Source organism: Lycium barbarum, chromosome 10 (genome assembly GCF_019175385.1).
Source record: "Lycium barbarum isolate Lr01 chromosome 10, ASM1917538v2, whole genome shotgun sequence".
NCBI lineage: Eukaryota > Viridiplantae > Streptophyta > Magnoliopsida > Solanales > Solanaceae > Lycium > Lycium barbarum.
Window position 1 is genome coordinate 110,362,702 of NC_083346.1, and position 72,089 is coordinate 110,434,790.

At 34.6% G+C, this 72,089-nt stretch overlaps 5 protein-coding genes across 15 annotated transcripts; 3 read left to right on the forward strand and 2 right to left on the reverse strand.

The window, feature by feature from the left end:
- Window positions 1-19,438: 19,438 nt before the first annotated feature.
- On the reverse strand, window positions 19,439-19,879 carry LOC132613311 (uncharacterized). Its single transcript, XM_060327332.1, has one exon. It carries the CDS (start codon window positions 19,877-19,879, stop codon window positions 19,439-19,441), a length of 441 nt encoding a protein of 146 aa, XP_060183315.1.
- A 3,086-nt stretch (window positions 19,880-22,965) lies between these two features.
- Window positions 22,966-23,729, forward strand: LOC132613312 (protein MAIN-LIKE 2-like). Its single transcript, XM_060327333.1, has 2 exons — window positions 22,966-23,303; window positions 23,387-23,729. Exons 1-2 carry the CDS (start codon window positions 22,966-22,968, stop codon window positions 23,727-23,729), a joined length of 681 nt encoding a protein of 226 aa, XP_060183316.1.
- A 4,078-nt stretch (window positions 23,730-27,807) lies between these two features.
- Window positions 27,808-39,966, forward strand: LOC132613684 (replication protein A 70 kDa DNA-binding subunit B-like). Of its 11 annotated transcripts, none has more exons than XM_060327827.1 (19): window positions 27,808-28,209; window positions 28,496-28,560; window positions 30,567-30,622; window positions 32,054-32,121; window positions 32,435-32,588; window positions 33,092-33,174; window positions 33,260-33,387; window positions 33,483-33,561; window positions 33,647-33,773; window positions 33,859-34,016; window positions 34,122-34,245; window positions 34,735-34,778; window positions 34,902-34,987; window positions 35,141-35,243; window positions 35,983-36,131; window positions 37,174-37,245; window positions 38,248-38,914; window positions 39,528-39,628; window positions 39,776-39,966. In XM_060327827.1, the coding sequence occupies exons 5-15, from the start codon at window positions 32,568-32,570 to the stop codon at window positions 36,068-36,070; spliced, it is 1,041 nt and encodes a 346-aa protein (XP_060183810.1). In that variant the 5' UTR covers window positions 27,808-28,209; window positions 28,496-28,560; window positions 30,567-30,622; window positions 32,054-32,121; window positions 32,435-32,567; the 3' UTR covers window positions 36,071-36,131; window positions 37,174-37,245; window positions 38,248-38,914; window positions 39,528-39,628; window positions 39,776-39,966. The 11 variants fall into 11 exon arrangements, with proteins under 11 accessions (XP_060183810.1, XP_060183812.1, XP_060183811.1 ...); XM_060327828.1 differs by having other exon boundaries at window positions 28,119-28,209; window positions 28,491-28,560; XM_060327829.1 differs by lacking the exon at window positions 28,496-28,560 and having other exon boundaries at window positions 28,093-28,209.
- A 2,548-nt stretch (window positions 39,967-42,514) lies between these two features.
- On the reverse strand, window positions 42,515-57,877 carry LOC132613683 (cleavage and polyadenylation specificity factor subunit 3-II). Its single transcript, XM_060327824.1, has 13 exons — window positions 57,730-57,877; window positions 57,151-57,328; window positions 55,887-55,959; window positions 54,577-54,694; window positions 52,128-52,201; window positions 50,566-50,702; window positions 49,252-49,315; window positions 47,212-47,277; window positions 46,386-46,455; window positions 45,629-45,733; window positions 45,312-45,453; window positions 44,129-44,228; window positions 42,515-43,564 (listed from the first exon to the last, which is right to left on the reverse strand). Exons 1-13 carry the CDS (start codon window positions 57,752-57,754, stop codon window positions 42,764-42,766), a joined length of 1,953 nt encoding a protein of 650 aa, XP_060183807.1. The 5' UTR covers window positions 57,755-57,877; the 3' UTR covers window positions 42,515-42,763.
- Window positions 57,878-63,512: 5,635 nt separating this feature from the next.
- Window positions 63,513-67,587, forward strand: LOC132613313 (uncharacterized). Its single transcript, XM_060327334.1, has 4 exons — window positions 63,513-64,058; window positions 64,234-65,260; window positions 65,919-66,586; window positions 67,525-67,587. Exons 1-4 carry the CDS (start codon window positions 63,513-63,515, stop codon window positions 67,585-67,587), a joined length of 2,304 nt encoding a protein of 767 aa, XP_060183317.1.
- Window positions 67,588-72,089: the final 4,502 nt, after the last annotated feature.

Consider the following 72,089-nt stretch of genomic DNA (forward strand, 5'->3'; position numbering starts at 1 on the left):
ATTTTGCTTTCATGCTTGCTCTAACATAGACCTTTTGGATAATCTGCTTCACAATATTATTACATGATCTTCTTCTTCCTTGGAACCCAACTTGGTTTCTCTCCATCCATATATGGTAAACAGCTGCTGCTAGGACTGTTCTATACATAATTGCTCCACTATTTTTGCCATTGTATCTGCTAATGCACCACTGCACTTCGTCAGCCCATTGTGTAGGTCTTCTGCTGATTCCAAGCCATTGTAGTAACTTAGACCATATGCTAGCTGAGATATCACATTCAAAAAATAGATGGTTCACTGTTTCTTGCATTTTCTCACACAAAGGGCATAATGGATCCACCTGCATCCCCCTAAAGTGACTGGAAATTTAAAGTTGTAAATATATGGGTAACAAGAACCAAGGTTGTGTCCCCGTCAGATAAAGTGTATGATCATGGGTATCGATCTTGATATACTTCTAATGGACTGTTTGTATGGATGCACTTAACCTCTATGTGAACCTGAACTATTTCCCAATAAGAAAAGATTATTTCTTTCTATGCTTTTTTCAAAGATAAGAAAGTATGCATGAAGAACGGTTAATTATGCCAAGTAAATTCCTCTTATTCCTAAGTGAATTTATTAAATAAGGTTTGAAGCCCTGAGTTCTTATTTTTTGTTCTTACCTAACCCTAGCTATTTTCCCAAATAAACTAAAGTTTAAGGCGTTAGCTAATGTTTGCAACCACTAACTATATGATGAAAACGAAGAAAAAATAAACCCTAACAATCCATTATGCGTATATCTTTCACGATCCCCAATCACAACACATCCATCCTTGGGTTCACAACCTTAGTAAAGGTGTTTAGCTACTCATGGCAACAAGAAAACAATAAAATATTGAAGATTGTATAATTGAATTATTGTATTGAACTTACGAATAACTTTGAAAGTAATGAATGTAATTGTCTGGAAACCTTCAAAAGCAATAATAACTCAAGAGTAATTACTACAAGTCTAAAACTCCAGATATCTGAAAAATAAAACCTAAACAGGTATTTATACAAGTCAAACTCGGAATAATCAATCCCAGTCCTGTTCCAGCTCGGCTTGCACTTCGACGGGTCGTCTTTGTACTTCGACGGTTGTCGACATGCTCGACGACCATATTGACGATCTGAGTATACTTGTTTCGCTCCGCAGGAACTTCACCGTCGAAGTACTTCGACGGACCGTCGATCACGTCAACGGTGCAAGTCGACGATTTGATGATTTGTTACTTCGCAGGAACTTATTAACGAGGCAGCTCGATGGGCCGTCGAGCATGTTGATGGTCCGTCCTTATGCTTATCAGAACATATTGCCTATTTTTCTCGGTTTTTTGCTTTCCGATCATTCTAACATAACAATACCTGCACGACACATAAAACACATCAAACTAATACAAACTTGCTCGAAAACAAGTAAAACTTAGAGTTAGAGAGCATTAGATGTGCCAAAATTCTCGACACATCAAGGGGCTGCTATAGGGCCTATTGTATGGTTAATGAAGTGTTAAATAAGTGCCAGGAAGGTTCCACAAGGATTAGAAGTCAAACGAGTCAACGAGAGAAAGTTTTAAAAAATAGTGGGTTATACGACCACTTATACGGTCCGTATAAGGGGGGTCCATATAACATGACCTTTACAGAAAGGAGATTTTTCTTGGTGGTATTATACTGACCACTTATATGGACCATATTATACGGTCCACTTATACGGACCATATTATACGGTCCATTTATACTGACCGTATAAATCCATCGGACAACTTTTTAATTTTTGTATAAATAGATGACCCTTGTTCTTTTATTTCATTTTTCACATTTTCACAAGTCTTGAGAGCTCTAAATCCTTCTCCAATCATATTACACTCAAACCGAACAGAAAACAAAGATCTAACAGCAAGAATTGAAGTGTTCATGTGTTGGAAGGCTCACTAGGGTTAGTAAACTTCAAGATCTACTTGGGTATTGTTGCTAGGGTTTTGCACAAGTTGATATCTTGATCCAAAGCTCATTCCTATGATATAAAAGGTTAGTTTTCATGCTTAGTTTGTGTTATCAAAAATGTTCGGTTGTTGAACAACTTGGGTAAAAGAAGAAAGTAAAAAATGAGATCTAAATGTAGCTTTTATGATGCTTTTGAGTAGTAAGTCAACTTGAATCATGATTCTTAGTATGATATGGGTATAATCTCGTTGTGGAAGGTAATAATAGTGATGAGAAGCATTGTATGAAAATGTACAAAGGGTTGATGTGTAGTTGTTAGTATAAGTTGAATATAAGGATGAATTTTGAAGGCTTAATGGAATGTGATTACTCTATTATGATATTGTGGATGTTACTATGGCTGTTTGAGAGTTGTTTGGTAATATGGTGGAAGTCAATGAAATAGGGGAAATGCTGCCCAATTTTCATTAACTCACGAATTATTCTAGTTTGAATCTAAGAGTATCTTTAAGGCTTAACCATGGTATGAATCCTTCTAAATGTAGATTTCTCAAGCTCGACGGTGAACGTTAAGTAGTTAAGAAGACGACGAGGTATGTAAGGCTAACCCTTCTTTCTAAAGGCATGTTTTCCTCATTTTGCGTCTATACGAGATATTCACGCTACTCCTATTCCTATAAATATTGTAAACCCATGACCTTCGAGATTCTCTTGATATGGTTGACAATGTTTCTTGTGAGGATAATGATAAAGATTGTGATGACAAGATAAATTCTAGGGATGCCCTCTAAGATATTCGAAACGCCCTATTCCTAGAAATGCTAGAATGTTCATGACTTTCGATATTTTGAGATACCTCCGGTGAAAGTTATTCAAAGTGATGATGATAATAATGATGATGATAATAGTAACAATGACAAGAATGATGATGATGTTGACGTGACTTAAGCACACCTCTGTGTGTGTGTGTGTATATATATATATATATATATATATATATATATATATATATATATATATATATATATATATACATACATATATAAGTATGTATGGCTATTATATAACACCGGGCTTATATGGCCGGGTACGATATCTATCGCGCGCACACCACTGCAGTTGGGTACAGATGAGACTGAGCCTTGGTAGGGCCAGGTATGTATAACACCGAACCTTATTATGGTCGGGTACGCAAGACACCGAATTTCTATGTTAGGGTATGTAAAACACCGAACCTCTATGATCGGGTATGATACTACCATATGTATAAATGTATGAAATGGAAGGTTCCCATTAGAAAGAGGGTAAGTAAATACGATGAACAACGCTAGACGTATAAATGGCTTCATTATCTCATGACCTTTCTATCTTATGTTTCTATTATGATGTTGATTATGCTTTACATACTCAGTACATTGTTCGTACTGGTGTCCCTTTGCCTGGGGGCGCTGTGTTTCATAACACACAGCCCCATATTGCTTTGCAGGAAAGGTATCCAAGAGTTTGACTATAGGATGTTCCAGGCTATCAGCTGGATTGGTAAACTCCATTTGGTTCGGAGTGATGCCACATCGGAGCTATATCATATCCTATGTTAGAGACTTTTGCAGATAGAGTCATGTATACAGTACGTCATCCTTGTAAGCAGCTATATAAGCCGATGTATCATTATTCATTACTTTACAGATTTCATATGATTACAGATTTTACTTGATCTGAGAAAGACAGAAAGAATGTTTTTGAAAAGCTTTCATCATGCATTTCATCTCATGATTTAAGAGTCTAGTGAGACTATGAGTATAACGAGAACCAGCGGGTTCGGTCGGCTCTAAGTAAGGGTCGGGTGCCCATCATGCCCCATCAGGATTGGGGTGTGACAAGTGATCATCCCAATTACCCTTGAAATCTAGGACACATGCTCTCAACATGTCCTCAAGGGTCTGAATAGTGCGCTCTGCCTGGCCATCTGTCTGTGGATGAAAAGCTGTGCTGAGGTTCACCTTGGTACCCAATCCTTTTTTAAAGGATTTTCAGAAGTTCGTTGTGAACTGAGCGCCACGATCTGAAATAATAGACACTAGGTTCCCATGCAATCTGACAATTTCATTAACATATAACTTTGCGTAATCCTCTGTTGAATCTGTGGTCGTGACTGGCAAAAAGTGACCGACTTAGTAAGCCGGTCAATGATTACTCAAATAGAGTCATGCCTCCTAGCTGAACGAGGTAGAACTGATACAAAGTCCATATTAATCATTGCCCATTTCCAGACAGGAATATCAATATTCTGAGCCAAGCCACCAGGCCTCTGGTGTTCGGCTTTCACTTGCTGACAATTCGGACATAAGCTACAAAATCTACCACATTCTTCTTCATATCTTTCCACCAATAACTTTCTTTAAGATCATAATACATCTACCACCATGATTCGCTCACTAAGCCCATCTACATCTGGAACACACAATCTGCCTCGGTACCTCAAGGTACCATCATCTCCCCCTTGTTCGAAAGTCGTCGTCTTATGCTTGTGAATCCCCTCTTTCAGCTGCAACAAGTAGGGATCATTAAATTGTTTCTCCTTGACTTCAACGACTAAAGAGGAAAGAGCTCTATTCTGAACAGCCACCCCACCATCCTCAGAGTCTAAAAGTCGGACTCCAAGACTGGCCAAACGATGAACTTCCGTGGTCATAACTCTCTTATCTGCGTCAATGTGGATAAACTTCCCATAGAACACCGACTAAGCATCGGCTACAACATTTGCTTTCCCCGGATGATAGAGAATATCCACATCATAATCCTTAAGCAATTCGAGCCATCTTCTTTGCCTAAGATTCAGCTCCCTTTGCTTGAAGATATACTCCAGGCTTACTCCAGGCTTTTATGATCTGTGAAAATATCAACATGCACTCCATACAAATAATGACGCCATATTTTAAGTGCAAAAACCACGGCTGCCCACTCTAAATCATGAGTTGGATAGTTCTTTTCGTGAACCTTGAGCTGATGAGATGCATAAGCTAGAACCTTACCATGCTGCATTAAGACACATCCGAGACCAACTCCCGAAGCATCACAATAAACCACTAACCTTTCGGTTCCTTCTGGTAGCGTCAAAACTGGAGCAGAAGTCAATCTCATTTTCAATTCCTCGAAACTGTGCTCACAGGCATCTGACCACTGAAATTTAACTTCCTTTTTCATCAACTTGGTCAATGGTGCTGAAATAGACAAAAACCCCTCTGCGAAACGTCGGTAATAGCCTGCTAGACCCAAAAAATTGCGGATATCTGAAACTGATGTGGGTCTGGGCCAAGTCTTAACAGCCTCAATCTTCTGAGAGTCAACCTGAATGCCCTCACCAGAAATCACATGACTTAAGAAGGCTACTGAGTTGAGCCAAAACTCACACTTAGAGAATTTTGCATACAACTTACGGTCCTTGAGAATCTGAAGAACTATACAAAGGTGTTTTGCGTGCTCGGCCTCACTACGGGAGTAAATAAGGATATCATTTATGAAGACAATGACAAAGAGGTCGAGATATGGCTTGAAGACCCTATTCATGAGGTCCATAAATGCTGCTGGGGTATTGGTCAAACCGAAGGACATGACACAGAATTCGAAATGACCATATCTGGTTCTAAAGGCTATCTTAGGAATATCTTGTCCCCTAACCTTAAGTTGATGGTAACCTGATCGGAGATCTATTTTGGAGTAACATTGGGCACCCTGAAGTTGATCAAATAAGTCATCTATTCGTGGAAGAGGGTATTTGTTCTTGATCATGACTTTATTGAGCTGGTGATAGTCAATGCACATACGCAAACAACCATCTTTCTTGTGAACGAAAAGGACTGGGGCACCCCATGTAAAGACACTAGGTCGGATAAAAACCTTGCTAGAAGATCATTGAGTTGAGCCTTAAGCTCTCGTAATTCAGTTGGAGCCATCCTATAAGGTGGAATAGATATAGGTTTCGTACCTGGGAGTAGGTCAATTGCGAAATCAATTTCCCTATCAGGAGGAATTCCGGGAAGATCCTCGGGAAAGACTTCTGGAAACTCATTAACAACAGAGACTGACCGAAAAGTCGGGGTCTGGGAAGCTGAATCCCTAACCGAACGAGATGATAGATATAACCCTTAGACACCATTTTTCTTACCTTGAGGTAAGAAATAAACCTGCCCTTAGGACTTACAGAATCACCCTTCCACTCTAAGCCTGGCTCATTAGGAAACTTGAAATTTACAGGTTTGGTTCTACAATCAACTGACGCATAACATGAATATAACCAGTCCATGCCCATGATTACATCAAAATCTACCATTTCTAACTCACATAGGTCAACTGGAACAACATGGTGATAGACTCTGACTGGACAACCCCTATAGATATGTCGGGCTATGACTGACTCAACAACTGGAGTAGACACTTCAAAAGGTTCTTTTAGCTTTTCAGGTTCAATACCAAATTTCTTAGCAACATAAGGGGTGACTTAGGATAGGGTGGATCCAGGGACCATGAGAGCATAAACATCGAAACTGAAAACGGTGAGTATACCTGTGACAATATCAGTACGGGCATCGATATCTTGACGCCCGGTCAAAGCATACAAATGGTTTGGGCCACCGCTTGTGTTGCCAGATCTAGTTGGTGCACGTCCTGCCTGAGTCTGGTTATTATGAGGAACTGACGAATTTACTGACTGAGTCCGATTACCTCCTGTGCCCTGTCTAATTGAAGGGCAATTTCGCTGAACATGGCCCGGCTAGCCACACCCATAGCAAATATTCGATCCAGAGCGGCACTCCCCAGGGTACCTCTTCCCACACTTAGCACAAATCGGATTGGTGAAGTTACTCTAAGTCACACTGGCCTGAGACTGGGAGCCTGACGACCTGAAATTCTTCTGACGGTTATCATTCTTGAACTTGGAAACTAGAGCACTTGCTGTGGACGGAGCAGGTCCGGCTGACCTATTCTTAAAGAACTTTCTGTTTTCATTACCACTGAACTGTCCGGTAGACTTGACCCTCTTGTTGAACTCCTTGTCTTTCTCTTTCTGCAAGGCTTCCTCCTCCTTCAGCCTTGTCTCATTCCCTTGTACGAAGGCAACCATCTTGGAGATAGTCATCCCGCCATTCTGTGTGGCAATATTGGCCCCATCATACAAATGGGAATCCAGACCCCCAACAAACCTCCTCACTCTTGCCCTCATGTTCGTTACCATATTTGGAGCATGCTTAGCCACATTGATAAATTCTAAATAGTAGTCCTGAACTGACCTACCATTCTGCTTAAGCTTCAGGAATTGCTCAGCCTTAGCTTCTCTGACTTCTATTGGCATGAAGTAGTCCAGGAATGCACTTGTGAATTCATCCCATATAGCATCAGGTGCATCTTCACCTCGGGACAATTCCCAAGATTCATACCAGGTGTTAACAATGCTCTGCAGCTGGTGAGCTCCAAAAGTAGTTGCTTTGGTTTCCATAACTGTCATAATCCTGAAGATTTTCTGAAGAGCATCAATGTAGTCCTGAGGGTCCTCATCGTTCTTTTTCCCTGTAAAGACTGGGGGATTCATCTTGAGAAAGTCCTTAGTCTTAGAAGACTCTCCATTACCTCCTGAACTTGACCCAGATTCCTGACGTTGGGCCTGAGCTGCTACCAGTTGTGTGAGCATATTGATAGCATTCCTAACATCCCCATCCGAATCACTAAGAGGTGTGTTGCTCCCAAACGCACACGCAAGTATACGTGGTCGTACAAGTAATATAGACTGTTAAGTCCAGATATCGATCCCACAGAGACTTATAATTAACTATTTATCAAATTAAACTAATGCTAATTATCTAAACAAGAAATAAAATCCAAATTATATTTGTAAACTAATTAAAAATAAAAGAAAACAATTAATGAACTTCAACCAAGAAAGAACAAATTTTTATCGGAGAAGAGATAGATCTAAGTCTATGACCACTAACAATCCAATTGAGTTTTCAAATCGTTCTACCTATGGGTTAGTAGTTGACGGGTTAATTATAACTTTATGATATTCTCTCGAACTACTCACAAGCCTGTAGATGCTACTATAACGCCTATATCTCTATGGTCGTCAGAGGTAACAAGAACGCATTTATTTCTCCGTATTCAACTAAGTAGGGCTAAAGGGTATATCTCTATCCTCAGTAGCAAAACGATTAAATCGAACAAACTCTATTTATTCTTATTACGTGCGTGAATTCCCTTTCTCAAGTCCAATTCCCGCACCACAGATAGTGTTCAATTAGTGATCAAGTAATCAAACAATTAAGACCAAGAATAAATAAATAACCCAAAGATAGAAAATCAATAGATAGAAACGATAATCAAACGTCAACTTTCATGTTTGTGTCAAAGCCCTAGAACTAAAGAGTTTAGCTCCACATAGACATGGAGGAAAAATAACAAATCATCCGAATAAAAATATCAAAATAAGTGTTACAGAGAAGAGAAGATAAAACCCTGTAACTATGGCCTCCACGGCGGCTCCAAGCTCTCTCTAGGTCCAAAGTTATGAACTAAGGGTTACAAGCTATCCAAAGTTGTCTCAAAACCGTGTAGAATATGTTTTTATAGGGTACTAAAAGGCCTGGGCTTTTAAAAACCAAATCCAACTCGGACCAGGAAAAATCGCGGGCTCGCATCACACCCGCATCGCGGATGAAACGCGGAACCAACAGAGAGTTAGAGAACAGTTCTGCATTTTCTTTCGTCTTCTTTGCTAACTTTAATGCCACATAGACAAAATCTAAGGTAAGCTCCATTAAGCTGCTTGCTTCATTTTACTCTTATTTGTTGGCTTCTTGTCATGGCTTCGTCCATTTTTTATTTTTTTTATTTTTTATTTTCTCTTTTTGTAACTTCAACACTTTTCAATCGATTTTGCTTCAAATCTCTTCACCTTTACACCTCTTTATTCCTACATAGTAAAATATAATATTAAGTACAACTCATTACAATTAATACTCAAAAGACAATTAAAAGTACTAAAATGTGAGGCAACAATGGCTAAATATATGCAATTTAGGGCCGAACATCAAGGTGTAACTGCAGGAGCGGTTGGCGCTGCTGTCTGAGTTGAAACGGTCTCTTCGCGAGTTGCTTCCGCGGTAGCCCCTTGGCTGGTGGTTGTGGCCCCTTGGCTGGTGGCTGTGGCCTTTACAATGATGGAATAGAGGGGCTAAAGTGCAAAAATTCAAGAGTTCTCTCATAGTGTCGTGGGCTATTTTCTTTGGTTTTGTAGTGGCTAGAATGAAGCTATGTAATGCAGTACTACTTTTTAGTATAGTTTGAAATGCAGAAGCAATCTACTATGTAATGAAGTAAACTGATGTTTAAATGGAAGACATTTTGGCCTTATATAATGGTGTACTTTCTGCTATATTATTATGCATTTTTGCTGCTATTTGTTGGGTTAAAGCTGCTGTATTTTGGGTTAAAATTTTGCATTTTAGCTGCCGTTTTTTGGGTTGAAAGCTTTCATTTTAGCTGTTGTTTGTAGGGTTAAAAGCTGCTGTTTTGGGGTTAGTATTATACGTTTAGCTGCTATTTTTTTTTTTTGGCTAAAATTCTACATTTAGCTGCTGTTTTTGTATTAGAATTCTACATTTAATTACTGTTTTTGTGTTAGAATTCTACATTTAGCTGCTATTTTTTGGCTTAAAATTTGCATTTTAGCTGCTGCTTTTTGGATTCAAAGCTATTGTTTATATGCTATTTTGGGGGGAAGAAAGAAAGAGGAGGAAGGAAAAGCTTAATCTCCATCTGAGAGCGGTTGTATTATAAACGGGTCTGAGTGTTTGTCTGGTCGGAATTTTTTATTGAGTCAAAAATATATGTGGACAAATAAAAAATGGCCACTTGTTTAGTTAAATTCCATGTCATTTTTCTGTTAACTTGAAGGGCATTTTTGAACCTAAAGAAAACGCTAAGGGCAGTTTTAACCCAATAGGTGGATGAAGGTCATTTTTAAGCCTTTTCCGTTTTTAAAAATATTTACTTGACGTACATGTAGCTTATATTTTGTGTATGAATAGAAGGTTTAGCGTATATTTATGCATAAATATTTTTTATACACTTTATATAAGGTTAATACATTGTGTATAATGCTTTTTCCTTAGGAAATAATGTTGTATAATACTATATATTAGGTTGTGTGGTGTAAATGTTTTCAAAAGCTATATATTTTTAAAAATATATCCTTTTTAATGAATAATTTCGGTATAAATATTTCCCCACTTATGAAATTACACTCAGTATATTATTGTTCTTAAATTTCGTATAAAATATCTTATTTGGTGTTGGATTATATTTTTACTTTTGGTGGATGACATTTCCTGTAAGAATTAATTAATTATAGCCGTCTAGACCAAGAACGGGTATAAGTGATATCACCATTCACTTGGACCCCAAAAAACTATATTTATAATGTTCCGATAATATAATCATGTGATTAGTAAATTAGAACTCACCATGTAGCATTTTTTTTTATTTTTTTTTGCTGAAACTTAGTGGGATATTTGAAGAATCTGATCCCAAGAAGTTGTCGAGCCAACATATTAAAGGGATTTGGAAAAACGTCATAGATTATGGAAAATCGTCAAAAATATCCTTTAATAATTATCTTTCGTTACTAGTTTGGCTTAACTATGGCCCGACAATTATTTAATTGGGCTAAAAATATCCTTATTTCACATGAAGCTTAATCGAACATAATAGAAGACTAATACACACATACTCGGACCTATACAGACACATTGAGGGCATATTTGGTTCAGTTTAGTTCCTAACTGCAAGTAAGTCATATTTTGTGAAGTTGCATTTATGAAGCTACTTAGTTAAATTGTACTCTCTACGTCTCTCAATTTATGTGATGTAGTTTGACTCGGCACGAAGTTTAAGAAATAAAGAAAGACTTTTGAATCTTGTCGTCTAAAACAAATCAAAAATATTTGTGTGGTTATAAATCATCTCGTTAAGCGTAAAATAGAGTTTAAAGTTAAATTATTGTCAAATAAGAAAACGTGTCATTCTTTTCGGGACTGACTAAAACGGAATGTATGTCTTATAAATTAGGATAGAGGGAGTAGTAATTTTCTCTCCAATTTAAGGCCTCACACAGGTCACATTTTCAGCTATTTTAAATCAACTTAACACATCATTTTGTACTATTTATATTAGAAGTTCTACGTAAAAATGCAACCATAATATCTTTAATGAAGAAAATTCATTATATTGCTCCAAATCATAAAGTATCTTTACATTTTTCATTAAACCACCAAATGCTATTAGATCTCATTAACATACAAAATTTGGAGATATAGGTGGCAGAGCAAGGTTATGATTGTCCCAATATAATTCTAAAAGTGGGTTCGAGGAAGGTATGATGCACGCGGATCTTATTCCCATTTTATTTCATGTTTGATTATTTTCATTTTCCATGAATGACATTTACTGTTAGAATAAATTAAGTATAACTGTCTGAGCGAAAGAACGAGCATAAATGATATCACCATTCACTCGGACCCCAAAAAACTCTTTTATAATATTTCAAAAATATAATCATGTAATTAGGAGTCGTTTAGCCATGAGAATTGTTCACTTTTTCAATTCGCAAAGTAATTTTTCATTTAATTTTAAAATCAGTGTTGGTTATAAAATTTTCAAATCCAATGTGAAGTTAGATTCCAAATTTGAAAAGTGCTCCAAACCTGTTTCTCAACTCCATCTTCATAAATTTTAAATAATTATTTTCTCCCCTTTGAAAAAAGTATAACCAAACACAACTTCAAAAGAGTTCTTTTTTTAACGAATTAACTCTAAAAATAAAAGAACTTTATATTCATTATTTCAATTTAATGAATTAATTATTCATCAAAAGAAGTATATGCATTTAATAATTTAGAGATTATTAATCACGATATTAATATTTGCATTTAATAATTTAGAGATTATTAATCACGATATTAATATTTGCATTTAATAATTTAGAGATTATTAATCACGATATTAATATTTGTATTATAATGCTCACATAACTTCATTCGCAAACGACACAACCCCTTAGTTATTTTCAACATCATGTGGTTAAGAAGATGTTCTTATCGAAAGTCATTTAATAATTAGGATGTTGATAATCAAGACAACCATGTGGAATAGAAGTTGACAAACCTAGATGTTAAGTTCAAGTCAGTGTCATCTTAGATATATTTTGTTGTCAAAATCTTGAACATCTAGTTTATACTTATCATAAAAAAGTTTCTTACTCTTCAAGATTTGATTAGACAAGGAACTGTATAGGCGTTTTTTAAACAATTTGTAACTTTCTCAGTATATCTTAGTAAAATATTTTGGCGGATCTAAATCCTTTTAAAATGCTACAAGCTCAAGATTGATTTAAAAAAAAAAAAAAAACTTTCAAGCAAGTATCGTTGTAATTTACAAGCAGAAAACCCACAAGTGGTAAAGGAGGGAGTAGATCCTATTTAAAAGACGGACAAACAGGATAAAGGAGATTTTGCAAAGTAGGAAGAATTTAGGATTATTTTTTTATGAATATTCCCGGTATAAAATATTAAAGTATTTTATTCCACGTTTGATTATTTTTATTTTTGATGAATTGCATTCCCTGTGTGAATGTTTAGGTAAGATAGGCGGAAGACGATGAAAGTTGAGCATAGATAATGCTATTTATTTGATACACACGGAGTGTTGAAGAGTGAAAAAGTTCACATCGGTGATTAATGAGATGCGTGATCTTTTTACATGGACTTGGACAATCCCCCTCATGAGCTAGCTTTTGGGTTGAGTTAGGCCCAAGTTCCGTTGTTTTACATGGATACTAAATTGCCCACGCTTCAAATGTCCAGCCCTGAACATGAAGTGGATGTATGAGTGAAAAAGTCCACATCGATGGTTAATGAAATGTGTGATCTATTTACATGGACTTGGACAATCCTCCTGAGCTAGCTTTTGTGGTAGGATTAGGTCCAAGATCCATTTCTTTACACGAAAGCTTGCATCGAGTGATTTCACCTCCCAAAAAAAAAAAAAACTCTATTTATGATATTCCGAAAAACATAAACATATGATTGATAAATTAAGACCCATTATGATGAGGTCTTTACTTAATGGGATATTTGGAGAATTCCCTTTCTTCACCTCTTTCTGCAATGTAAGAGAAGATTCTTGAACTAACCTATCAAAGGGCCGGAAAAAAGATAATAGGCTATTACTTTAGGTTTGCTTCGCAACTTCAAGGTCTTGCCATTTCTTTCAATAATCTAGTCATTTTGCGCGGATTGTCCTTCATTTGGGGTTCTCTTTAAGTTTTGTGTTTCGCCTAATACCCCGAGATTGTGGGCTCAAATCCTAGCTCAGTAAAAAAAAAATCGCAAGACATAATTATGCAAACTCTGCCTTGCGATTTTTTTTTAAATGTTTGACTGAGCGGGGGTTGGAACTTGAAACTAAGAGATTTTTAGCGAAGGTCAAAAGTTAAAGACCACCCCAGCGAAGGACAATCCTGCAAATTGGCCTAATCCAGCTACATCAGGCCTGTGCTGAGCCCGGACCCAAACTCAATATATAAAAATCATAATATTTTAATCAAAAAATATTATTTGTATCATATTTTCTTTCTGTATAGTTAATATAATTCAGTGGCACATTAAACATCTAATGTTGGTAAATTTTCATAATTATTAAATATTTTTTTATTTATGAGGAAAAAGATTTGCAGGAGAATTAGCAAATACCAAAGGGACAGAAGTGACTCGACATTATGTAAAGTAAATTATAGTATAAAATAGTTACAATTATCATAAATTGCAAAATATTGGCATTTTTATGAATTTGTGAGCATATCATTTCCTTATTAATTAAAAAAAATAGATCATTTTGTAATCTATTAAGTTTTAATTCCACTTATGATATTTTATGTGGCAAGAGTTCATGCTAGTTAAATGTGGCGATTTAAGCTTTGTTTTAGACGAAATTAAGAAAAAATGAACCTCAAAAATCAATTTAGCTTTTTATATATAGTTTATACTTAAAAATATTCTCAGTTAAAATTACAATGTACAATATTTTTTTGTATAGCTTTTAAGTATTTACATTTTAATTTTAAAATATTAAGTTGATCTTATGTAATATAGCTTCAAAGTTTAATCAAATTGACTTTGAAAAATGAAAAGTGGCACATAAATAAAAATGGAGGGGAGTAATTAGTAAGATCTAATAAATGTCCTATTGGAAACAAAAATGTGGCTCTAAAGTTGCCTAAATTTTAACAAAATGTATAATGACAAATAATGTAAATAGTAATCTAATACTCCATCCAATTCATATTATATGGTGTTTTTAGCTTGGGCACTCCCTTAAGACCGTCTCAAATTATTTGTACTTTTTTTTTTTGTTTTACACGTCCCTTAAGAAATATTAATTATGAAAAGTATTTGACTACTTTACCCTTATATGTGTCTAAGTTGTAATATCTCTCCATTAAATGTTTACTTTATTCATGTGTCCAACTCATTAATGACAAAATTCTACTAAGGGTAAAATCGAAAGAATATAATTAATTATGCTTGAACTTCTAAAACGATAAATAATTTGAGACAACTAATTTTAATAACCACAATAAATAATTTGAGACGGAATATACGCCAATTATAGAGGTCCACACAGAAATGGACTTTGAAAAAAAAAATGAGAGCCAAAATAAAATTAGGCAAACAAAAATGCAGCAACGTGTAGCATCAGGGCATCAGGAAATTATAGGCAAGGAAAAGTCAGCCGCATGTAGCATCAGGATAGTATTTCAATACTATGTGAGGAGAGAAAAGACATCTTTTAACTTCTGAACTTGGCACGAAAACTCAGTTTGGAAACTAAACTTAACTTCTATTTATTTACTCCCTTTAACAACTTACGTTTTAATTATTTTCCCCCTCTAGTGGCCCAGACCAGTTGAGGGTTGGATAGTGTTAGGCACGCGCGAGCTAATTGGTCCACGTCATTATTTAAATCCCCAACTTATTTTTACCCGTCCCCACATAAAAAAACCCGACCCAGCCCCAATTAACCCGACCCATCCCAAACAAAAAACCCAACGACGGTTCCCAATCGACATTTTTCCCCTTTCCACTACACAACCAAACCTCCACACTACACAAACCGATCATTGCAAAGTTAAAAACCCAAAATATACGTAAATCTTGTCGTTTCTGAGTGATATTGAAGATTAGTTAGCCCCAAAGGTACACAATTCTTGTTGTTCTCGTTAGGGTTTGTCTAGATTTCGATTTTACTGTTTTTCAATTGCAAAAAAATTATCTTTAACTTCGTTTTTTTTTTTTTTTTTGGGTGTAAATGGTAACTGAATCTTGTAATTTTTCATTTGTTTTTAATTTTAGGTATTGTGAAGAAAATGGACGATGTGTTTGTGACTTTGAGGTTTAACCACAGAGGTAATTTAGAAAAAAACCCTCGTATTAAGTATGTTGGAGGTAGTGTGACAGATTATTTTGATGTTGATCTTGATAAATTCTCTTATTTTAAGCTTGTTTACTATGTTAAAGAAATCGGTTATAATGTTTCATCTTGTTGTGTATATATTAGACCACCTAAATGTCGATTTGTAGTAGAAGTTAAAAGTGATAGGGACATTATTGGTATTGCACCTCAATTAAAAATGGAGATATTGTTGTAATTTTTGTGACTCATCTTGTTGAGGAACCTATTGTGGTCCCCCCTGCTCTTCCACCTATTACCCCTATGGGTGGGAAATCTTTTACTGCTTTTGATAACCCCACATGTGAAGATATAAATGAAAAGGTTGGGGCAGGTGAGGGTAGTCAAACATTTAGGGGGTAGTGAAGGCTTAGGGTTTGAAAAGGTTGCTGGTCTTGATGAACCCTTGGGTGGGACTTCAGCAGCTGATGATGATAATGATTCTGACTTAGAAAGTGAGAGTGAATCTGAGGAGTCTGACAATGTAGTGGTGGAGGAAGGTGAACAAGAAGAATTTGATAGTGATGTCCATGAGGAGGATAGGAATATAAAGAAAGATAGGGTGGCTCTAAAATCAAAAAGGAAGAAAGAAAAGGCTAAGAGATCTGAAGGGATAGATTTAGGGCCAATGGGTGTAAATATGGGACATGATGAATATTTATCTAGGAGTAAGAGTACATTTGAAGGAAAATTGGGTGGGGATGAGTCATTTTATGACTCAGATGAACCTGTTAGCTTTGAAATAGAGACTGATGATGAAGCTGATGACGAAGATGTGGTTGAAAAGCCTACCTAAAAGTTAAGAAGACCAAAAAGAATTAGAAATAGGGTTATTTTTTATCCTAAGTGTAAAGAAATAGTTTGGGAGACTGGTCTTGCATTTGAAAGTGCTAAACAGTTTAGGAAAGCACTTACTAGGTATTCAGTTCAAGAACATGTAGAGTTGGATAAATATGTCAATGAACCAACTAGGGTGAGGGTAAAGTGTACTGCTGGCTGTCCATGGTTATTGTTTGCCAGTTATGATTCTAGAACAAATGATTTTGTTGTGAAGAATTATAATCCTGTTCACAAGTGCAATGGCACAACAAAGAACAAGTTGGTAAATTCTTTGTATATTTCAGAAAGGTACAAGGACAGAATTATTCCTGAACCTGGCATTAGAATTTTTTAGCTTCAAAATTTGGTAAGAAAGGAATTGGTAGGACTATGGAAAGGAAAGCCAGAAGCATTATTTTTCAGCAAATCATGGGTGACAATGTAGAGGAGTTCAAAAGAATTTTGGATTATAGGGATGAGCTTTTAAGGACTAATCCAGGTAGCACATGTATGGTTAGGCTGAGTGAAGAAACTTTTGAAGGTGGAATCAAAAGGTTTCAGTCCTTTTATATATGTTTTGATGCCATGAAAAAGGCATTCAAGGCTGGTTGTAGGAGAGCAATTGGGTTGGATGGGTGTTTTTTAAAAGGTGTTAGTAAAGGGAAATTGCTTGTGGCTGTTTGTAAGGATGGGAACAACCAGATGCTACCACTGGCTTGGGCAGTGGTTGAAGTTGAGAATACTTTTACTTGGAGATGGTTTGTCAACATTCTAAGGCATGATCTTGAGCTTGGAGATGGGACTGGTTTGATAACTCTTTCAGATATGCAAAAGGTAATATATTCTTGGTTATTGATTTCTTAATTTTTTTCGTTCTCTTTAACTTATGCTGCTCTACTGTCACCTAATATTTTTTTACATGTTATTGTAGGGTCTGAATATAGCCATTAAGGATTTGTTGCCAAATGCAGAACAAAGAATGTGTGCAAGACATGTGCTTGCCAATTTTTCCAAAAAATGAAAAGGTATAGAGATTAGAAACTGCTTCTGGAGATGTGCTAAGTCCACATATGAGCAGGAGTTGCAAAAAAAATTGGATCATATAGAGAAGTTAAGTGATGGAATAAATGGAGATTTGTTATATTACAACATAGATAGGTGGTGCAGGGTCTACTTTAAATACCTCAGTTGTTGTGATAGTGTTGACAATAACATGGCCGAGAGTTTTAATTCCTGGATTTTGGGGCCAAGGCACAAGACCATTATCACAATGCTTGAGGAAATTAGAGTCAAAATGATGAGAAGGGTAGGACAACTAAGAGAGTTTTCTGAGACTTGGATAACAAACATCAGCCCAATGGCTTTGAAGGTATTGCAAGAGAACGCATCAAATGTGACTTAGGCTTTTGACACCTTAAATGTGACTTAGGCTTCTGATGCAAGTGCATCAGTTACTGGAAGAGGGGCACCCTTTAAGAGGCCAAGAGTTGTGGGAATGGGAGTGCTTCAGACCCAAAGTGGTTTCAAAATTGTCAATGTAAGTTTGCAACCTCATTAACCATTTACTGCAAACAATCTAGCCTAATGGAGATCTATTTTGTTAATGCAGCCTGGAATGGAAAATCAGTCTTCAACCATGCCTATGAATTCAGCAATAGTCACTGGTAGTCTTGGACATCACAAACCAAGACCAGGAGGACTAAAATGGAAAAGTAGTCCAGCTATAACACAACAAGGTCTTCAACAAATGAGTGGACAAAAGAGAATGAGAACAAGGGCCAAAGCTGCTGAGTTGAACTCTTTAAGTCAAACAAGTTCATCAACTGCCCAGAAATGAAATGGAAAAATGAAGTTGAATTAGTTTAGTCCTGTATGTGTATGTCTTTGGTACTGACTGTTATGCAGCAGTGACTACAGATTTTAATGTTGTTTTTGTGAAATAATTATGGTAGATGATGTACATTTGTCAATTATGTTTTTGTGAAACATATTAAGCAGCTGTGACTGCAATTTTGCCCTGTATTGACATTCTATTCTTGCAATATTAAGCAGTTGTGACTGCAATTTTGCTGTATATTTCCTGGTTTTGTGACAGTTCAGTCTTGCAATGTTGTGTATGACATTAAATGCATAGAGAAGCTGCCTAGCTGTGACTGCAATGTTATGTATAACACTAAATGCAGTAAACAGATTTGAGCAGTGTTTACACATTTGAGCAGTGTACAGATTTGAGCAGTCAAACACATTGAATGGATGCAAGTAAATGCATTATACAGATTTGAGCAGTCAAATACATTGAATCTGAGTTAGTAAATGATGGTAGTTGGTACTTGGGAGTGATGGTCAAAACCAATGAATCTGAGACATCATTAACTACTTGATCACACTAACACTATAACTCAACTCAATTATAAATAGGCATTCTTTCCATCTCACTTTCACTCAACTCAAATAACTCTTAACAAATATAGTGATATTAAAGAGGCAGCCTTCATCTAAGATGGATGACATGGAAATGGCCGCATGTTTTGACAAAGAATTGACGAAATCGTACGACGAAAAAGACGATTTCGTAAGTGTTTCGTATTATATATTTTCAATTGTTCTTTTACCTCTTTTGGTAATAACATGTTTTTTTTTGCAGATCCTTCCAACTGACATACTGGAATTTCTTCCAAACACCGACAAGGATGTTGTTATTCATTACGAAGATCATGAGTATAATATGAAATACAAGGTTGGCATATACACGCGCCTCACTCAACGCTGGAAAGCCTTCGTTGATGCTGCCGGATTAGGGATAGGAGATGTGTTGTGTTTTAAGGCATGTTTAGATGAAAACCGCATAGTGTTTTTTGTTCATGTAAAGGAGGATCCGGAGATCGTAATGATAGATTAGGTCTCCAGATTCTCTGATTAAAGTAATTTATAAAATTTCTCGACTTTTGCTATCATTTTCAAGGTAATATTTTCCATAACAACAAAATTCTTCAACAAGAGCATAAAGTTCTTCCATGACATTTACATTACAACAAGAGCATAAAGTTCTTACATTACCTACTACGCGATTACAACATACAACAACATAAATTCAGTTGATTAAGGAAGTGGCCAAAAAGCCAATAAATATTCCCCACGAAATCAAAAGCAACATCCTTGTATTTGCAAGTTTCTCCTCCAAGTTTAGAACTTTTTTCAAGTCAAATTGCTGTTTACTCTTCAAGCCAATTAATTCCTCCTTCATTTTGTTCACTTCAATTAGATGTCTAGCCTCAATGGCAATTAATTCTTCTTGCAATTTGTCCCTTTCGATCTTGACCGCATCTAACGACGACGTCAAATTTTGAACATTATTCCACTGAATCTCAAGGAACAATTCATCTTCCCATTCCCAAAATCCACAAGAATTGCCCTTAGGCCTCGGACATTTGTAGAATTTCCGTCCGGGATTACTAGGAGTCGATGAAGTGAGGTGTTTTGCAATGGTGCCACAATTACATTTTACGTGAGATGAACAGCTACCTTGAAACATTTATGAACCCACAAAATTTTCGAATTACAACAGAGAGTGATTATGGACAGAAATTTGGAGGAGAAATTTCGTGGAGGAAGAATACATATATGAAGGAGCAATGGTGTGAGCAAGAGGAATTTCATGAATGGAGGAAAAAAAATGGGGCTGATTGAAGGTGTGATGAAGATGAAGTTGAAGAACAACTTAGGGTTCTAAAGGGTGGTGGGTCGTGTTGGGATTAGAAAGGGGGAACGGTATTATAACCGTTACCACCGTCGATTTTATTAAAAAAAAAAAAAACGTTAACAAAAATTAATTAACGTGCGGGTCAGGCACTGTCAAACATGCGCCCAGGTCTGGGCCACTAAAGGGGGAAAATAATTAAAACATAAGTTGTTAAGGGGGGTAAATAAATAGAAGTTAAGTTTAGTTTCCAAACTGAGTTTTCGTGTCAAATTCAGGGGTTAGAAGATGTCTTTTCTCCTGTGAGGATGACAAACTTTTGAGATCCTTGTTTATATATAGTACTAAATACCTAGATTTATTTATACCAATATGTTTTATACCGAATTCAATATGAGATTCTAACATAGGAATGAATAAATAAATAATTCTTGGATAAAATGCCTCAAAATCAAAATATTCTTGATTAGTGATTACCTCTTTCTTGTTTCTTATTTACTTTTATATAATAAGGGTAACATTATGCTTGATTAGTGATTACCTCTTTCTTTTTTCTTATTTACTTTTAAAATATAAGGGTAAACAATGTAAAAAATATTTTATCGAGCATAAAACCAAATACATGTTTTTATTATGCATCATATATTCTATTTTCAATCCAATGAACCAAACATTCGTCAAAAAATATATGGACTTTATAATCCAGAGATTAGTAATTCAATATTTGCAATCCCTACGTTATAATCGTACATAATTTTATCTACAAAGCAAACGACCCCTTAGTCATTTTCATTGTCATGTCGTTAGGAAAATGTGTGCTTATAGAAATCCATTTAATAATTAGGATGTTGACAGATTAGACAACAATGTGGTATAGAAGTTGAGAAACCTAGATGTTAAGTTCAAGTTAGTGTATAGTCCTATATAAAAATATCTGTTAGGGGTCGTTTGGTGCATGGTATAGGCTGGAATATTCCAGCACTAATTTTTTGTACCGTATCTGATAGGAGGTATAAATTTGTCCTGGGATATACTTTCTACCAAACACGGTACAAAATGAAGCATAATCCTAAAGGTGGGATATCTCACCTTATCCCACTTATCCCGGGATTATTTTATACCATCTTTTAAATGATATAAAATAATCTCAAAAGATAGAATAAATTAGTCCCAAAATTATAATCTCGAAATAATTTTAGCTACCTACCAAACGACCGCTTACTGTATAGTCCTATATAAAAATATCTCGTTTGCGGTCAAAATCTTGAACATTCCATTTGCATTTATCATAAAATACAAAAGAGAAAAAATTTCCAACTCTTCAGGATTTGATTAGCCAAGGTAAGCCAAGGTACAGTATAGGCACTTCCTACACATTTTTATATTTATCAGTTTAAGTTGATATTTTTCGTTCCACGCATAACGAAATGTTAATAAAATTAACGTTTTCGTCAACTTTAAAAAAAAAAATAACACCTTTTCGCTAGACCTACAGCGAAAAACAAATTAATTATTTTTTTTTTATTATTTTTTTTGCATTTCGCCAGCTTTCTAGCGAAACATGGGTTCAATTATTTTATTTTATTTTGCTTTTCGCTGGGCATGTAGAGAAATATAACTTCTTCTTCTTTTTTAACATTTCTCTTAGTTAAAATTTTCAATTCAACCCTAAACTCCACCGACACACTTCAACTCTTTCTCTTTCTCCTAACCTTCTACCGCGCCTCTCTTCCTCCATCCTCCATTCTTCCTCTTCTTCCTTTATCCATTCTTTCTCATCCTCTACGAATCCAACACAAGAATTTCTCAACTTTTGCTTCATAATCTCCTTCAAACGATTTTGAGGTAATTTATCAATTTTATAACTTTTGACATATATTATTTTATTTAGTCATTTTAGATTAGTTCATATTTAATTTTTTGATTTATTTATATCTTGTTCTTTGTTAGAATGTAGAATGATAGAGATTAATTATATCTTGTACTTTGTTAGAATGTAAATGTAGTAGAGTAGAATAAAGAAAAAATATTTGCTCATTTTATATTAGAAATCAAAAGTGCAGTAGATTATAATAAAGAAAACAAAAGTGATAAGTTTAATTAATCAATAGTTGCAAATTCCAATTGTTAATTCAATTAAAAAAAAGGCTTTAAAAAATATTAGTTAGAGTTCGTTGGTCAACGAATTGCAACTAAAACACTAAAAAAGATTAATTACATTTCGTTGACCACATATCGAACTGCAATTTATATTTTAAAATATTTTAAAAATATATACATATTTTCTGGTTAGATGTTTTGATACAACACCTTTTCTTTTTCTTAGAGAAGAGCAAAAGATGGTGTAATACGAAATTGAAAAGGCCTCATATTTATTATACTTGATGAAATAATTCAAACTATGTACACTACGAAATTTTCAAGGGTACGGATTGATCCAAAGCAGTGACTCTCCTAGTTTTATTTCTCTCCAGAGAACTCTTTTTAGCTTTTTAATTTTTTTATTGTAAATACTTAAAAATCAATTTTGCAGGCAAACAAAATCTTGTTGATTGTTTTGTTTAAAAATCTTGTTGCCTATTATTTAATGCAATGTAAATGCATTTTGGGTTTGATGAAATATAATGTCATTTGCTGGTTTGATGGCATTTTGTGGTTTGTGTAATGCGATGAATTTTCTTTTGTTTATGACAGTATGAGTATTGTAAAGGACCGTCTAAAAATTTCATTTCTTCTTCAATATGTATTCTGTACAATGTAGCATAAAATGTCAAAATTCCCTAACTAACTTAGAATTCTATCTACAAAGAATTTACCAAACATGTTCACCAGGTTGTAGATTTGGGTATTACAAATTCTGTTACTATATATATGTTATGACTCTCCTAAAAAAAATTAACTAAGTGCACAATGTTATAGGTATGGATCACCCCACAGTGACTGTACATCCCGGTCCAGAAAATTATGATGTGTTAATACTCCAGCAACAGCATCGATCCCAGGTTGTGTGGGATGGGAACTTGACTGGACAGGACGCGTGTTTAACTATACGCCGTGCGAATTATGAGTTTTGGAATCACGTGAGGCAACACCCTTTACATAATGGCATCCTTAATTACTTTGAGAGATGTGGATTTAGGGGAGTTTTAGAGGTACGCGATATGCAATATGATGAAGGAATCATCACTGCACTTATTGAGAGATGGCATCAAGAGACGCATACATTTCATATGCGCACTGACAAATGTACCATCACATTGTAGGATGTCGAGGTCTTATATGGCATTCCCGTAGATGGCGACCCATTGGTGCAGACTGGTGTTAGAAAATATATAAATCAAGGTGGCAGCAGTTGATGTACGAGCTTACTGGTTGGTCGCCCGAAGAAGAATCAATTAAAAGTAGTAGCTTGTTGAAAATAAAAGCATTATCTAAGCATGTGGAAACCTTGAATGATAATGATGAACACACCGACGAGATTGTGGTGCAACAGAGGGTCAGGTTGTACCTGCTTTGGCTGTTTGGTGGCACGATATTCCCTGATAATACTGGTGCATTGCCTAGTTTAGACTTTTTGGATGACATAAGCGACCTTGATGCAATGGGCGGGAAAGCTTGGGGAGCAGCAGCATTATCATCATTGTACAATTCTCTATGTCGTGCTTCGATGTGTAATAGCGTGTAATAGCCGTGATGTTTGTGGATTTATTGCAGGTACGTGAATTTCAATATTATGTTGCTCTATTTTCATTATCCGTCTTATTTAATTGGAAAAATATTTATATATTTAAATTTATTTATACAGGTTTGGGCTTGGGAGCGACTTATCCCGATGCAGCCGTCATTACGTCCTCTAAGAGTAAATGAGCGAGATACGGTATTTGCCCAGAAGTGGACTCGTCGTGGAGATCGCGAAAGCGGGGCACGAATTGTGCTAGTATTTTGTAGGGATGTGTTAGACAACCTAACCAATGATCAGGTATTTTTCTTTTTAAAATCTTTTGAAGCTGTAATTTTATAAGAAATGTGCAAAATATAATAACAATAGAAATTTGCAAGAAAATATTAACAATCGGTTTCAAAAAATAAATGTATATTTACGACCCTTATGTTTTAATTAAATTGATTTAAGACTCATAAATAATAGCGGAAAATGTAAATGATGAATTTGCCCAAGTAATTTTTTATTGCATGTATAATATACTTGCTATGTTGTCCATGCATGCAGGCTTATCATTTATCATCATATAAATATATTTGTAAATAACATCATTAGTTTTGTGAAAATGCATAATGGATGTTTGTTGTAATGTGAAAATGCATAATTTGTATTTTAAATTCACTATTAATTTACTGTATAATATTTTTGCTATCATAATTTGTGTGGGAGTCTTATATAGAGGCCACCAATAATAGACTTTCGGAGTGGTGCCGACGTGATCAAGACATTTGGAGGGAGCAGGTGCCACTCATTTGCGGGATCTACCGAGAGTGGCACATGGTGGGTTGGGTCCTCAGACAATTTGGTATGGAGTAGCCTGTTCCGGGAACCTTCCCCCAACATGAACCATTTCATTTTGAACTGGACAAGCGGTTTAAGATAAGACCGGATATGTTGGATAATTTTGGGAGAACTGGATATATTCTAGGGCACATCGTCGGCAAATAATAGTTGAAGCTAATCGTACTACTATAGCGCCCTGACCGAATTCCGAATATTTTAAATGGTACCAGAAGCACTCCCGCACTTTCATAGAAAATCCAGAATGTACTGTGGATACCAACACCTCGCAGGGAGGCACGAAGCACTGGTACGTAACTTTTGGAATTGTGTCTTTTGAGATAAATATGTTACTAGTATCTCATATGAATATTATTGTTATACAGATATTGTTAAACGGATCAAAAATCACAATATGTTAGTAGTACTATGCTAGTTTTTATTTATTTATTTAATAAAAAGCAAATGAATAAAATTACTAGTATTCGGTGTTTCTTTTATATTTCAGAGAAGCAATAAGATTGCAAGGTTCCAATTATGACAGGATTTATACAAATATGACCGGCTAGGAATAAGGTTAACATGGCAAAGTTGTACAGACTATTTTTGAATTAACAGTACATATTCAGGAAAGACTACATTTCTACTAACTGTGCATACATATCTTATTCTCTAGATTCGAGGAATGTTCTTTCAATTTCTTTCATCACAAATTAATCAATTAACTACCATCTAAATATAGTAGTTAAACTGAGCCTTAAAACTTTAGTTTGTTAAATTTAACTAGGAAAAATTAGGAGAAAACTTTAGCCCTCCATCATGCCCTTGAAGACCTTAATTTTGGAGGGACCGAGGAAAAATGTTGGCAAGTGTTGGAAAATCAAAAACTACACCGTGATAACTACTATATTTATATGGTAGTTAATTGATTAATTTGTTGTGAAAGAAATTGAAAGAACATTCCTCGAATCTAGAGAATAAGATATACATGTACAGTTAGTAGAAAAGTAGCCTTTCCTGCATGTGTACTATTAATTCAAAAATAGTCTGTACAACATTGTCATGTTAAACTTATTCCTAGTTGGTCGTGTTTGTATAAATCCTGTCATAATTGGAACCTTGCAATCTTATTGCTTCTCTGAAATATTAAAGAAACACCTAGTAATAATTAAATTCATTTACTTTTTATTAATTTTTTAAAAAAAACTTGCATAGTACTACTAGCATATTGTAATTTTTGATCCGTTTAACAGTATATGTATAACAATAATATTTATATGAGATACTAGTAACATATTTATCTCAAAAGACACGATTCCAAAAGTTACGTACCAGTGCTTCGTGCCTCCCTGCGGGGTGTTGGTATCCACAGTACGTTCTGGATTTTCTATGAAAGTGCGGGAGTGCCTCTGGTACCATTTAAAATATTCGGAATTCGGTCCAGGCGCTACAGTAGTATGATTAGCTTCAATTATTATTTGCCGACGATGTGCCCAAAAATATTAAGTTCTCCCAAAATTATCCAACATCTCTGGTCTTATCTTAAACTGCTTGTCCAGTTCAAAATGAAATGGTTCATGTTCGGGGAATGGTCCCGGAATAGGCTGCTCCATACCAAATTATCTGAGGACCCGACCCGCCATGTGCCACTCTCGGTAGATCCCGCAAATGAGTGGCACCTGCGCCCTCCAAATGTCTTAACCACGTCGGCACCACTCCGGAAGTCCATTATTGATGGCCTCTATATAAGGCTCCCACACAAACTATGATAGCAAAAACATTATACAATAAATTAATAGCGAATTTAAAATACAAATTATGCATTTTCACATTACAACAAACATCCATTATGCATTTTCACAAAACTAATGATGTTATTTACAAATATATTTATATGGTGATAAATGATAAGCCTGCATGCATGGACAATATAGCAAGTATATTATATATGCAATAAAAAATTACTTGGGAAAATTCATCATTTACATTTTTCGCTATTATTTATGAGTTTTAAATCAATTTAATTAAAACAGAAGGGTCGTAAATATACATGTATTTTTTGAAACCGATTGTTAATATTTTCTTGCAAATTTCTATTGTTATTATATTTTGCACATTTCTTATAAAATTACAACTTCAAAAAATTTTAAAAAGAAAAATACCTGATCATCGGTTAGGTTGTCTAACACATCCCTACAAAATACTAGAACAATTCGTGCCTCGCTTTCGCGATCTCCACGACGAGTCCACTTCTGGGCAAATACGGTATCTCGCTCATTTACTCTTAGAGGACGTAGTGACGGCTTCATCGGGATAAGTCGCTCCCAAGCTCAAACCTGTATAAGTAAATTTAAATATATAAATATTTTTCCAATTAAATAAGACGGATAATGAAAATAGAGCAACATAATATTAAAATTCACGTACCTGCAATAAATCCACAAACATCACGGCTATTACACATCGAAGCACGACATAGAGAATTGTACAAGTATGATAATGCCACTGCTCCCCAAGCTTTCCCGCCCATTGCATCAAGGTCACTTATGTCATCCAAAAAGTCTAAACTAGGCAATGCACTAGTATTATCAGGGAATATCTTGCCACCAAACAGCCAAAGCAGGTACAACCTGACCCTCTGTTGCACCACAATCTCGTCAGTGTGTTCATCAATATCATTCAAGGTTTCCACATGCTTAGATAATGCTTTTATTTTCAACAAGCTACTACCTTTAATTGATTCTTCTTCAGGCGACCAACCAGTAAGCTCGTACATCAACTGCTGCCACCTTGATTTATATATTTTCTAACACCAGTCTACACCAATGGGTCGCCATCTACGGGAATGCCATATAAGACCTCGACATCCTGTAATGTGATGGTACATTCGCCAGTGCGCATATGAAATGTATGCGTCTCTGGACGTCATCTCTTAATAAGTGTAGTGATGATTCCTTCATCATATTGCACATCACCTACCTCTAAAACTCTCTTAAATCCACATCTCTCAAAGTAATTAAGGATGCGATTATGTAAAGGGTGTTGCCTCATGTGATTCCAGAGTTCATAATTCGCACGGCGTATAGTTAAACATGCGTCCTGTCCAGTCAAGTTCCCATCTCACACAGCCTGGGATCGATGTTGTTGCTGGAGTATTAACACATCATAGTTTTCTGGACCGGGATGTACAGTCACTGTGGGGCGATCCATACCTATAACATTGTGCACTTAGTTAATTTTTTTTTAGGAGAGTCAAACATATAGTAACAGAATTTCTAATACCCAAATCTACAAAAGAACTTACCTTTATCCTGCTGAACATGTTTGGTAAATTTTTTGTAGATAGAATTCTAAGTTAGTTCGGGAATTTTGACATTTTATGTTACATTGTACAGAATACATAATCAAGAAGAAATGAAATTTTTAGACGGTCCTTTACAATAATCATTTAGTTTAGACTATTAATAAGTGAAAGTTCATGGTACGACGAAGGGTATTACGGTAATTTTATATTGTCCAACTTTTTTCTCCTTCTAGACACATCCTAGACAAATCCTTTTTTTAGACAGATCCTTTTCCTTTCCACTTTAGTGCCTTATTTCTCCTTTCTTTTCTCTAATTTCTCGCTGCCTCTCTCTCCATTCTGCTTTAATCTCTCTTTCAGGTAAGTTGTCATTCTTTCTATTTTCCTTCTCTCAAATGTTTTCATTTATCTTTTAGATTATTTTACGTGCTGACTTTTGAGTCTTTGATTTTCTCTTGCTACTTTTTTGTTTAATTTGTGTTTTTCCTCTTCTTTCTCAACCATGGATGTGTTTCAGTGTTATTTAAAATAAAATTTTAGGGTCTGATTTCTCTAACTTGCATGTGTTAGCTAGGGTTTTAAATAAATAAATAGTACTAGAAGTTAAGACTTCCCCTCTAATTTTATGCTGTGTTTCATAGTGCAGATTTTGCTATTATTGAGCAGAGTAGTAATTTGTTGTTGTGATACTGTGCTGGAGTGAACGTCGTGGTGAGTCTTAATCTTTTATTGCCACAAAATTTTAGCTGGAAATCAGTTAGCTTTTCTCTTGATATCAACTGAGAAACCAGTTGGTCTATCTTGCTTTAGATTCGATTCTGTGTAGATTGTTAGAAATAGATTCAGTCTCAAGTATCCTTTCTAATCCTTTGACATGTAAATTAAAAGCATATTTGTCTAGATGTTAATTGTGACTCTACCCAGAAAAGCTGAACAGATGGATATAGTAAAGCTGAAAGTTGTAGCAGATAAGTTCTTTGCTAAAAGAAGTTCATTTTTATTTTGGTCCATAGATTGCATAGGCATTAATTGATGGTGCAGTCATAGTAATCTTTCACATATTCTCCATCCTTAACTGCACAAGATCTTGAACATATCCTATTAGCAAGCAACAAATAGAGATTTCATGAGAAAAGTACAAGCCATAATTCTCAAGATTTAAAAAGAACTACATAGATTAAGAAAGCAGATATTGCATGAATACACTCTCTGTTTGGGGGATGTTCGATGGAAAGTAGGAAGAATCCTTTGAACTTGGGAGAGCTTAAATCTGGAGGTACTCCTATGTTACCGAACAAGCTAACTGTGAACAGTTTAGTAGTGGAAATTCGAAGTTAGTGTTCCCTGTTGGAGGTCTTTGATTGAATAGGAATATAATGTGCTTTGATTTCCAACGATCAGTAAGAAAATAGTTGCTGAGCTTATTTAGACCTCCTAAACTTGGGCTAGAGTTTCATAGACGTTCTTACCATATTCATGTTAGTGCCAGTTCTAATTCTTTGATTTGTGCAAATAAGAAAAAGAAAAAAATACTCAATTTTGAAGCTCCATGATATAAGCTGATGCCATAATACTATACATATACTTTGGTGTAACTATGTTATAGCTCCATAGAAAACAAACTGTATGATATTAATGCTTGAGATGGTACTGAACCAAATTATTTGGAAAATAAAGATTAGCTTAGGCTCACCAAAAAGAAGGTTGCATTTTTTATTTTTTTTGACATACATTAACAAATGATCTGCATTGTACAAAAATGTGGATGTTGTTTAGGATAGTAAAACTCATTAATTTGGAGTTTGTCTTACTTTTTTCCAAGATTTTGTATTCCCATTGTAGTCATCAAGTAACGAAATCATTATGTCATCTTTATCACATAACTTCCAACACTCTTACTTACACCTATTTTCTACCATTCGCCCTTTTAATTTCACAAATTTCAAGTCTAACTCTAAAACTCAGTGTTTTTTTTACATGTATAATTGAACAAACAAAGAATCTACAAATGTAGTTGAACAATTCCACGAAACAACTTATTTATTATAGGATAAAGTTCAACTATATGAAGCACATATATGGACAGTCCCTTTGAGCTTCCTCTGCCTTTTGGCCTACAAAATACAAAAACTAAATCTAAATAGTTAATGAAAAAACTAATTTCTTTCAGGAAACTTATCAAACACATATGACACAAATAGTATAACCTAAGGAGTTAACAATATACAATTCTTATGAGCTCATATGGGAGAACATTCAAACATTGTATTGTCTTCTTTTATGGAAGATTTGATTGGTTGAGATGTTGAATAGGTCATAGCTGTTTAGACACTTTCTTTACTGAACCTCTTTGCCATCGGTCTGTCTTCCATAGTAAACCAGACCACAACTTTCCTTTTTAATCTTCTTTCAATTTTTTCCTATAGCTTCTTGAGCAATATTAATTTAGTGCACAAGTAAGAGTGAATTGATGACTGAAATGAATTCTGAGGATGTCGTGAAATTCTGTTTCTAAATTTGTTGTACCTAAGTTCGCAGACATGCACACCTAATAACAATTTCTTGTCGTAGAAAGAAATTGACTGGTGTTATGATTGGGGTTATAGCGTGTATTTTGTGAATTTGTATTTTATTTAATCCATTATATTATATAAAATCACTTACTTTTTTCATTCATTTAATTGGCATATAATGGTCCTACAATTTTGATTGCGCAGCGTTTGGAAAGTAAAGTTGCTTACGGGGCACAGAGGAACACTGTTGTGACTTAAAGGTAATTTTGCCTTTGGTTTCACATTATTATTAAATTATAAGTGATTTTCCATGTCTGTGTGTTTCAACTCGAGCTCTTTCATATTGAATAATACAACCCAATTTCCTGGAAATGTTGTTGGATTATTGAGTGGAGAAGTTGGATTTCCAAAAAACTTCCATCTGTTTATGCATGCTGATTTTGGGTGAGTCTCCTATTTGATTGATATGAGTTGGCTTCTTCATTTGATGTTTTCCTCTAAAAGATGGCCTGTTTTTGCTTCTCTGTGGTGGTGTTCTGTTCACTGGTTATTTCTATGTGTGGTATAGAATAAATATTTAAACTTACAAATTAAACTTTAATATATAACTTTATAAAGCACTTGAAAAGTTGATGTCTAACAATGAAAGAAAGGTGGATATTCAACATTGGAATTAGATTGCTTAAAAGTCTTTGGGGGACTTAAATATGTAAAACTTACAGATTCTCGTGAAAGCAGCTATTTTCAAAGAATCTATAGGACTGTAAAGAGCAGCTTCTGAGTACCAAAATGGACCATTTGTAATAGCTCTGGAACAATGAATCATTATCTTTCTATCTATTTATTTAGTTGTTTATGGTATCCAAGCCCCTTTTCCAGACAAATTATAGCATCATATACTTGTAAGTATAGTATGTCTTTTTCCTGATATCATATAATCCTACAATTTTGATCATTTTGTTCTGTTGTTATGTAGTATGAGGATAATGTGCAACTTGAATACCTGGAAAATTGTGGAGGATTCCTTTGGGGACAGCATTGGCTCATGCCAAAGAAAACTCTCCTGTTAACTTGTAGCCAATCTAGAAGAAATTTTAGAGAGCCATACTTACAGCTTTGTTTATCCCTTTATCTATGAGGAAGATTGCAAGTATGAAGAAACCCAAGAAATATTTACAAAAATTGGTCATTAAATACCTGTAAAATCATATTAAATGACAATGGATTGATAGAGGAAAAATAAAATAGTTTATTTCTGAGAAACGCATAGCTATTGATGATCAATGGTTCAATTTCACATTTTCTGCATATAGAGCAAAAATATAGTACTATTATTTTCATTATTTCAATTGTGCTCAGAGTCTTAATTTGATCTACTCTATGATCATATCTGAGTTTCTTTGAGTTTGAATTCGGTATTATTGATGCAACTTCTATTGATTTAATAATTCTACCGGAGCGATAGACCAAAATGTTAAATTCTATTCCCAAGTTGGCTGTGGCTTATTTTTTCTTATCCTATTCTGTGAATATTAACTTTCGGTTCTACCTTACGGTTGCGATTGCTATGTGAAATTAAATTTTAATTCTATCTTCTTTTTATTCCCTGCACATTTTTAGCGTAGTTTAGGGTAATTGTATCTTCTTTTTATTCTACAGCTAACAATTTTGTTCTTGCTTCCCAATCACAGGTCAGGGACCTCAAAGCTGGAGGTATAACATAAGATTTTCTTGCAAGGATCCAAGTTTCCTGCTACTGGTACACATTTTTTCTTCTTGCTTATCTTACTCGGCTTTATTTGTGACTTTTCAATTTCCCACTTCACAAAGTTTTTTTTCAGACTGTATAAAAATATTAATCCAACCCGCAACAGTAGACGATCCCGATGATCATTCTACCTACAATATAGTATATAATGAAATTATCCATAAAGCATTCTCTTAGGACTTTCAAAAAGCTACTAACTATTCATATAACATATGTAAGTTATTACTTGCATTTACATTTTTCATCAACCTTACTTCCTTTATCATACTATTCCATTGTTTAACCCACTTTAATTATTTTTCAGGGGATATAAAAGGACACAGCGACTTGGTATATATGCAATCACTCCTGAAATACCAGACTGGACCTGTAAAGTGCAAGTTGTGGATATATGCAAACCAGGAAAAGGTTCTCACCGAAAGATAAAATATTTGAACATGATCTTTCACGATGAACAGGTACTTCCTTTTTCTAGCAAAATCAACTATTTATGTCTATGTATGTATAACATTTTCGAATCAATTACTTACATTGCCTATGTATATCTGTTTCGTTAATTTTTTATGAATCATTCACAAGAAGACCAAATAAAAGCTATTGTTTACGATGATGAAATCTCCTCTTATCAAGATATATTCAAGCTGTTCCACACCTATTTGATAACGGGTGCACGCATACAAGTACCAAATTTGAGATATGAAAGACCCTTGCATACATTTGAGTGGATTATTGACAAAAAAAAAAACCATAGTTGATCCAATTGAAAAAGATAGTCCAGATGAGGATGAATTGCCACCGCCCATAAAGCTGAATCTTACATCATTTGAAGACATCAACAATCAGGCCTCCCAGTCTACCAAAGAGCAGCTTAAGGACGTAGAATTTAGTATGGTTATATTACTTCTTTTCAGTTTAACTTTTTACACATTCATCTATTAAATACAAATTGTTTTGCCAATAGATATACACGCAATTGTTGTCCGCTGTTTCCCGCCAAGGTTTGTTGCAAAAGTCCAGAAAAGAACTCATTCTCATCGATACTGAGTAAGTGCATTCGTAAATTTTTCAAAATCCTTATTGTTTTACAATTACAAATATACGACATATTTACCTTTTTTAATGTAACCAGCAAACAAGCTTTCACCTTCACACTATGGGAAGAAACTATTATTGAGGACGAAGGCAAGAAACTCCTTGACCAATTCCAAAAACGTCTTATTATCTTTGCCAGGCGTATTGGGGTATCCAAGTACAATGGTAAGCTAAATTCGTAACGTAAGTTTGTATTTCATAAATAAAAAAATATTATTGCAATTAATATAGATATATTACTTTGTACTTTGTTAATGTAGGTATATCGTTGACAACAAAATTTAACACCACAATACAAATTGATCCCCCTTATTCCCAATGCCTACAATTGCACACATGGTACCGCATTACTCCAATCTATATTGTGCTCGATTCTTCCTAATTATTATTATCCTAAATTTTTTTTAATTTTTTCCTCGAATAGGGTCACAGAAAACAGAGAAATGCTTACTTCTTTCAGTCTGAGGAGCACATCTGAATCTGGATCTCTTATCAGCATCTCAGTAGATGAACAAATAGTCCCAATTGCAAATGTTCAATCACAACAGGACGTTAGTATAATTTCTATTTACATAATTCATAATTTCTGCCTATACTTATCCTTATAATAAATAGTCTCATTTCCTTTTAATGCAGGGGCATTCCTTTTCCATTGAGACAAAAGTATCACTTCCAAATAAACTCAAAAGTTGCTATGTTTTACTATGTCCCAACTGCAAACAAGAAGTCAGAAGTTTAATAAAAAGAAAGTTTCTGTGTATGACTTGTAAGCAACAAAATATGTTAATTCCCAGGTATTTTTATCTCTAAGTTTACACATACGTCCAAACACAATATTTACCACAATCCTTCTATTCCTATAAAAAAAAATATTATCTTTTGCACATATACACTTGCAGGTGCAAATTTGATGTAAATCTCCAAGATGCTTCCGGATCAATAATTGGGATAATTATGGACAAAGAAGCAGAAAAATTATTATCCCTTACCACAGATGAGATTTACGCCCTTGCTTCAAATGAGGTCAGCATTCTAACTGAATAATTTACACAATATCACTTTTCAATTGATCAAACAAAAAGCTAAAATATATTTCTCCCCGGGATGAGTTGCTACCAATGCAGAATATTCAAAGCAAGCTAAATCAGAACTTTTACATAATTCAAGTGAAAAAATCATTCTCCCGTAGTTCTCAAGCAACATCTGAAAAATTGTACATTAAGTCTTGCACTGAAAAAGGAAAAATGGTGCATTCTCTCCCCGAATCACCAAAAACTAACATTGAAGAAGGCAACAAAAGGAAAAAGAAACATTTAGTTTCCTTTGATGAAGAAACAGAAGTACCGACCGAGCTACGTCACTCGCTCAAGCTGAAACAAAAACTGGAGCCAACAACTCCAGTAAAAAATAAATAAAGGTCACCACAAAATTCTCTTTCTTATTCCTTGTATGAATATATTTATATTATATCTTTATACCCTCTTTCATTCTTTCTGGTAAACCCATTTGCAGGATAACCTTTTTTTGCAATCACTTTTGCGTTTTGCGGAACAAAGGTAATTTATATCAAAACTTATTTACCCTATTTCATTACTTAAATGTTTCACAATTTTCTTTTTACAAATTTTTAACATCAACCACAACTAAAATTTATTCATTCTTAAATAGTTCTTTTGTAGGGAAATCAATTCTCTTTTGAAGCTTGCTTTTGACTTGTTGTCTTGCAACTACATGTTCCAACAACATATACATCCATCAAACAAAGGTAATAAAAATTACATTTATTCAATTAATCTTAATTTATTTTGCCCAATTTACTACTTTCTTATTTCTGAATTTTTATTTCTTTCACACTATTTATTTATTTTCATATATTACTATCTTTCTGCCTTCAACTGCAACAATGACTGTGTTCAAGAGAGGAGCTTCAAACAACTGTGTTGTCTAAGATCAAAGAGGGGCGATGTTCCCTATTTCTTTAGGGATTTAGTCTGTCAATTCGTCCTTTATGAAATTCTAACGTAAGTCTCCACTTTGAACAAATGATTTTCTCTTTCTTTTACCCATATTATGCATTTGTTTTGCCTGTTCCTGCTTCACGACTTAAAGTTGTGATTTTGTAGCTTTTATAGTTGGTATTAGAAAGTGTACTTTAAAAGCATGACATGTATAGCATGAGAATAGAGCTATCTTTACTGAACCCTCTGCTATCTTTTTAGAAAAATCATTTTCGGTATGACTACATTTGAAGGAATCTTATTAGCTGGTTGTACATTTCATATGCCAGTCTACATGCTTTGTAGCTTTGTGGCCTCACAGTGGTATTGGCTTCAAAGAGCTAAGCTTTCTCTTCTTTTGAGTTTTACAAAATCTACTGGAGATAAATGTTTTTCCTCGATATTGATTCCTGAATATTGTTTACTTGGAGAGATCTCCTTTTATGTTACAACACTTCTGAATGAACATGGCATGTTAAGTGAGAGTATGCAAACTAAGATACTGCAAGTTTTTCAATACCGTTTATGGTCAGCTATATTTTGATTGTCATGGTGATTATTTGGTTTTTGAAGATGTTGATCTAGACTTATTAACCAGTTTTAATTGTTTGCTCCATTTTGGAATGGATAGCTTCAACTATAATTTTTTTATAAGATTTCTATCTCCAAATAATATCATATAAGAATAGTATAGCTTTATTTCTCTATAGTTACAGTTACAATGTGTTAAAATTTACTTAACTTAACTGCACAAACTATGAAGCTGGTTTATACTAAAGGGCTGCATGCAATATGGATGGAGAGAAACAAAAGGTAATTTGAGAAAGTGTCAAACACTGTGGAAACCATAGCAAAGGAAGTGGAAATCACCTGCAGCATCAAAGCAACACCAATCATTAGCAGTGTTAGGAGGTGAGGACATCTCTTTGATCTACCAAGTCATCTGTCGAGTGGATATAGAAGATGACTATAAGAACACTTGTATATCATATCTCTTATCACTTTGATACATAAACAGTTAATTGAGATTTTGGCATTTTTGCGGTATCTTATGGCCTTTTGCTAAATATTATGTGGAACCAAAAGTACAATAGATAGGAGCACCATCCATGTATGATGAAGAACCAACAAACATGAAACACTAACTAGGAAATCTCGGGATGGCACATTACACCAAAGGCTTTAATCAGTATGTTGTGTGTCCAAATCCTTTCGGGGTACCTCTTCTGGTCAATTGCTTAGCATTTTTTTAAAAGAAATTCTTGGCTCAACTTTCTTATGGTATACTTAATTTTCCTCAAATCTTTTATGTGCCTCCTCAGCTGTTGGGTATTTTCCCATAGGTATTATGATTTGCTAGAGATTTTTTTCCAGCAGAGATAGTGATGCTAAACTGGTGTTTATTTTAGCTGGCATTACAGTGTGTGGGCAAAGTGAAAAAAAGTTTTGCTTCTCATTACTTTTGGTATTTTTCTAATTCAGTAGAGACTTCTAGCATCAAACTTCAACTGAAGTGATACTTCAAATTTGATTGCACTTTCAACATTCTCAATTCTAATTCTTGCCTTTCTTTTTTTGCTGGAGACCCAGCTGAGATATGTGTTGCCAACAGCTGTTAAAGTCCAGATTTCACCCAATTGTAGCATAACTCATGCATAAGTTGGACTACCTACATGAACATTGACAATCTCACTGTTTTTGTCTTTCTAGCATGATATTTCCTTTTCTTTGGATAATGTTACAACACAATTAGAACCACCACGAAATTCCACTATTAGATCTTATATGTACAGCGATGTTGGGGAAAACCCCATGCTCATCACGGGCACCATTGGTGTAATGATATGTTTCTTTTCTGCTTCTTCCTTATATTACACACAAAAAAAATATCGAATTAATTCTTTTGTTTGCCACCAAGTTTTCTACTGCAACATCATCCTTATCTCTGATGCAGATCAAAGTCAGACCAAAAGAGTCTCTTCCCTTTTAAAGCTCAAGTCAGCATATAATGTTACTTCAAGTAAAGGTACACATTCATCTACTTGTCTATTGAAGATGCCATGCTTTCTATTTAGTTGAGTCTGAGATTTTCTGGTTGTCTAATTTTAAATATACGATCAGTATATATTTTGGCATGAAGGTATACTTCAATGTTTGTAAGGATGGAATATAAAATTTGATATCTAGCATGTATTTAAAGAAATCACTTTAAAGAATAAAATTTAAAGTTTATTAATTTAAAGTTTATTAGAGCAAATTAAGAATAATCTTATTTTTGGCTTCACACAATGAATGTATTAGTTGTGACTTGTAACTTCGTATGTTTGGTCCTCCTTTTTCAAGTAATACCTAGATGAATCACGTGCTGCCAACAATCGCTGCTACAGTCCAGTTACATTTACAATGTAGTACTATAACTTTGATCCACTATTGAATGTACATAATATGAGGCATACTACATTAATTTTATTTAACTCCTACTAAACAATTAAAACAAATAGGGAATTATCTTCTCGAAATCAGATCGCTTTTACATAATATGTATGTTGCTTTGCTGCTTCTATTTCTTGAAAATTTGCAGGGAGCTTCCCTTAGTTCGATAATATTGTGCTTACCTCTGTTTTGCTTTCCAAGGGTTGGTGTTTTACCATCACTTTCCTCTAATCTCTACATTTCTCTTTTCATTCTTCTGGTCTTTGACATGTAAAGCATTTCCAACTTAATGTGTTAAGTTCCAGTTTCCTATCATGATTTAGACTTATGTAATACTTTGCAGGTTTGTTCCAACTTTTTAATTTGGGCACTCATTTATTTTTCTAATAGTTAATATGATGTGCTCAGTTATCTCCTCTCCTTTAGATAATTGCTACTCAATTAACTTGGTTTTGATTTCATTCTTCACCTTTTAATTTGGACAACTCTTATGGTCTGTTAATAGAATCCTCATACTGCTGCATGATTTTGAACTTTTATTCCAACTCTCTCAAAGATTGATGGTATACCTTAAACATTGCATTACAATTTGCAGGTTTATCGGGATACTGTACAAGTTTCTCTTCTCTTTTCCACAGCCGACAACAACTGATTGAATCCAGATTGTACCCGCTTACACCAAGAACATCAAGAATTTCACAACTTTTCTCTTTCTAGCAAGCTTGGCAATGTAATAATATAACTTTGTTCCGCACAATATGAAGCATATTATGTTATGAGTAATTTTAACTTGATGGTACTGGTTCCTTTTTTTTAGTTAAACTCCTACAAAAGTACCTTGCAAAAGTCAAACCACTTCCATATGCCAAATGCCTGTAACGTTCACATGGAAAGACGAATAGCTAATTGATTAGCGTAGAGATGGAGATTCCTCTTTCTGCTTTATTTCTTTTCTGTCTTTTCAGAGCTTCAGCTCCGCCTAAATTCAGTCTTGGATAACTGATCAATTAGCAACAAAGTAAATCATTTTGTAAGCCTTTTCTTTTCAGTAACTCATGAGCATCACATAAAATGTTCCATTAAAACATTCCACAGTTACGGACTAATTTAAGAACTTACTTAGAAAGAGATCAAAATTGTATTAATTCATGCCTTTCTACTGCAACATCATCCTTAGCTCTGATGCAGATCAAAGTCAAACCAAAAGACTGTCTCTTCCCTTTTAAAGCTCAAGTCAGCATATAATGTTACTTCAAGTGAAGGTACACATTCATGTACTTGTCTATTGAAGATGCAATGCTTTCTATTTAATTCAGTCTGAGATTTTCTGGTTGCCTAATTTTGGATATAGGTTTTACCATGGAATATAAAATTTGATATCTAGCATGTATTTAAAGGAATCACTTCAAAGAATAAAATTTAAAGTTTATTAGAGCAAATTAAAAATAATCTTACTCACTGATTTACTTAAAGTTTCTATTTTCCTGAGATAATTCCCATAAGGAATAAGTGTACCAAAAAGGAACTTTCAAAGGCAATCCAAATTTCTTCTAACCCTGTAGTGGTGCAGACTATGGAATGATAGAAGAAATGTAAAAGCTATATGCTTCATATTGCTTGTTCATGGAAAATCGTACATTACCGATGTGTTGTTCTACGTTATATTATACGAAACTATCAGACTTACTTGGTTTTATTTTTTTATTTTTTTTAAAAATGCTACTTAGAGTTAAAGCACTATATGAAAACCTTAACATCTCTTTTTGTGTTAAGATATTCTGTTTATGCTCATTGCATATTCTTTTACACACTACTATGCCCTTGAAATTTTTTACATCAATAGTTATTACTTATTAATTTGTTTTGTTTTAACAGATTAGCGCTCTTAAGGAGAACATTGGAATTACCCTTCTGTTGAAAATATGCCCCATCTTATGTTTTTTCAAGCTGCTGGAGTTGAGACACTTTGATGCTGGGTGAGATTTCTTTAGTCTATTATTTATAATTGCACATCCTGCTTTCCACTCCTATAATGGTAGAACATCTACGAAATACTTAATGATCTCATTGTGAATTAATTTTCAAATTCTGAAATATCTTATGCTTTCTCTTCTCTTTTCCAGTTAACACCCAAATGCAATTTCTACAGCCAACTACAGCTGCTTGAATCCAGATTGTAGTTCCTTACACGAAGAACATCAAAAATTTCACAGCTTTTCTCTTTCTAACAAACTTGGCAATGTAATAGTATAACTTTGTTCCGCACAATATGAAGCATATTATCTTTATATAAAGCATATTTAACTTGATAGTACTGGTTCCTTTTTGTTGGTTAAACTCCTATTAAACAAATAAGGAAGTACCTTCCGAAAGTCGAACCACTTTTATATAACAATCTTCGCCCGTGCTTTGCACGGGCTCGGGCCATCTAGTATTGTCATAAACAAAAGAAAATTCATTACATTACACAAACCAAAAAATGCCATCAAACCAGCAAATGACATTATATTTCATCAAACCAAAAAATGCATTTACATTGCATTAAAACAATAGGCAACAAGATTTTTAAACAAAACGATCAACAAGATTTTGTTTGCATGCAAAATTGATTTTTAAGTATTTGCAATAAAAAAAAATAAAAAGCTAAAAAGAGTTTTCTGGAGAGAAATAAAACTAGGAAAGTCACTGCTTTGGATCAATCCGTACCCTTGAAAATTTCATAGCGTACATGTTTTGAATTAGTTCATCAAGTATAATAAATATGAGGCTTTTTCAATTTCGTATTACACCATCTTTTGCTCTTCTCTAAGAAAAGAAAAGGTGTTGTATGAAAACATCTAACCAGAAAATATGTATATATTTTTAAAATATTAATTGCAGTTCAATATATGGTCAACGAAATGTAATTAATCTTTTTTAGTGTTTTAATTGCAGTTCGTTGACCAACGAACTCTAACTAATATTTTTTAAAGTTTTTTTTTTAATTGAATTAACAATTGGAATTTGCAACTATTGATTAATTAAACTTGTCACTTTTGTTTTCTTTATTATAATCTACTGCACTTTTGATTTCTAATCTAAAATGAGCAACTATTTTTCTTTTTTCTACTCTACTACATTTTACATTCTAACAAAGTACAAGATATAATCTACTACATTTTACATTCTAACAAAGTACAAGATATAATTAATCTCATCATTCTACATTTTAACAAAGAACAAGATATAAATAAATTAAAAAATTAAATATGAACTAATCTATAATGACTAAATAAAATAATATATGTAAAAAGTTATAAAATTGATAAATTACCTCAAAATCATTTGAAGAAGATTATAGAGCAAAGGTTGAGAAATACTTGTGTTGGATTCGTAGAGGAAGAGGAAGAATGGAGGATGCAGTAAGAGAGGCACGGCAGAAGGTGAGGAGAAAGAGAAAGAGTTCGTTCGGCTCTTGGAATCACATCCAGCAGTGGTTGGAACAGCTCGCAAAAGCAGTAGTGACAGCATAATAAATGTCCAGAGGGACGTTAGATCTGGAGGAAGCATCTGGTCACATATCCCAAAACCTTGTCGATCAGTGAGCTATTACGCACTCTTTCAAGGGTGGCTTTGGGATGAATTGAATAAAGGAAACTTGTTTCTGGACGTTCAAGGAATCAAAAAGAGGAGAGGTCGGTACGGCTGCTTCGAAGAATTCCGTGTACATTTTTATCTATTTAATGGATTTCGCCTTCACGAAGTGTGTCGGCGGAGTTTAGGGTTGAATTGAAAATTTTAACCTAGAGATATGTTGAAAAAAGAAAGTTATATTTTATTAACATGTCGTTATGCATGGAACGGAAAACCCATTATGGTATAAAAAAAAACATGTCATTTTTGTTCTTAAGCTTCAAAAACGTGCCATTTAAACGTCAGACTCGTTGAGATTATGTGGAGCCAGAATTTCCAACAATGTTACAAGCTCAAGATTTTAAAAAAAAAGGAAAAAGAAAATTCTCAAGATAGTAGTATGTTATTTACTTGTTTACAAGCACAAAATCTACAAATTGACAAGTATGCAATAAATCGTGTTTAATATGTGAGGCCACACTCGTTCTATCAAATTATTCCAATCGTGTCGATTATTAGACTTACCTAAAAGCTAGATGAACTGACCCGTGCTTAGCACGAGCATTAAGTTATTGGTCATGATTTATTGAAAAGAAAAACAGAACACGAACATTTCTATACAAACACATTATACAATGAATATGTAGAGTGTATAGATTATACCATACCAAGTGCAGCTTTGCTACTAGCAACAAGTGTCAGATGGATTCCTTATCTTAATGCTAAAACCAAGCTGACATGCTTTTAATTTCATCAATGATTATAAAAATATCTCAAACAACAGCACAAAAACATTTTTCTTCACAAGTAACCAGGACTTTAAACCATAATGGTCCCACCTGTCAAGAACTTCGACTTTTGAAGTACCTAAAACAATGGATAAAAGGAAAAAAGATATTTTAAGTGACAACTTTATTTAAAGAAGAAAATGCCAAGCAGGACATAAATTCTACTGCACCAAGAAACACTAGTATTTGCCAGTTTCACAAGTTTCATCCGTTCTTAGGACATTGAGAACAGAAGTAGAAGGAAATTCAGGCACTTTTGCAAAGACATGTTTCTTGAAGAATTTTGAAGTTCATAGCACATAAGTCAACAATATCAAATAGCAACATTTCTATATTCTTGGACAATAGGTCCCACATACACCTGCAGACACAACAAACTTAGATTTGTATACTAAGATTTGGTGAAAAGAATCAAGCATGAACAATTTAAGCTGTGGCCCTGTGGATCAGAAACTCCAAATATGTTAAAAGTTTCAGTTTCAAATAAACAGACTATGGCACCAATAAACAGAAAAGTGTCGCCATAAAAGATGCACTGTCAGACTAATGACAGAAATTCTGTCAACTAGAACTTGACATAATAAACAGTGCAGTTAAAAGGAATAATATTAGTAGAATCTTAGAAGATATACAGTAATTAATTTTATCAACCTACACTATAGTTAATCTTGAAGTGCTAGAATGCTACAACCAAGTGGCAAGCAGTGAAACTTAACCAGACTTCAACTCCAAATTCTTCATGGTTGAGATGACCCTCCAAGCAAGTTTCTCTTCTCCCATTGACCAAACGCAGCAAAAGTTTACTGCTTCAGATGTGCTATCAGGATTAACATGTATTCTATGCGGACACTTCTCCTTCAGGCAAACAGAGACAATAAACGACTCTATCTGGAGACGGTCTCCATCATTCTGAATGGTTAAATCTTGTAAATCATTTGAGAGTTTTGTGTATAATAAATGCAGCAATGACTGTTTATCAAGCACAGGAGGCATGTTTTCTCCTGGTGACAGAGCCACATCTTTAAGCTCATTAGAGACACGCACCGGACAACAGTGAGCAAACTGAACTTCATGATTTTCTCCTCCTACCATGACCATTAGTTCATTCTGGTGCACAATTTTTGAGTGCTGGCCATCTTTCTGCAAGATGAGTGCCCCTTCAGCTACTCTGTCATCACATACTCGTACAAGAGGCTCAGTTCTCTCATTAAGAATGAAATCAGTGTCTGCTCTTGAAGTTGCTTGTAGAAACTTGAAATTTGGACTCAAAGAACTTTTGAGAAATTCTTTGGATGCATCAGCTTTAATATAGTGAGTCGAGGGAATGCGCACAGTCTCGTTATTTGCAGGATAATAGCATGGGATCCCGAAATCTGATTCAATGCTCTCTTTGAGAGATGCCATCTTCGGCTTTTCACCATGTACAAGTATTACATGTTTGGGTGATAGAAATTTGACCAGATCCATGATTCCCTTTTTATCAGTATGTGCGCTAAAAGACATCTGATGGATCTGGCAAAATCCAAGAAATAGATGAAGTCATATATTTCAAATAATCAGAGCTAAATAACAAATAAAATTCAAAAGAATGATAGTACTTCTATATGTCATAAGCTCAAGTCCTGATAGCCAAAGGAGTAATCCAAAATAGAGAAATAAAACAGTTAAACACAATTTTGAACAGATGGAGAGGAAAAAAAAGGAATCCTCACTTTTACCTCTTATCCGAATCTCTTAACCTTATCTAACCGTATCTGACTTCTTTTTATGCTTTTATTGAGCCGGGGGTCTTTCGGAAACAGCCGTCCTACCTTGGTAGGAGTCAGGTCTGCGTACACTCTACCCTCCCCAGACCCTACGATGTGGGATTTCACTGGGTTGTTGTTGTTGTTGTTGTTGTTGTCACTTTTACCTCTAAGCTTGATCATTAATACACAGTTGATAGTAACAGTTGTTTGAAGAGTCATGGGAGTGAAAAAGTCATCATTGTAGTGGAGAGTATGACTAGATAGAGATACAAAGAGCTACTATGTGATGAAATTAAACAGATTTAATATGATACAATAATAGAAGTACCTGGCAGCGCACATCAATCTGGGTGCTTTCATCAACTTTTACTTTGGTAGGAGTTTTAGCTGACATCAACCCATGTCCTACTGTCCCAACCCCACAATATCTGAAAAATAGGATACAAAGGAGGATAGTAGAACATAAGTCTAGGTAAAATGGTGACAAAAAGGTGGAATAGCAAGGCAGATAGTCCAAATGGTATTAAAGAAAAAAAGTTTATCCCTATAACTAAACGTGTACAAAGAGGAATGCGAAAGCTTTAAATTCTTTCTCCGAGGCAATAACTGAAAAAGTTAACTGATAAAGTTAGCATACTACTGTTCTTTCTGATGTGCTCAACTGAGTGTTACAGTAAAGGGTAAAGAACACAATCAGAATAGGAAGTTTATAAAATGGAATCTAGATGACCTTAAAGCTCCTATATGGGAAAATTGATGGGGAAAATGAAAAATGAGAATGAAACATGAATGGGGAACAAGGAAAAAGCAAAATCCATAAACAGAAAATGAGCATTAAGAATGAAATATTTACTTCCCTATATATGAGTTCCAATTTTTTCTCATTCCCTATGAATTGCAAAAAGTTCAAACCCTGAGCTTCATTTTCTAGTCTCACTTTCCACTTTCTCCTGGTAGTGAAGATACTAACAAGTGCTAAGGTGCAGGAAAGAATGATTGGACTATATTTACAGAACTCTTGACAATCATCAGTTGATGCTAAGAGTAATATCAATCATCTCGACCAAGAAAAATGTACATTGAGACATCAGATCCTAAGAATTTGTAGCGCCTCGCAAAGTTGATGGAAGTCCATTCTCATGATTTTCATTTTACCTTTTCCAAATTGATAATCAACATAAAAGGTAATTTAGGAACAACAATAACTGAAATATGACGCTTAGATAGGGCTGTCAACAGCATTTTGGTAATGATGACAACGTGAAAACTAAACTATAAGTTATTTCTCAAGAGTTTCAGATTAAAGAAGCAAAATGCGGACAATCCAACTTTGCTCACGGACAAATGTTTTGAAGCAGCAAAAAGGGACCAGCTCATGATGACAATCCAACTTTGCTTACTCAACCCATGATTAAAAGACAAAGGCAAGGATGAAGGATACATTAACATTTGAAAATACAATTCTATTTGTCTCAGGACGAGATTTAAATAAAGTGAATTGAAGATGGTACCCTGGAAGTATTATCAGATTCTGTTCGTACGGAGCCCATTGCTTGAAAACTTCAAGTGAAAATCCCCCATTTAGCATGCCCGGAGTAGCAAATAAAACACAAGGTCCAGCAGCATTTATCATGGAACGATCAAAACTGTGGACTACAAAGTACAGGCATCAGATAATGTAATATGAGCATACCAATATGTTTGATACTTCAACTACTAAAGAATATAGAAAGAGGAATATTGTAGTACAAGAAAGCATGGTGACCCCTGTTACTGTTTAATATTTCTATAATTTCCTAAAGCTTGCAATGAGTGATAGAGGAAGCACCATGTTTGAAGTCAAATGCATTGCGTGTTGTCGAAGTACTTTTCACCTTTTGGCTGGTCCAGTTTATGAGAACTTTATAGTACATATTAGCTTGAATAGTCAAACCTGAAAGATTAGTAGCTCAGGATTAAGAATAAGGCATCAAACTATCAAAAAAAACATGATGTGAATCCAAAATGTTTGCAGAATTACCATACCACCAAAAAGATTAATTAAGAGAACTAATATTAGAACCTAGTGTAAAGAATACGTAAAATATTTGTTCAAGGGTAAACAATTGCAGTTAGTCTGAGAGGTGAATTAAGAAGTTGAAAATTTGACGCTAGTCAAAACTGTATAGAAGTCGCAGGAACTAAAAGTTATTATTACTGAAATGCAAATCAACTTTTTGGCAGGGAAAATGTCCGGTAATTGGAGATAGTATGTAACTTTCTCTTAGCTATCTCCAGTAAATCTAAGTAGAATATCCTAAAAGACTCACCTTCTACCAAGTCATAACTGTCTTTCATGTACACAGGGAGGCTTATGTTTTAGCTTTTACATATCAAATAAAATTGCCTTTGCATGCTATACTGCAGACAGCTTCATCAATTCAACAACACTTAATAAATCATACATATAATTACAGAGATATAATTGCACTTGCAGAATTCTAGTTCTTCTAATCTGATCAAGGAAGGACCAGGATTTCAACAAAGAAATATCACATAGCTGCGATGACTTAAGGAACTATGCAAGGAAATCAAGGGAGAAGAACCTGCGGAAAAATAAATAGGAACTTTAAGATGCATCCGCTCCCAATAGTCCTCCAGTAGCATACAGAGCTCCTGTTTGGTGAAGTATAGTGAAGAATAAAATAAATAGCTGTGCTATAATATTAAAGTGCAAAGGAAAGAAAACTGTACGAAGCAACAAGAATAAGGGAAAAACATCAAGAATAAGGGTGAGGAAAGCCCAATATTTATCAATTAAATAATTCGGCAACTTATACCACACATATATATAAATCATTAGCAGTGGTAAGTATGAGATTTAGAGAACCTCGAGACTCAGAAAACTCCTAATTTTCCTTAATTTATTTAGTATTAGAGTGAAATGGGAGCGAATAGGGTGGAATAGAAATAGAGGATACATATAGCTCACCGCCCACTAGTTTGGAATTGAGGTACAAGTTGATTGATTGAAATATATAAACCATTACTTATACCTTGGCACTATCAGCCGTGGGTACTCTTGTTGGACTTCCAAATAGATACAAGCCTACAGAAACTCTTGCAGCATTGATATTCTTAGCTTCTCATAATCAAATATTTGAAACCAATTTGACAGATCAGAGAACTACATGCAAAATTTACTGAAGTTTTGATAAGTTCACCACATCCCTCATTGGATGTCTTGAAACAAAATACCGATCAGAAGTTTAGGACCGTTGGTTAACACTTCAGTAAAATTATGTTCACGTGTCCCCTCCTCCCTTCAGTTATTTGTCACTACAGAAGACCTAAAGCTAAAGTATGTCTTAAACATAGGCATTAAAAAAGCTAAAGTTAAGTTATAGTTTAGCCAAAATAAAGAATAAAAACCTGAGGTCTTCCAAGACCAAATGTAGGGATGAGCACCTTTCCTCCGCTAGCAACACATTTATGAACCTAAAATGATCAGTTTTGGAATTAAAGCGTTTTTGCACATAAATGAATTAAACAATACAATAAAGCAAATTGAATGGGTAAACCAACAAGAATCATCAATATTTTAAAGATGCAGGACTCTTATTGATAGAGATGGCAATAAATACAATTTTTAGACAAGAACCCTCCAATTTCGAAATAGAGAAAAGTGGGCAGAAAAAATATACAACTGAAAGAGATTATGCTGAATTGCAGTAAACAATGAAATGCAGTAAACAAAGAAAACAAACATGTGCAACAACAACAATAACAACAAACCCAGTGTAGCCCACAAGTGGGGTTTGGGGAGGGTAGTGTGTACACAGACCTTACCCCTACCTTTGGAAGGTAGAGAGGTTGTTTCCAATAGACCCTCAGCTCAAAGAAAGATAAAAAGGAGGCAGTAGCAACAAGCATAAACAACAGCAAGATAATAAGATAACCAAAGCTAAAGAAAAAACAAGCAGTAATAGAGATCTAAGAATAAGAAAGTACAAGAGTAGTAATAATACCTCGATGGAAAAGAAATACACCCGACTATCTACTAACCTTTTACCCTAATTCTCGACCTCCACACCCTCCATGTCCTCGGTGAGCTTAAGTTGTGCCATGTCTAGCCTAATCACCTCACCCCAATACTTCTTAGGCCTACCTCTACCCCTCCTTAAGCCCATTACGGCCAGCCTCTCACACCTCATTACCCTGGCATCTTCATAGCTCCTCTTCACATGCCCAAACCATCTCAGCTTCAGTTCTCGTATGTTGTCCCCCACGGGGCCACTCCCACCTTTTCCCAAATGTCTTTATTCCTAATCTTATCTCTCCTTGTATGCTCATACATCCATCTCAATATCCTCGTCTCTGCCACTCTCATCTTCTGGACGTGGGAGTTATTGACTGGCCATCATTCTGCCCCATATAACATAGTCGGTCTAACCACCACTCAGTAGAACATACCTTTTAGTCTAGGAGGCACATTCTTATCACACACAACACTGGATGCGAGCCTCCATTTCTTCTACCCCGCCCCAGTACAATGAGTGACATCCTCATCAATCTCCCCATTACCTTGGATTACTGACCGTAGGTACTTGAAACATGTGCATGCATACATTATTTATTTGATTAAGTCTTAAAACAAAACATAAATTCCCCTAGTTAGAGAATTGTTCAGCATTAGAAATTAATCGAGGGGTTACGGATAAAAGAAAATGCAATGCAATCTCTTTCTCTACCAGCTTTTAAGAGGGAAGCGACGCTTAAACAATTGTACGATTTGTGGGTTCACAAGCAAAATATATTTTAGGAATGGAGTACAGCACTCAAATTGTACTCGCTACTTTAAAGCCACTATGAGCACACCATACAAACTACGTTATGTACTTCAACAACCATTGACATTCGGATACAAAGCATAGGACCCAGGACAAATATATCCAGGCAAGACCAGTGTTGTCAAAGGCGCGCTTAAGCCCTGAAGCGAGGCTCAAAACATGTTGAGCGCTTCGCCTCGCTTTATGTGCGCTTCAGTGTCGTCATCAAGGCTCCAAGACATACTTTTCCTTGCCATTAAGCCTCTCTTGAAGAGGTGACACTAGATGATTGATATTTCACTTTATCGTGATGTTTTTACAATTTCTTTGTCCATATATTTGGTATTCATGCTTACTATTATAAGTCTTGGACAAAACATACATATATTTGTAATTTTGCACCATTGCGCTTTTTTTCACTAAAGCCCACACTTTATTTGCGCTTTGCGCTTAAAGCCCCAGCTAACCTTAGAGCTTTTTTACGCTTTTCGCTTTTGATAACACTGAGCAAGACCGCTAGTCCTCTACAAACACTCACAAGCATATTCTGTCACAGCAATGTGTTATAAGCAGAAATCAAAAGAAAAACATATGTGATATAGGAAAAAAGAATCAACTCCATTTAGAACCAAAAGTATCATACTGCTTTGAGAAACTCCCTCTCCCGAGCAAATTTGGAATCACGGAGGGTGGCTGCATAAGTTGACCTGTATGAACAAAATTATGAGTGGAGATCTTTGCAGCTAAAATTTTCATTTTTCAAAGTTAGGATAATAATTTTTGAATTTAAAGTGATAATTATAACTTGTCTTGAACAGGCTGTAAGGACAGATTACAAGTATGATACCACCAACTTGGACTAACACAGGAAAAGGGGGATATTATATCAGGTTCAAACCATTTCACACCAAAATGTTTTAGCCAAACCACTTAGCAAGAGACATAAATTCTGGCAAGAACTAACATCTGACTTTGGTGCTAGTCGTCTAACATTGTTAGCACTTAGCATACAACCATTACACAAAAACTACATACTAATTTTCAACATTTCACCAAATATTGAATCTTACTTTTTCTTTAGTGTGAGCTATTTTTGAGCCAATCCTAGCCAAAAGAGCATCGAGATCAGAAAACCGATAGGTCATTGATAAAGAAATGGACCTTGGACCTAACTCAATCCCAAAAGCTAGCTCAAGAAGTGAAGATTGCTCAAGATCATATAAGGAGTCCATTTAAGGAGTCCAATCTCCGTTCCCACAACCAATGTGAGATTCAACACCCCCTGCACGCCCATGACTGGACATCCAGACCGTGGATAATATAAGATGAGGGCCCAACATTGTGTAAACAATGAATTGGGAAGGGCCTGGCTCTAATGATGTTATAACTAAATGGACCTTAGGCTTACTCAATCCCAAAAGCTAGCTTAAGAGATGAGGATTGCCCAAGACCATATACGAAGTCCAATCTTCGTTACCCCAACCAATGTGGGACTCAACAGTCATCAATCCACTTGAGCTGCATAAAATCGTGAAATAAAAAAGAAACTGGAAAAATGATCATCAAAGTTGATATAGACTAGAGTCTAAATATTTGACCAAGATTGTTTACCATAATTTATTTATTTTTTTGCAAGGTATGTTTACCACGATGTATATGCAGGTGATTTTCTAGATGGTATCTGCTACTTAGAGCCCGTTTGGATTGGCTTATAAGTTGCTTATAAGCTGTTTTCAGCTTTTTTGAGTGTTTGGCTGGCCAACTTAAAGTCATTTTGTGCTTAAAATAAGCTCAAAAATATAATTGGGCCCATTTGACTTAGCTTATCTAAAGCAGCTTATAAGCTGAAAACAGCTTATAAGCCAAAAAAAATAAGTTAGACTACCCCAACTTATTTTTTTTAGCTTTTAAGCTGCAAACAGCTTATAGGCATAAGCCCATCCAAACAGGCTCTTACTCTGTTATGACAAGGTCCAGCTGCAGCCGGTCAATTTGAGCAGCTCCAAGATGTCTCTCAGGCATCATATTATAATCTCCAGTGTATACTATAGCAGCATCGCCCACTTTAGCATAAAACATTGCAGCACCAAGAACCTAGACATAGAGTTCCATATTCACAACATCAATATTGATTGACCTTATTCTCGCTCTATTCTTTTTGTGTATAAGATATAGAAGGGAATTGAGTTGCACATTCACAAAAAGAAATGTTCATGCTTATATATAAAAAAGATTTCAATTGAAGATATCTAAAACTTTGATAAGAGAGCTAGTTTAGAACATAATGAACTAGCAGGGATATCACACAAATTTCTTTTCCATTTCATCAATCCAGAATCTCAATTTTACTCCTTCATGTTTTTCTTTTACACTTGTTGGTTGGTCAAACGTCTTCTACATGAGATCATCCATGACATCACATATGCCATATTTACTAGGAAACAACGAAAGGCAGACAGCAGCAATATAGAGAAGAAAGACAGTATGTGCATACTATTCTAAGCTCAGGTTTATAACTACATTCGCATTGAGTAACTTTGTTTCCAACAATGAACTTGCAGCTAGCTTTAGAAATCAGGTTATCTTTAATGCTTTTCTTTTTCCACAAGTCAGTAAGCCAATGTAGTGGGGAAATCCTATATCTGTATGTGTATATACACAACAAGTCGAATGGTGTCCAACCTTCCTGATTGATTAATTCTGCTGGCAATATATTTCGCAATGTCACTTTCATAAGTAGCATCTCTTCTCCTTTCATTGTTTAAGACATTGGGTTTTCCAGGCTGCTCTTTTCTTTTTGTTTGGTGATAATGCTGTGTTGCTGCTTTTATTAACTTCCAAATGGGAAAAATTGTTCTCACTCTTGTTGGAGAAACTGAACCAGGAATAAAAGGACATACACAGCTCTACTTATTGACATAGAATATATATATATAGTTGCTTGCCGCTTCCAAGTTGAAGAAATAGCACAGAAAATATGGTGTGCTTCACACAGCTATCAAGTGAATTAGCAGTATCTACTTGCACTAACACAAGAGCGAGAGAGAGAGGGAGATTAGAAGAGTCAATCAACAGTCTGCCTATGCTTCAGACATGTAGGCCAGTTGGAAAGGAAATAATCAATTCCAAAAAGATGGAATATTAAATAAAAATAGCCATTTTAAACTTGAGAACACTTTCCAATCAAACCAACTTAAAGGAGAAGAATCAGTTGCAATAGACTAGCTTCCAAGTAAACACCTAAGATATTACTCTCTTAATCTTCATTTCCCTTTCCTCTAAAAATTGAAAAGATGATATACCTAAATCCCGTTTATCCAATTCGTAATCCTTTTCTAACATTATCTGCTGTGTGAATTAAGTTAATGTGGCTTCTTCTTCCTTCGTTAATTGATATTCCCTTTTTTCACTTCAGATTGAAAAGAAAACCTATAGGTCGATCTGCCTGATACCAAATGAATGCACATGAAAAAAGTTATTGGAATGTTTTTGCAAATGAATGAATAGTTTGAACCATACATGTCCAGCATAGTATGCTCGAATTTGAAGGTCTCTATCAACCAACACAGTCTGCTTCAGATCCACTGCAATAACTGCACACCGATTACAAAAGTTAAGTAACAAGTCAATTTGGGGATCAATAAGAGGAAAGATGCAAAAATTATTATTAGCTGGGGATGTCTACTAAATTACATACAACAGCTGCATTTTGTTAGATCCTCAGAATTCACTTCACTTATCAATCTAATTTTGCATGTGCATTAAATTAATATTGCTGATTATAGAAGCTCAATCAGCAATCTCTTGCCAACTTTAAGGAAGGCAGAATACACAGATAGACACATAAACGTGGCCTCCATTGTCAATTGACATTTCAACTTTCCTAGTGACCAAGTAGACACCTCTACCAGACGTGAACAACCCCGTTGGGCAGACCTGATGCATGTGCTAAAAGCGCGAGTGACGTGGCACAGTAACAAATAACAAGGCGACACATGTAAAAGAAATTACAAAGAAATATGATATATTTAACTGGGAAAAAAAGAAGGAAAAATTAAAAGAACCCTAACACAAATCCTATCTTTCTTCTTTGTCCCTGCCCCCATCCCCCCTGCTTCTTCCCCTCCCCTCTCCCCTCCTTTTCTTCTTCATTCAAACCTCTTCCCCCTCTAACATAAATACATAATCCCCATTTTATATAAATTTTGCTTTTTAAAAGTTAACTAATGCCTTTTTTCTAGTTCTTTATTCCTATCATGGTACAACAAATACAATTAATTGGACTGAGATAGAATATTAGTGGATTGGTGTGGCGGTGAACGATGGCAGTGAGTGGCGTGGGGCAAACATTGCTTCGGGTGGAATCTTGGTGGTCGTCAGCGGCGACTCATGGAGTTTTGGATCAAAATCCGTTCCCTGCGTCTGCGACTCCTGCGAGAAAACTGCCAATTAAACCAGGCCCAGTTAGGCCATAGTCTAAGGTGAGACCGGAAGTGAAGATTTGAGATGGAGTTCTTGGTGTTAAAATGGGTTGTTTAAAGGTGTATTTGGTGTTGTCCTTATTGGGGTGGCGGCGAGAGGGTGGTAATAAGGTTATGGCTTGTCCTTATTGGGTGGCGGCGAGAGGGTGGTAATAAGGTTATGGCTTGGTTATGATGGTGGCAGAAGGGTGGCGGCAGCTACGGCTTGATTTGAGCTGAAGAAAATGGGGTCCACATGAAAAAAATAAAGCAAAAATATAACTTTAGGGGCCTTCACCCGCTAAAAATTGTGTGAATATCAAACATTTTTCCATGTTAGCGTGAGGGCTTCACTAGATACACCTAAGTCAAGTAGTCTACTTGCTCACTAGGAAAGTGAAGTGCCAAACTGACAGTGGAGGCCATGTTGAAGTGTCTATCTATGTATTCTGCCTTAAAAGAATCTAGCTTCTCTTGCCAACTTTAAAAGAATCTAGCTTTAATTTGGCAATTTCATAGAACACCTGTACTTCAATGAGAACCTTTTGTTCTCCCTTTATATATTTTGTTTCCACAGTATAACTTTAGCATGAGGTATTGGCAAGATGTTATAATGGATAATCCGTCTCCACCAAATGAATCAATCTCTCTATTATCTGCGTGCCTAAATGGCTCAATGTGTGAATGCTGAGTTGCAGACATGCAAAAAGTTCAATAAGATTGAATGGTTTCAACAGTGGGCTTCTTGAGGCAGCACATACAAACCACTGTTACTGCTATGTGATGCATTGACGAAGACTGATGTCAGCAGTAACGCATTTAACATAGCTATCATACTAGACTGATAACTAGTGAAAATACATAAGAAGCTCGTGTAGTAAAGGCGACCATTAGAACCATTGAAACCACACTAATGGTGTCTAGAGCCTGCAGCAGCTGATTTGATTGGGGAAAAAACAGAAAAGGTTGTGTGCATTAGTCAGAGGTCGGCTGAGACAGCAGATTTGACCAAACTAGACAGAAAAGGTTTGTCCATTAGTCAGACAATGCAACTCAGGCAACCATGTGTGGAGTGGAAAATCCCAATTATTGTCAGTTGGCTTTTATCACCAATATATATGCAACAATTGCAAATGGATCCCACTTTGCACATGGTTTCACTTTTCAGAGAACTAATAGTATATTAGAGTTGTAAGTGTTTATGTCATTGATACACAATATATATTATCTTATTTCAACATGAGAGATCATAAATATGCTCAATCTAACTTTACTTCATCAATAAAAAAAATAAAAAAATATGCTCAATCTAACTTTCTTTTGCTTCGACCCAGACAAAGTTGGTATAACTACTGAGAAGTTAACTTGCCTAGTTTACAACTTTAAAGGAAGCACTATGAACATATACTGCAAAGTGGATGAAATTCTAACCATTTTCCACCAATTACTAGAAAAGTGAATCATACTATAAATAGGTCAAGGGAGTGGACTAGTAGGAGAAACGATACCTTTTTTCATGCATTCCGCAATATTCTCAGAACTAAATAGCTCTTTCTCTCCCCTTCTATCAACCATCACTTTGCGATTATCTTCCAGCAATAATGGAGCCAACGCTTTTGTTGGATACTGAAGGATGAGCAATTAAAGTTGATCACAGAGAGTAGATCATAAACTATGGCAAAAAATAGGTTGAAGAAAATCCAAGTACACATATTCTTGCTCATTCATAACATTTCTAGCAAAAAAGAAATTGGATACTAAAAGCGTCCATTACATGGCTGATAATTACATATCAGATGTGAATAAAAGAGGAACTGAAAATATTGCGCAGAAACATGCAACAAAATTTGGAACTTTAAAAAAATATCCAGACATATCTGGACTGTCTGTAGGCAAACAGCTTCCAATTATGTCATACATTTGTTAATTCGTAACAGAATATCTCCCTAATCTCTTGATCTACTCTGATGCTCAAGTATTTTAAAGGAAGTTTCCAGATATATGTCCAAAACAGATCTCTTTTTGTGCTGATTTTAGTTCACATTTTATTTTCACATTGTCTAATTGATGTAGACAGCAACTCGTAACATTTTTTATAGCAATCACCATAACATTCATTTTATTTTTTTTAATTCATATCGCATTTTGATAACAAATGTATCCCTAATCTTAGGTATATTTGGTTTATTACATGTAAATAAATATAAGATAGATTTTTTAATCAGAACAATTTCTATGATCACGAGTAATAGTTTTCCTGGATAACAGCAAAATTCCGTATTTGTTAGTATGGAGAGAAAATACAACGTCACTTCAATACACTTAAGGCAGCTACTTAAGTGGTTGAATATGCATTACTACTAAAATACTAAGCCATATATTTCAACAATTTTTGACAATAACTTGTTGATGTAGAAGGCTTGACATGCCACTTGCAAGTAATGTCAATTATCAAATTCAGAGATCTGTATACAATTTCTAACACAATAGAATATTTGATTACAGTTCAAAGCTTTGGAATGAAGTTTTTATATTTTTTTTATACAATGAGTTTTGCCTTAATTCAAAGCTTTTGCATGAGATACTGCCAGTAAGATTTAGTCCAAAATGTAAAGTAAATGGCTAACCTGCTTCAGTTATTTATTTACACCCTTTCTTTTTTTCTTTTCTTTTTTTTTAACAGAAGGTGAGGAACAATGGGAAAGGAATGCACTTCAGAAAGAAACGCAACAACGAAAAAATAAAAACGAAATGAGCTTCCATATTCCTTTATGTTATTGAAGTGATTAGGACTATAAGCAGGCTAGAAAGGAAATACCGTCATGTATATGGGGCCATTGTACCCACAAACTTCAGTAAAATATGGAAGAGCTCCGATATGGTCTTGGTGGCTGCAACCAAAGTTCATTAAATCAGATCAATAGAGTTAAAAGGTTACGCTTACATTACTAGAACATAGACATTTAACTAGGGATGTGACTCACCAAGCTGGAGCAAATTTTCCCCACATCTCTAAAGCGGGTCATCCATTCATTAAACTAAACTAAAGAGTAAACTTTCGCTAAGTGACTATGACATATACACATAATAGGGTCTGCTATTTGTCAAACTGGGGCAAAAAAATTCCCTGTCTCTAAAGAAGTTCATCGCATATCACTAAACAAGACCAAAGAGTAAAAGGTTACAAAGACACCATATAAACAAGGGATGCTACACGCCAAGCTGGGGCATGCCTTTCCCTTGTTGCTAAAGGGGTTTATAACATCCATTGAAGTAGACCAAAATATTAAAAAGAAAAACGCACTATGATATTCAGTCAGAGGTCTCTATAACAATCATCCTTTATAACAACATTAACTATAAAAGCCGCGTGTTTTTAACCTATTTTCATGTTATGTGACTCCCTCCATCCCAATTTATGTACTAATACTTTTCGCTTTTCGAGAATAAAAGATCATAATTTTTTCATATGCCTTTTAAATATTTCAAATTATTAATTATGGTAGCTAATAGTACTTTTTACATAGTTTCCAAATATGTAAATTTTATTTCCAAAAATTTAAAGATTCTATGTTCAAACACACGATCAAAATTAAGAAGTTTGAATCTCGAAAAAAGCGAAAAGTGTCACAAATTCAGACAAAGCGATTATATTATATGTTCTTCACAGCATTTCGCTATAGCAACAAAAAAATATCAGGACAAACAACATCTTATAAAGAGGTTTGATGGTACACACAACATATGCTAAGGAGTATGGCAGAGTATCATGCACAACACGGTCTTTCCCTTGTTGCTAAAGGCATTTATTAAAATCCATTGAAGTAGACCAAAACATTAATAAAGAAAAACGCGCTATGATATACAGTCAGACATCTCTATAACAATCATCCTTTATAACAACATTAACTATAAAAGCCAAGTCTTTTTAACCTATTTTCATGTTATGTTACTATAAAATACTATGTTCTTTACAACATTTCGCTATAGCAGCAAAATAATATCAGGACAAACAACGACATTATAAAGAGGTTTGACAGTATACACAACATATGCTAAGGGGTATGGCAGAGTTATCATACTAATGTGTGATGATGATGCATGAAAGAGCATTGGTGAAGTCTCCAGTCTTAGAGATAAGAGAGAAATCCGGGTATCTGCGATGATCGACGTATCCTAAATGCATCCCGCAATCAAACATTATCTTCTTTCCATTTATAGTCACCACCACACAGCTCTTTCCCACCTCCTGTCCTGCCCCTGTAACTCATTTCTGTTTCGTTAAGGCATTTCATCAAACATGTTGCAGACATATATAGCATGTTTGACCAAGCTTCTAAAATTAACTTATTTTGAAAAGAACTTTATCAAAAGTGAAAAAAGTATGCTTTTAGTGAGAAACAGTTTGTGTTTGGCCAATTAATTTAAAAGCATTTTTGAGCAGCACATTTTCAAATGTATAAAGCTAATGAAGATATTTACCGACGTAACCTAATATACAATACTATTACACAATATTATACTTAGGGAAGCATCATACATAATGTATCAACCTTCTATAAGTGTATAAAAGGTGTTACTTTTGGACACCCAAAAAGTTTGACCAACCAGGTTATACTTAGTAGATCAAAAAGAACAATAAAATCATGTATATTGCTTACCCAAAACTAAACATTCGATAGGCATGTTTGTTTGTTTTTCTCCTTAACTTTTTGTTGCTTTGTAAAGCTTCCATCAAGAAAAGGATTATTATTATATTAGCAGGTTTTATAGGCGGGCCATAGTAACATTAGGGCGAGGAAAATGACAAAAATAGTTACTTATGTTTAATTGTATATATTCAAAATAGTCCCTTATCTTTTTAAGTTTGTCAAAACAATTAGTGGGCGTTTGGCCATGAAAACCAAATATTTTTCAATTTATTTAGAATTTTAAAGTTGGAGTTAAAAATAGAGTTATGTTTGATTATAGTTTTTGCAAGAAATATTTGGTTGTTTGAATGTATTGAAAGTGAAAAAAGTACAAAAAACTGAAAACAGGTTTTTAAGTGTTTTTTAAATTTCAAATACCACTTCAAGTTGTATTTGAAATTTTTATGGCCAAACGTTGATTTTCAAATAAAGTGAAATAATTTTCGGGAAAAAGTGAAAAATTATTATGGCGAAATGGGTCCTTAATATTTTTAACGGAAAAGGGCCTAAAATACCCTTGAACTATTAAATTTGGTGCAAAAATACCCTTCATTCACCTTTGGGGCCTAAAATACCCTTATTTTTAACGGATTCATATCAAAACCCAATTAATAATTTCATTCATTACGTGGCAGCTTCTCATTGGTTAATAAAATAATTAACTTAAATTAATTAATCCCCCATTTAATCCGATCCAACTAATAAGTCCTATCCACCCAATTAAATCCTCTTTTGTCCATATCAAAAGAAACTCTCGAACCCATTCAACTAATAAGCCCGACCCTCGAACAGTGCCGACATTTGAGTGGTGATTCAACCAATACATAAAACAAGGAAAGAAACGGTGTGTTTCTGTTTCATGGTCTGTTTCTTTCAGTGTTTCATCGTCGTAATTTCAACTGAAAATGACGTATTTAATTTCCTTTAACAAGAAATCTCATGTAGTCAAATTCTGGTAAGTCTTCAAGTGTTTCGACGTAAAGGTTTATCAATCTAACAGATGCTTTTTATGTTGAGTTAATTATTGGTGAATCATGAATGTATGACGCAACATATACATAGCAATGCAAAAAAAAAATAAAAAAATATTACTTTTACAGGGTGGTGTTTGACTAATTCTACTTTGAAAGTTTGAACTAAAATAAAATAGAAACAATGTGTTTCTGTTTCATGGTGTTTTTCTTTCAGTGTTTCATGTATTGGTTGAATCACCATCCAAATGTCGGCACCACTCGAGGGTCGAACTTATTAGTTGAATGGGTTCAAGGGTTTCTTTTGATATAGAGGATTTAATTGGGCAGGTAGGACTTATTAGTTGGATCGGGTTAAATAGGGGGATTAATTAGTTTAAGTTAATTATTTTATTAACCAATGAGAAGCTGTCACGTAATAAATGATATTGTTAATTGAGTTTTGAAATGAGTCTATTAAAAATAAGGGTATTTTAGGCCCCAAAGGTTAACGTCAGGGGTATTTTAGACCCCAAAGGTTAACGTCAGGGGTATTTTAGGCAGCAAAGGTGGATGGAGGGTATTTTTGCACCATCTAATAGTTCAAGGGCATTTTAAGCCCTTTACCATATAAATTACCCTCGAACTATTAGAATTAGTGCAAAAATACCCTCCATCCACCTTTGAGCTCCCAAATACTCCTGTCATCCACCTTTGAGCCCCCAAATACCCCTGTCATCCACCTATGGGGTCTAATATACCCTTATTTCTAACAGCCCCATGTTGACACCCAATTTTGTCTATCCTTTCGTCCAATTTACATCGTTAAGCTTCTATTTATTAGATTATTAATTGTATTTTTTTATCACAACTTGTAGTCAAATTTCTTGATGATCTCTATTACTATTATTACTTTTATTATTACTATTACTACTAGTACTACTACTACTACTACTACTACTACTACTACTACTATTATTATTATTATTATTATTATTAATATTATTATTATTATTATTATTATTATTAATCTTGAACTTGGACGGTTTTTTCAAACAGATTCGGGTCCAAACTTCTGTCATTTTGTTCTTGGCATATTAGATGAATAGAGGAAAGTTTCGATTTCGCAATTAAGGTGGATATTAAGCTATGATTTTTATGATTACTAGTAAGAAATTAAGGTGAATGAATTAAGGAAATAAAGTGGAATGGAAAAGAGAAGAGAAGAGAAAATCAAATTAGAATAAATGAAAGAATATAAAAGGCACAAAGAAAGGGATTTTGTAGCTGTGGAATTTCGACGAGAATCGGGGAATGTTTGATTTTAACGAAATTTAGAGATGACGGGGTCTTAGGAATTTTGAGTAAATAACAATGAGTTATGGATATTTGGTTTTAGGGTAACCTGATGCCTTTAGGGATTTTTAGTTGGAAAGGGATTACGGGCTGGGTAGAAACTTTAGGAAATAGGTGAAAAAAATTATTTGGTTTATTTGGGGAATATATTAATTTCAAATAGATTTTCTCGATTTCCATAATGATAATAAAAGTAGAGGGACAAAATATTTGGTAAATAATTTTATCACTTGTAATAATAAAGTAATCATAGAAACATAACGACAACTATAAGTGTGACGCTAATACAAAAAATATGTTTAAATAAATATTTATAGAGATGCGAATAGGATTAACACTGCAATTAAGCCAGAAGGAGAATAAATGCATGAATGATTTTTTTTTCTAGTAAAACAAAAAGGTAGTAGTAGTAGTAATAATAATAATAATAATAATATTTTAATAATAATAATAATAATAATAATAGTAATAGAGATCATCAAGAAATTTAGCTAAAGGTTGTGATAAAAAAAATATAAATAATATTCTAATAAAATAGAAGCTCAACAATGTAAATTGGACGAAAGGATGGACAAAATTGGGCGTCAACATGGGACTGTTAGAAATAAGGGTATATTAGACCCCATAGGTGGATGTCAAGGGAATTTGGGGGCTCAAAGGTAGATGGAGTGTATTTTTGCACCAATTCTAATAGTTCGAGGGTTTTTTAGGCCCTTTTTTGTTTTTTTTTTTTTTTTTTGTCTTTTATGACTTAAGTCCTAAATTTTGTTACGTTTGTACCAACATTCTCATTTTAGCCCTATAATTATTTCATTTCGAGGTATGAATGAAAATTCTCTTTATTATCTTGGCCCTAGTTGCAGTTAGTTTTTTTTTTTTTTGTTTACCCCTCTCCCAAGGGGCTCCCCTTTTGCTTCCTTGGGGACTCGAAATCACAACCTTCAGATTGAAGATGGAGGGTATTTACTAGGGGTACTTACTATCTGAGCACTAACTCCTCTTGTCCGGTTGTAGTTAGTTTATCCCCAATTTATTCTTCTTTTTCTACGTTAAATTCTGCATCTGCTCAAAAAGCTCACAAAAGTCGGGTGACAGATACATTTGGTGAGATATCTTTTGATTATAATTTATATGTATCTACGTATCTTTTAAATATTTGAGCGTGTTTTAATTTCTCATCTATGCGAGATTCTCCTTTTTACCCTTTTCTTCTTTCTTTTTCCTTCTCTTTATATTTTATCTAACTGTGTATAGGCGTATTTCTTTCTTGTCATATTTTTTTTAATAATAAATGATAGCCAAAGGACAGATCAATGTTTAATAAATCTAAAATACTGGAATAATAACTTCATTTCATTATCCTTTTAAACACATCAAAGAGCTATAGAACATACCAAATAATTCACAAAGATGTTGAGAAGGATTTTAGAGTATAATTCGAAATGACAAGAGGTAGTATGCAATTAGAAATTCTGATTCTATAACATTGCATATACATTGATTTATCATTACTATGTTTTTAATGAAAAAAGCACAAATAATTGGGGCAACTCAATACAATCAGTACGGGCCTAAAACCAAACTTAATAAAATGTCATAAAGTTTCTAATAAAATTAATGTACTTTTTATTTGAAGTTCACTCTTTTCATATTCTTTTTAACTGTCACCAAGAATCTATCGAAAACAACCTCTCTACCCACAAAAGTTAGAGTAAGGTATGTGTACATCCAATACTCTCCCCATAACTTACTCGTGAGTTTATACTGAGTATGTTGTTGCTAGGTTAAAATTATAAATTTATCATTTTAAGAATTAATTCCTACAAATATCTCTTTCAATGGACGATTGGAAACATAAGATTCTCAAGAAAAACAGTGAGTACGAATGCATTAAATACAATTTTTTTTTAACATAGAAATTCATAATTTATTGTCTATTGACATAGGAATTCATCAATTCTTCTTTCCAAAGTTTCAAGTTTTAATTTTAATATCTCTAGTGGTTGATTGTAAAATTGTAATAAGCATGCCGATTCCTGTACTAGCTGCATTTTGGTTGTGGCAAGATAGAATTCTCTCCAAACATGGAAGAAGCACAACAGGTGAAATATGGTTGTGCTTCTGACTTAGGCTTTGATACAAGTCTGCTTAGCAATTAACAAGAACGCAATTCAAGCTATCAAAGTTGAATTAACCTTTTGGCAGAACATTTTGAGTGGCAGTGCTTGCGTGGTTGTATATAGCTTGTCAGCATTTACTTGGCCTATTTTTTTCCATCTTATTTGCAATCTATATTTGTAATCTGCAGCTCAAGTACGATATGTCAATATACGTTTCGCCCCCTTGAATGTGTTTCATTGTTTGTTACTATTCTTGGTCTAGATATCTCAACTAAGGTTGAGTATATGTGGTCGTATAACTTTCAAGCCTGAAGCAGCTAAATTTTGTTGCATCATGTAGTGGAGAATGTTAAAGCATTTTACAAACCTACGATTATTAATGCTCTTAAGTGAGCAAAGTCTTCATATCGTAGAGAATCCTGAAACTGGTCCGGGTTTAGATAAATTGATATAAAATCAAGTACCGTTCACAATTAAAGCATCAATTGATGTTTGAAGCTTTCCATAAATTAGCCGTTTTACAATAAATGCAGAATATATATATATGGTATTTTTAATTGGTTATTAAAGTTTTTGAAGGGAAATCTATCATTTTACGTCTTACCCGTATCTTCTGGTAAATGTGATCATTTAATCTTGTAGGCATTTCTAAAGACACCCATCTTGTGGGCATCATTTTTTATCTTGTATTAATGTATATTCATAATCACTCAGTCACTCCTATATGAGTTGTTCTTGACTTGCTTCTCATTTTGATAAATATCTTTTTCTGTAACCCTCCTCCATTTAGCCATCTATTATTAACTCTACAAGTTAAAAAGTAGAATAAACTAATGTGTTTGGAGAAAATTAACACTACAAAATCAATAATAGGTGATGGAAGGATGACTATCTAACTAATGACCTGTTGCCGGAGAAACCTCCTCAGGTGCAGAAAATAATGGGACTAATACAAAAAGAAAGAGAGAAGAAGAAGACAATGAAGTGGTCCATACACCTTTTTAGACAGCTGGCACAAATGTACAGCCCATTATGATTTTCCTTTTCCTTTATTATTTTCATTGTAATTATTTAGGTAACTTTAGTATAGCCAATAGTTAGCTTACAACTGTATAGTTAGTTATTTCCATTTGCTATATATACATGTAAAAACAGTAAAGAAATACACACAGAATTGAAAAGCTTCCGCAAAGTTTTCCTTGTCATTATTTACTTTTTCATGGCATCAGAGCCTTTGTCATAGGCAAATTGCTTAATCTTTTTTCTTTTCTGCTTGTTCTCTTTTGCTACTCATTTTCTACTTATTTTCTTTTGCTTTAAACTCATCATGTCAACAACTGAAAATGTTGATGATAATACTACTGATGCTACTATTACTAATAACACGATTAATCCACCACCTGTTGGTGCTATTGATCCTACTGTGACTGCATCACACCAAGTTGATGCATGTCATCCATATTTTTTAACTTCTTCTGATAATCCTGGCATAAATCTGATAAGCTTTGATGGAACCAGTTATGGAAACTGGAGGAGAGGAGTTCTTATCTCTCTTTCAGCAAAAAATAAACTGGGTTTCATCAATGGGGCTTGCCGTATGCCACCTTCAAACTCACCTTTACTTGAACAATGGAAGAGATGCAATGATATGGTCATTGCTTGGCTCCTTAACTCACTCAGCAGAGATATCAATGAAAGTGTGATTTACTCACAAACTGCTGAGGAGCTATGGAATGAGCTTGAAGAAAGATACGGTCAAGCTGATGGAACTAAGCTTTTTCAGCTACAAAGAGAATTAAACAGCATTAGTCAAGGATCCAGTGATGCAGCTGGATATTTCACAAAGATAAAACGAATTTGGGATCAACTAAAGGTTTTAAACACTTTTATGATTTGCAGTTGTGATTGTAAGTGTGGAGAAAAAACACACAACATCAAAAGTTATGAAGATCAAAAGTTAATTCAATTTCTTATGGGGTTAAATGATGTCTACATGGGTGTAAGGGGAAACATTCTAATGATGAAACCTCTTCCTTCCCCTGCACAAGCCTATTCTATCATTTTACACCAAGAGAGTCAAAGAGAGGTTCATTCTAATTCTCCTACAATTACAAAGTCTTCTGCTTTCATCAACACTGCTGGACAGAAATGGAACCCACAAAATAATCCACAAAGTTACCCCCAAATACTCAGGAAATCAGAAACAAACAAATTCATCTGTTTATGGGGGGAACAAGGATGATTTGTTTTGTAGGTATTGTAAGAAAATTGGGCATCTTAAGGAAGCCTTCTATAGGCTAATTGGTTATCCTGCACATTACAAAATCAGCAAAGAAAAGAAACAAGCAACACAGCACGCAAATGCAGCAGTAGCAGGTCAAGCCCCAGATGTTTCAGCAGATGCTATCTCTACTCTCATAACAGCACAGGGTTTTTCTAAAGGGCAGTGTGAACAACTAATTCATATGTTTAAGTCTATGCAGGGAAGATCTAAAGGATCAAACTCTGAATCCATTGCTACAGCTAACCTAGCTGGTACAAATCATGCTTGTTTGCTTTTCACTTCTTTTCTTTCGAAAATAACTAACTCTCCTTGGATTCTTGATACTGGTGCTACACAACATATGACTTTTAAAAAAAATCTTCTCCATGACATAAGAGTTCTACCTTCCCCTATTTCAGTCCATCTAGCCAATTCACATAAAGTTAAAGCCTACTCCATGGGAAGTTTGGTTTTGACCCCAGAACTAGATCTCCATGGAGTACTATATGTATCAGATTTTACTCAAAGACAACTTAAATTTGATCTTTTATTTACTGAAGATGGTTGCATTTTACAGGAACCTTCTCTGAGGAAGGGATCAGTTTTTGGTGATGCTACTGGAGGACTCTACATGCTAAGGGAAAATACTTCTACTTTGGATTCAAAAGCTACCAAGTATGTTGTCCCAGTTTCTAGTATTTCAGTCAAAAATAAGTCTAGAATTTTAGGTTCTTCTCCTTGTTTTTCAGAGTCTAGTTGTGAAAAGGCTACATGCCCAGTCCTCTTGAGTCCTGTTTGTGATACAGATTCAAGTATGAATAAAAGTGTTTCTGTTTCTAATATCACTGATCTGAGCAAATTATGGCATTGTAGACTTGGACATTTACCTTATCATGCTATGAAAAAAAATTAAATTCTTGCCTATATTCATCCCTAACAATAAAGAATTTCCTTGTGAAGTTTGCCCCATGGCCAGACAAACCAAGCCCCCTTTTCCCACAAGTTCAATTACTACTAAACAGTGTTTTGAGATGATACATATAGATATATGGGGACCCTATAAGACACCCACTTATAATGGAGAAAAATATTTTTTGACTATAGTGGATGATTTTTCCAGAACTACTTGGACCTTTCTACTTGCTACTAGATCCAATGCCTTCTCCATTTTAAAAGCATTTTTAAGTCTTGTTGAAAGACAATTTCACACAAAAATCAAAGTAATCAGGTCAGACAATGCATATGAGTTAGAAACTGGACAGATTCAGAAGGAATTTTTTTATTCTCAAGGCATAATTCATCAAACATGTTGTGTGGAAACCCCTCAACAAAATGGGATTGTTGAGAGAAAACATAGGCACCTATTGAAAACTTGTAGAGCCTTACTTTACCAATCTCATGCTCCTAAAAAATACTGGGGGGAAGGGATACTTACTGCTACACATCTCATTAATCGATTTCCTTCTTCAGTCCTTAAAACCAGGTCACCCCATCAAGTCCTGTTTGGGAAAGAACCAGATTATTCCTACCTAAAGCCATTTGGATGTCTTTGTTTTAGTTCTACTCTTGCACGACAAAGGGATAAATTGACACCTAGAGCTCTGCCAGCGGTATTTCTTGGATATCCTTTTGGGCAAAAGGGATACAAGGTTCTTAATTTGCAAAATGGGACAATACACATTTCCAGAAATGTAAAATTTATTGAAACTACATTTCCTTTCTCCTATGGTTCTCCTATGTCCAAATTATTCCCAGTATGTTTTCCTTCTTCTGATGGACCTGCTCTTGACTCAGGCTCACATCCTTCCACAACTCCTCATTCTTCTCCTATCACTACACCCTCACCTCCTGATAGTCCTATTATGTCTAGCACTCCTGATCCCACGATATTTACCTCCTCCTCTTCTTTTCCCACTCCTACACAGGTGGAAGTATTGCCCACAGCATCAGAGGAACCTCCACGCAGATCTCAAAGGGTACATGTTCAACCTAAGTATCTCTCAGACTACATTTGTGATTCTGCCTTTTCTGTTATTTCATCTAATCCTCCTTTACTTCCTTTTTATCATTTTTCATTTTTTGCTATGTCTTCACAAAATCAATCTATTATTTCTTCTACATGTCAAATATCAAACTGGGTAAGTTTAAGCAAACTTCACGTTGAAGGATTAAAAATATAAGAATTTCATAGATATGTGAAGTTTAGGCTTCGATTTCAAGAAGTGAGAAATACAGAGGCATTTCAATATTATTTTTTAAATACAATGACTGCCTAACATGAGAAGAGTAGGTTTAACTAGATAGTTGGCAATAATTGCTACTAGTAAATTATTGAATTTTAATTTATAATCTTGCAATTAAATTGTAATCTTTTGATGATTGAACCGTCGTCTTAAGCAAGCGTGAACTTTTATGATTGGAATGAGACACCCATGAGATTTTTTTTAGATAAAAGTTTTTGAGTTAAATTAAGGGTGTGCATGATTTTTAAATTTTTCATATTTGGTTGATCACAATTAAAAAAAAAAAATCTAAGAAAACAAGTTCTTAAAAAATAAGAAAAATGACTTCCTTGAGAAAAATAAGAAAACAAGTTCCATAAATTACATTTCATTCCTCTCCATCCTGAAATACACCCAATTCCCCGCCCCACCCCCCGCTCCTCCCAATGCCCCATAGTCCCCACTTTCTCCACCTCCACACCCCAACCCCAGCCTCCACCTCACCCCCATAATCTTTGCCAAGATCTTCTATAAATGTTGTTGAAATAATATTTTCTGCATGCTTATCAAATATCAGAAATTAAGTATAAAAATCACTTATTCATTGAAAACATTTTCTTTCATACGAAGTACACAAGGCACCCAAAAACCATAATTCTAGAGTGGGAGCCAATAATTGCTTTCTTTAAATTTCTCTTTTCTGTTATTAAATAAAGACTTAAAAAGTAAATACAACATAGAGAAGTATAGAGAGTTAGACTGATATATTATCTAACTTCGAATTGATGTACGAATGAACTAAATTGACTTCCTATTTATAGAAAAATTGAAACTGCTATGTAAGCTACTTTCAGGACCTGCTGCTTAAGCTACTTGAAAGAAGTTGCTTGCAAGCTGCCTGTGTGATTGCAAACTAATCCAATTACAAGCTTACTGAAAAATTGTGTATCAAAATGGACAGTCACGATACAATGCATATATAAAACCACTCAATTATTTCCATTTTTGATATTTTGGAATTACAATGTAAATAGAAAAAAGAGGAGGAAAAACAAACTGACAAGAGTCTTGTGCAATTTATTTCTACGCGTCTCTCGCTTTACACTTATCCTTCTCCATTTAAAGACCTCCTTCCTCTTTCACCCGAGAAAACGACATAAATAGTCCCTTATATTTGAATGTAGCTTCAAAATTGTTTCTTAAGGATGCACTTAACAGTTTTAATCCTTCAAGTTGGTCACAAGTTAACATAAATGGTCCCTTATATTTGAGGATAGATCCAGAATAGTCTGTTAGGTATGCACTTAACAGTTTTGATCCTTTAAGTTTGTCAAAATTTAACACTTTTAGTGTCTGGTAAAATATTTATCGAACTCTATCTGTTAGATTCGACAAGTATGTTGGAGATTAAAAATATCAATTTTCGACAAACTTAAAGTACCAAAACTATTAGTGCATACTTAACATAATATTTTGAACCTACCCTCAAATATAAGGTACTCCCTTCGTCTCAATTTATACGACACAGTCTAAAAATAAATAGTATATTTTCTTGTTTTCACTAAAAGAAAAAAAAAAAGAAAACCAAAAAGACAATCACTTATCCTAAACAAAAAGACAATCACTTATCCTTCCCTATTTAAGACCTCCTTCCTCTTTCAACCCCCCCCCCCCCCCCCTCCCCCCTTCCCAAGTGTTTCTTTCTTCATCTTCTTCTTTACATTTCTCAATAATCAAAACCCTAATTTCACTTTCCATACACTGAATCTAACACTTTTTTCCTGGGGGTAAAACCGTAATAACCCCTCAATGCAAGATCACTTGTAAATGAAACTAGTTTAGTGAAGTGAAGTCAGTGTCAATTCTGTAATTTAACTACCCTTTCAATGGCAATATGAGTGGCGACGTTGCCACGTGTAAGTTGGAAGTTAAAGATTACTTTCCAGTAGGGTTAAGAGTCCTTGTTGTTGATGACGATGTCGTTTGTCTAAGAATTATTGAACAAATGCTTCGCAAATACAAGTATTCCGGTATGTTAATTTCCTCAACCACCGAATTTCATTTATTTATTTTTTTTGTAATTTTTTGTTTAACAATGAATTTATGGCATTTACTTTATCTTTAACTTCATCAATTCACTTAGGGATCGTTTGGTAGGGTGTATAAGAATAGTACTGAATAAATGTGTATTAATAATGCTCGGAATGGGATTAGTAATGTAGGCATTAGTTATGCTGAGGTTATTTCTTATACAATGTTTGGCGTGGCGTATTAAAAATTTAAAAATAACATGCATTGCATAATTTATAAAACAAAATTATTTGTTTACAAAAATACCCTCCACATTCTTTAGCTTTGAGGTACTTCAGGGGCAATTTTGTTTTTAACCATGCTTCCATGGTTATGCTTGTATTGGTAGTCTTAATAACCATGCTCTGCTATGTATTAGTTATACCTAGGCTGAAAAAATGTGCCCTCAACTCTAACTCTGGATCTAACCCTTTTCCTTCCAGGGCAGTAGCGGAGCTAGAATTTTAAATAAGGGGGTTCAAAAATATAAAAGTAGGCCAACGAAGAAGTCAAGGGGGTTCAACATCTACTATATATACATAAAAAAGAAAAATTTACCTTATATATACAGTGTAAATTTTTGCCCAAGGGGGTTCGGATGAAACCCCTTGGCCCTTACTGGCTCCGCCCCTGTTCCCGGGGGTAAAACCGTAAAAACCTCTCGATGCACTCAAACACTAATACCATAGGATCACTTCACTTGTAAATGAAACCAGTTCAGTTCAGTGAAGCCAGTGTCAATTTGTAGTTTAACTACTCTTTTGATGGCAAGTAGCATGTGTGGCGAAGGTGCCACGTGTAAGTCGGAAGCTACTGATTACTTTCCAGTAGGGTTAAGAGTCCTTGTTGTTGATGACGACGTCGTTTGCTTAAGAATTATTGAGCAAATGCAAGTATTCAGGTGTGTTTTACTCACCCACTGAAATTTCAATTATGGTTTTTTTGTTTTGGGAAAATTACGCTCTTTGTCTATTTTTGAGTTTGTTACCCGGTTTAGCTCATATTTGTGTATAAACACCTTTTATACACTTTATACTAGGTTGATACATTATGTATAATTCTTTCCACCTGATATAATGTTGTATAATATTGTATATTGGGCTACGTGGCGTAATAATTTTCAAAATCTGTATATTTTTGAAATTTTCCCAGTAATTTTGGTAGTTTGTATCAGGAGAAAATAAGGAAACTTAATACCTGCATAGTTTATGAGGAAATTTATGTAGTATTAGCGGGAGAGAATGTGGAACGAGAGTGCATGTGTTAGTAATACATGAATAAGAGTTTCTAAAGACAAATAGGCAATCCTTGCATAACATTCCATGTATTATTGTTCACCTCATAATAATATGATACAATCTCAAATTAGAGCTCACTGAAATTTAACAAAAAATACAGCAGAGATGGAATTACAAGAACGAGTTTGAGAGTTAAACTAAACTAGGGTTACTTGATTTCTCAAAACATGATTACAATTGATTTCTCAAAGCATGATTACAATGGAATGGGAAGACCTTATTTATAGACCCAGCTAGATGTATTAGAGAAGCTAAAATGGACCACTAACTAAGCCGTAAGTAATTTATCTTAAATGATTTAAACTACTTGGTGCTAAATGGCTATTCACGTGAGTAGTCATGTGCAAGAAATTCATATCATATCCTATCCCTCCCCATCAAACAACTGTTGTCCTCTAGGGTGATAATGTAGAAAATGAGGAACCAAAGTATACATAAGGTTGGGGTCTGGGCAATCATACCCAAAATCTTTGAGAGGCCCTCCATTTGTAGTGGACTCCAAATTAGGTCCTACCTTCTTGTCAAGAATGAACTTTACAATAAATATTTTTAAATAGGTAAAATTACATTAATATTTTTAAATAGGTAAAATTACATTAGAAATAAAAAAAATTGTAAATAAATGACATATAGTAACATCAGTATTTGGATTAGTGAGGATCAATTCAAGTCAATAAGATATTAGCAATGTGTTTTAAAGACATTACCTAAGATGTCATTGTAAAATTTTTATTTAATAATATGAAGATTTGAGTAGTTTAGTCCAAAGTTTTAGAATATTGCTCTTAAAAAATAGATAATGTTTTTTCTTTCTTTTGTTATATATATTTTGTACTTCTTTTTACAATCTTCAGTATTATCTAAGAGAAACTTAAACCATAAAATTTACCGGTAAAATTTTTTGTGGCCTCAAATGTTTGAGAGCCTACAACAAAAGCTTTACTAGTCTCACCCTTGAGCCACCCTTGCTTACAACTTATAATTATATATCACATAATTTTACAAGTATAAACAAACAATGAAATAAAAGCTATTATGGTATACAAATCAACTCTAACATCTTAACTTTCAAACAATGAAAAAATCACAATTTCTTAAAACAATATTACTATCATACTATTCATTTTATATCAATAAACTTTCTGAGTATTATAATTAAAACCTAATTCCTTCATGAATAAAATTAAAATTACTTTCAAATAGCGAAATAATAAAATATGATAATTTTGATACATAGGACAAAAGACCAACGACAAGTGACAATGTACAAATTGGCTATGTATTTTTAAAAGAAATATTAAGTGATATTCACCCTCACGATGTTTTCAAATAGTAAATATTGACTTGTTATTTGAGTTACGCTCAATCTTCTTATTTCTATAAATGAAAAACTATTAAGTATTATTCAATTGTTAAAGAATTATGGGGGTCAACGATTTTAATTAAAGAATTTAACATATAATTTATGTCAGAACTGTTAGGCGAGCCCCAAGAGTTAGGTGATGAGTGTAAATTATTCATGTAATTTTATACATAAAAAAAATAAGTTTTAAAATAAAACATGAATAATTATATCTTATTCTCTCATATTTACTGACAGAATTTTACAGGAAGAAGAGTACTGCTGAAGAATAGAGAAGAAACGAATTGTCAAAGAAGTAAGCAAAGAATTCAATAGGTGCAACCACGAATTCATAAGTTATAACCGTGGAGTTTTACATGTGGGAATTACAAAAGTCAACATTGGGAGAAGTTGTGAAATCCACGGGTGTCACCGCTTCATACTCTCAGTCGTCAAGTGTTGAAATCCACGAGTGTCACCGCTTCATACTCACAACTGTCAAGTGTTAAAATCCACGGGTGTGACCGCCACTTTCATACTCACACCCATCATGTATTGACATCAAGAAAGAATTTGTATAATCTATGGGTGTGACCACCACTTTCATATTCACACCCGTCAAGTGTTGAAATCCACGGGTGTGACCGCCACTTTCATACTCACACCTGTCAAGTAAGGTCACGGATGTGAGCACTACTTCAAGGAATGC

What these genes read in the sequence shown, in the direction of transcription:
- LOC132613311 (XM_060327332.1), bottom strand. Translation starts at nt 19,879, where the DNA reads ATGTTTCAAGGTAGCTGTTCATCTCACGTAAAATGTAATTGTGGCACC.
- LOC132613684 (XM_060327827.1), top strand. Translation starts at nt 32,568, where the DNA reads ATGATCTTTCACGATGAACAG. An exon ending in TGCCTACAATTGCACACATG is followed by an intron (nt 33,562 to 33,646) that starts GTACCGCATTAC and finishes TTCCTCGAATAG; the next exon opens with GGTCACAGAAAACAGAGAAA. An exon ending in ACGCCCTTGCTTCAAATGAG is followed by an intron (nt 34,246 to 34,734) that starts GTCAGCATTCTA and finishes ACCCATTTGCAG; the next exon opens with GATAACCTTTTTTTGCAATC.
- LOC132613312 (XM_060327333.1), top strand. Translation starts at nt 22,966, where the DNA reads ATGGATCACCCCACAGTGACTGTACATCCCGGTCCAGAAAATTATGAT. An exon ending in GACAAATGTACCATCACATT is followed by an intron (nt 23,304 to 23,386) that starts GTAGGATGTCGA and finishes ATATAAATCAAG; the next exon opens with GTGGCAGCAGTTGATGTACG.
- LOC132613683 (XM_060327824.1), bottom strand. Translation starts at nt 57,754, where the DNA reads ATGCCTATCGAATGTTTAGTTTTGG. An exon ending in TTGGTCTTGGAAGACCTCAG is followed by an intron (nt 46,456 to 47,211) that starts GTTTTTATTCTT and finishes TTCACCAAACAG; the next exon opens with GAGCTCTGTATGCTACTGGA. An exon ending in AGATTGATGTGCGCTGCCAG is followed by an intron (nt 43,565 to 44,128) that starts GTACTTCTATTA and finishes GGATTTTGCCAG; the next exon opens with ATCCATCAGATGTCTTTTAG.
- LOC132613313 (XM_060327334.1), top strand. Translation starts at nt 63,513, where the DNA reads ATGTCAACAACTGAAAATGTTGATGATAATACTACTGATGCTACTATT. An exon ending in GAATTTGGGATCAACTAAAG is followed by an intron (nt 64,059 to 64,233) that starts GTTTTAAACACT and finishes CCCCTGCACAAG; the next exon opens with CCTATTCTATCATTTTACAC. An exon ending in TGTTTGTGATACAGATTCAA is followed by an intron (nt 65,261 to 65,918) that starts GTATGAATAAAA and finishes TTCCTTCTTCAG; the next exon opens with TCCTTAAAACCAGGTCACCC.